The sequence below is a fragment of the Lathyrus oleraceus genome, chromosome 5 (assembly GCF_024323335.1).
Source record: "Lathyrus oleraceus cultivar Zhongwan6 chromosome 5, CAAS_Psat_ZW6_1.0, whole genome shotgun sequence".
Lineage (NCBI taxonomy): Eukaryota > Viridiplantae > Streptophyta > Magnoliopsida > Fabales > Fabaceae > Lathyrus > Lathyrus oleraceus.
In genome coordinates, this window is record NC_066583.1 from 602,908,930 (window position 1) to 602,981,018 (window position 72,089).

At 37.3% G+C, this 72,089-nt stretch overlaps 3 protein-coding genes and 2 pseudogenes across 3 annotated transcripts; 3 read left to right on the top strand and 2 right to left on the bottom strand.

The window, feature by feature from the left end:
• The first annotated feature begins 3,218 nt into the window (after window positions 1–3,218).
• Window positions 3,219–3,926, top strand: LOC127086909 (non-specific lipid-transfer protein 3). Its single transcript, XM_051027732.1, has 2 exons — window positions 3,219–3,571; window positions 3,797–3,926. The coding sequence occupies exons 1-2, from the start codon at window positions 3,243–3,245 to the stop codon at window positions 3,807–3,809; spliced, it is 342 nt and encodes a 113-aa protein (XP_050883689.1). The 5' UTR covers window positions 3,219–3,242; the 3' UTR covers window positions 3,810–3,926.
• A 7,229-nt stretch (window positions 3,927–11,155) lies between these two features.
• LOC127082342 (uncharacterized) lies at window positions 11,156–14,990 on the bottom strand. The gene is made up of 2 exons (XM_051022578.1): window positions 14,650–14,990; window positions 11,156–11,210 (listed from the first exon to the last, which is right to left on the bottom strand). The coding sequence occupies exons 1-2, from the start codon at window positions 14,988–14,990 to the stop codon at window positions 11,156–11,158; spliced, it is 396 nt and encodes a 131-aa protein (XP_050878535.1).
• Window positions 14,991–17,398: 2,408 nt separating this feature from the next.
• LOC127086911 (zinc finger CCCH domain-containing protein 2) lies at window positions 17,399–18,932 on the bottom strand. Its single transcript, XM_051027733.1, has one exon. It carries the CDS (start codon window positions 18,816–18,818, stop codon window positions 17,637–17,639), a length of 1,182 nt encoding a protein of 393 aa, XP_050883690.1. The 5' UTR covers window positions 18,819–18,932; the 3' UTR covers window positions 17,399–17,636.
• An 8,337-nt stretch (window positions 18,933–27,269) lies between these two features.
• On the top strand, window positions 27,270–34,767 carry LOC127082343 (pentatricopeptide repeat-containing protein At3g14730-like; annotated as a pseudogene).
• Window positions 34,768–43,259: 8,492 nt separating this feature from the next.
• LOC127082345 (pentatricopeptide repeat-containing protein At3g14730-like) lies at window positions 43,260–46,688 on the top strand (annotated as a pseudogene).
• The last annotated feature ends 25,401 nt before the right edge of the window (window positions 46,689–72,089 follow it).

Sequence of the window (72,089 nt, forward strand, 5' to 3'; positions counted from 1 at the left end):
TCACGACATTGGTTGATATCTCAGATTGATTTTTTATTTGCGTTTTGCTTTCTTTTGTTTTTCTTTAATATTCAAAATATTAGCTGAAAGTGTTAAATCAGTTGTATTGATTTTTTTATTAAATTCCCAATGTTGTTTTGGATTGTTACATGCTTTCGATACATTAGTATGATTTGTCGCTGCTGTTGTGTTTGATATTCTTTTTCATTGCGTTATGTTGTCGGGAGTTCGAACTTGGTTTCTCTCTTGAATACATATTGAGTGCGTATATCCATTGCGTAAGACTGTTTTTAATTATGTATTTATGGTGGAATATTGTAAATACTATTCATATTGTGATGCTGGATTTGTATTGTGTCACACATTTTATGTATTTTTCAATTAGTTTGCGATGAGTGTTAGCAACTTGCCGGATCTTATTCTTGTGTTTACGTGCGATATTTGCAATTTGTTGTCGTTACGCTGCGTTATATCGTTTCATTACGTCTTACACGATACATTGCGTTACATTATGTCATTGCATACATTACGTTTCATTTTGTTGCGATCTCATTTCTTTGGGTTATGTCTCATCCGCATTTCGATTCATTTGCGATCATTACATTTTACGTTAGCAATCGGTTTTTTTGATTCATGTTGGCACGCGGAGTTTCAACGTCATTATATTTAATCGTCCTTAAGAAAGAATTCATGGCCATACGAAATAATTCATGGCCTTAAGAAAGAACTCGCATCCGTATGAAAGAATTAGTGGCCATACGAAAGAATTTGTGGTTGTACGAGAGAATTCATGGTCATACAAAAGAATTCGTGGCCATACGAAAGAATTCAAGCCCGTACGAAAGAATTCATGGCCATATGAAAGAATTCATAGCCATGCGAAAGAATTCGTGGCCACACGAGATAATTTGTGGTCATACGATATAATTCATAGCATCATGTCAATACACGACAAGGTCTAGACCAGGTCAGAACCAAGTCCATTTCGCAACCTCGCGTTATAATTCGTCCACGCTATTTCAATTCGCATATTTATGTTTTAACCCTTACGTGTCAACTCTTTTTGATTATTTTGTACGACTTTTCTCCAAACCTATTTCCACAACTCGATTAAATATTTTTTCACAATATAAAGGATGAAAAAGGAACGGTCAAGTGTCTACTATTCTTTTCCCCGATTGTTTCGATACGAGGTGTATAACTTGGTCACTTGAACATTCGTCATCTGTTCAAAACTTAACAACGTGATTAAATCTTTTTGTAATAAATCAGACGAAAAAGGAAATGTCTAGTGTCTACTATTCTTTTCTCTGATTGTTTGGGTATGAGTTGTCTAACTCGATCAGCCGAGCAATCGCGATCCATTTAAAACTCTCAACTTGATTCATCTCAAATCTCTTTTGTAATCAAAACTTAAACGATCCTATTTTCGCAATAAATCAGACGAAAAAGGAATGGTCTAGTGTCTACTATTCTTTTCCTGAATACTTGGATACGAGGTGTATAGCTCGACCATTTGAGTATTCTTCGTCTATTAAAATACTTTAAAGGTATCTAATCCTTTCATAATTAAAAGGATTAAAAAGGAATGTCTAGTGTCTACTATTATTTTCCCCGATTGTTTGGATATGAGTTGTATAACTCGACCATTCGAGCAATCGTCATCCATCCAAAAACATTCTCAACACATCAAACTATTTTCTCGCCCCCGCACGATCAAAAACCTTTTTATAAAAGAACACCGTTTAGTCCGTTCTACATCGATATAAACAAACACTTTAAGCCTCCAATTGCGAGCACAAGTAACGTTTAACAGCTAGAGTGCGATCTAAACATTTGTTAAATAAAATCAACCAACCAATACGTAGTTTTATACATAGAACTATGTTGCTTTGAATTCTTCATCGTACCTGAGGATACATAGGAATAAGACCCGCAATCTTGTCAAGCACCGTAATAAAAACCTTTTTGAGACCCTTTTTATTTTCCTTTTCGATATTATTATCACTAGAAAACAAATAACTTACGCTAACGCTTTAATCACAAATCTAACTAAATGGTTTCCGTTGAGTATAACGGATGCGAGGGGTGCTAATACATTCTCCTTGCATAATCAACTCCCGACCCCGAATTCGGTTGCGATGACCATATTCTTTTTCTTTTAAGGATTTTATCGATATTTTTCGTTTCATTTTTTGGAATAAATAAAGTTTTGTGACGACTCTGTTTAATCATACGCGATGCGCTCGTATGTCATATTTTTCGCGATGGACATGTTCCACACCATAGGGATGCCGTCAGTGAGAATCATTTATTGATTCTCACAAAATTCACATCAAACTCCTTTGATCTCTTCAATTGTGCCTCCATAACTGTTCTCATTAAGTGATAAGATCACCACAAATTTTCTCAACCAACAATGGTAGCTTCCAAATCAACTTGATTAGCCTCTCATTGCAACACCACTCCCGAAGATCCTATTCCCCCCGCAGGGGCAGTCATGTTCTAATAACATCTTCGACCACCCCATATCTCTAAATTTTGATTCCTACACCGATCGACCATGGAACCTTCCAAGTTATGTCACCGTTCTCAACCTTTTTCAACAACTAATTCAACGTCAAACATTGAAACAACCTCCAACAGGGTCTCAAACACCTGAACTAGAAGTGTCTCACAACCTTGAACAACTATAGGCCACACTCAGGATATAGAGCAAACAAACTCATAACAAACATCTACAACTAAGTGCACCAACATATCATATACTATATGAATGAGAGGCTTTTGCATATAGAGGGAAATCAACAAAAGGCTCCATCTCGAACCGCTGCAGAACTAAAGGTACTACAATGTGTAAACCTTAGAGCCACATCTACCAGACACCTTGTCACAACACACAAAGGCCTCTAAATCTCCAAAACAATGTCGTCCTTGGGCTCGCCACACCCATCTCGAAGATCTCCACCATATTAGATCCCGTCGCACCATTCTGCGGACAAGATTTCATAAAAACACAAAACACATGTATTGGGAGTTTTCCTAATGAATGTTTCTTAACAACTTTCCTCAATTCATGTTCATAAAACTTGCACACTTCTTAGGTACATAATATTTTTTTTCAAAAAAATATCTACAATACGTGCTTTATTGATATACTCTATATATCTTCAAACACATCATTATTATATAACAACCAAAGTACTCAACCATAAAAACAACATTTTTGTTTGGTTAGCAACATGTCTCACTTTGTAGCTTTTCTCACTCTTTTTCTCATTACAATATGTCCAATTTCTTTATCCATTTCTTGTGATAATATCTATTGGGAATTTGTAACATGTCTTAGGTATGTCGCAGCTTATGAATCTGTTCCAACAACACGTTGTTGTAAAACTATAGCTGAATTCAATAGAGATGCAACACAATCTGCAGAGATTATATGTCAATGTATTGAGAATTTGGCAAGTGATTTGGATATTCGTTTTGATCTTTCTAGGATTGATGATCTTCCAAACAAGTGTAATGAACCAAAACCTTTCCCTATTTCGAATAACATGAATTGCTCCAAGTAAATACTTCTTCTTACACTACTCACTCTGATTAATTTTATAAATAAATATTTATTTTTTAATTTATTGAATAAGTAATTTATTTGATCTATGTTTAAATTAAATATATGAATTATTTAATAAACTTTGAAAAAAATATTTATTTATAATTGTGACATGTTATTTATATCCCCTTTGTTTTTATATGTTAATTATTAATGAGATTTCTTTTTATGTTTATGTAGGATTAACCATTGAATAGAGAAGGGGTGTCTGGTGGAAAATGGGAGGTGTAAAAAATAAAAGAAAGGTTTAAAAATATTTCTATCTAAGAATGAAAATCCATGAATTACATTTTTATTTTTTTTATAATTGTCAAAGAATTTTTTTATAATTTCAAGCTATGTTTTTTAAGCTTTTGTAAAGTTTTTACTATTGTACTAATGTCAAAGAATATTTTATCTTTGAAAATAAAATATTTATTTTTCATGTCCAAAACTATTTTTCTTAAGAATTTATATTCTGGTTCATATTGAAATGGTATATAGCAAAGGGCATGTGGCGGTCATATATAAATATGTAATGTTTGTTAAATTAAACCGAATAAGTACTTTTTTATGTAAATTTGAATCATAGTAAATTATATACTTTTTTAGATGATGGATAATTTGGATCAGTTTGATTATTCATTGGTATTATTATCCCAATAATATAGCATTATTAAATTTATTAAATTTGCAACTAAGTTATATGACATGAGGAATATGAAAACGTTCTAACTTTTTGTTAATGTTCTTTAATTTGCATGAATACCAAAACAATTTAATATAATAATAATAATTAAAATAATAATACAAAAAATTATTTATTTATTTACATAGGCCATTTAATATACTTAAAATTCTTTATTTTTATTACTTATAGTCTAACCTATTTAGTTAAATAAACTTTTAATAAAATCTAATTTATTTTTATTTTAAAAAAATCCTAGATAGATTAAATTGCAGGTCTTTGTTGATCACCTAAACTTATTTCCAACTGAATGTGCAGTAATCAAAATCTTTTTAAATTTAGGAAGAATTAAAGAGTAGGGTGTAAAGGTGAGAAAAATACACAAGAAGGGGTGTGGGGGAGAGAGGTTTTGAATTGTGTATGTTACTTCTTTTAAGACTTATGAATAAACTAGTCTTCAAAATCTGAACAAGTTAAGAGTCAAAACACAGAGATAATTTTTATCAGAATGATAAACAAATAGAAGCAAAAGTAAAGCACACACAAAGTTTATCCTGGTTCCTTTCCTAAACTAAGAGTAGTCCAGCCCATTGTCTAACAAGAGATTTTTTCACTATAGTCAATCCTAATTACAACTTTGCTCAATCAAACCAGAAAGAGACTTCATTATTCAATCAATCTAGAAAGAGATTTCATTGTTCAATCAATCCAGAAAGAGACTTCACTGCTCAATCTCTAGAAAGAGACTTCTACTCAATCACACCTGAAAGAGACTTCACTGCTCAAGCACACAGACAAGACTCTTCACTGCTCAAGCAACCTTGCAAGAGACTTTCTCTACTTTAAACAAACAGTCTAGTCGAAATAATTACAATTATACTTTGATACAAATAAGAAATATAGAAGTATTGCAACAACTACAATGTTTCTTAACACTTAAGATTTCTAAGATATACAAACATAAACAATCTTAAGAGCTTGTGCAAAATGAACAGATGAAACTTTAGCTCAAAGTTTATACTCTCCGCATTCTTTTAGATTGTGTAGTAGTTTTTAACCTTCATGCAAATATTCATCTCCCTTTTATAGAGGCAGATAAAAGAGTCGTTGGAAAGTTGTTTTCACAAGAGAACCTTTTGAAATGCATCAACTCTAAGATAGAGTCGTTGGAAGAAAAATCATGTTAAGATCTTCAACCAAGGTGTAATAACATAGTCCCCTGCATAATAGGTATAATTCATATGAGGAGGGCGAACTAGACAAGTCACATCAATGTTTCTTGAGTCTTACACTAAGGGACTCTAGTTGACTTTTACCCAAGTCTGGCATTCACAAGCTAGGTCTGTTATGGGTACATAATACATACCAGAGCCTGAGCATTTCAAGTTAAGGTCTCCAAAGTCTAAGCTGTAACCAGAGGCAGAAGTATCATGATTAAAGTCTGATCCTTCAGAGGCTGATCCTTCATATTCATCTGATTTTGTTCCATCAGAATCTGAGACATTCAGCTTGTCAATAAATGCTTCTAACAAGGTCAATTCTGAGTAGACTTTAAGCTTTATGAACCTGCACACTTGAACATACTTTAGTATACCCAATTCTTCTTTAAGTACTTTGTTATCATCAAAATCCAAACGATATGAACAAATCTTGTTCCAACAATCTCCTCCTTTTGATGATGACAAACAAATATCTTTAAGAATAATGGTTGGTAAGTTTAGTTAACTTGACAACATCAAAGTCTGAGGTTTGTAAGCTCATCCTATGTCTAATAGTCCATAGGTTGAATTTTGTAAGCTCCCCTTAAAACATATCCAAGTTATTTAAAATGATCTGATAGCATAAAACATATATGTACATAATTTAATCATTGAAATAAGTTCTGAAGCATTTCAAAAATATTTTTATCTTCTTAAATACTTCCATAATATTCTCCCCCTTTTGTCATCAACAAGAAGTAAAAACAAGAAATGACAGTAGAGAGAGAGGGGGGGGGGGAGATTTGAGAAATCAAATGTGTGGGAAATTTTAAATTCTATTAAAAATAAATAAAAACAGTTTTTGCACTTTCTAGAAAATGAATAATGATTTTTAAAGGAAAGAGAAATGACTTAGATTGATTCAAAAAATTTCTCCACTTCTCAAGATGGTCAGACTTGCGTCTTTTAGTTTTCAAAAATTTGAAGCATCAAAAGTAATCATTGCAATAATGGGCTAGAAGGCCTAGAGTATCATTAAAGAGAATATGTGAATTAACCTGCATAAGGAACTTAAGAGATACTCAAGACCCTCTATAAAAGCACACCTCCATAGTCTGAATTCTCACATTTTCATCCAACTTTTTTCCTTCTTATTCAACATGAGCACTCCTTCTGAAGCAACCAACGTCATTGTCTCAACATAGACCACAATGGAGAGGGAGACCAACGCGATTATGGAGAATCAACAACTGACAGCTAAAGAAGCCCAACCTTCTGGGTCAACCACTGGCAGGGGGTCACTCAGAGTGAGGAAGGGTTCCAAGAACAAGAAGAAGACTCTTAAGAATAAGAAGAAGGTGCCAAAGAAACTTGTTTACTTTGACTCTAGTGAAGGTCCTGCGGAGCGAGATATAAAATGGAAGACGTCCTTCTATGCTCGAGCATATTGTTCAGATTTAGATAAAATCATGTAGATCTGTCCTCTTGTATTCTTCTTCAAAAAATTTAATGAAATGTGAATCTTTTTGCAATGATACTATCCTTATTCACTTGATTCCTTTTCAATGACCTCGTCGTAAGAGAAGTAAAAACTTCAACCAATTGGGCACAAATTTAAAAACAGTTCTAATTTTATTAGAAGAAATAAAGATTCCCAAAAAATATAGCTTAAATCATACATAAGCAAATGAGACAGAAAGGAAAAAATATATATATATATATGATTTTAAATAAGGTTAATATCTAATTTTCCCCCTGTCATTTGGGCGAAATTTAAAAAAAAAACCGTAATAAAATGTAGATTCTCATCCTAACATATAAACATTCCTCTATTTTGGCTCTCGAATGAATTTGATTAACATAATGGGTGACATGGTGCTTCCATGCAGTATTTTTTATTGCTAACATGGTTGATAATTAGATTTTTTTTTTTAAATTTATATTTTTTTTTTTTTAAGTTTTTGTTTTTAACTAGTTAAAAGGTTAAATATCAAAACTTAAAAATTTGAACCCAAGAAGTGTCGAACCCAAGTAGCATCCTTGTAAAAGGTACACACTACAATTGGACTACTTACTTGTGTCATCTAATTGCTCGCATCAAATATATATATTGCAATGAAATAAAAGCTTTTACTCTTGTCCTAATGTCAAAAAATATTTTATCTTTGAAAATAAAATATTTATTTTTCATGTCCCAAACTATTTCTTTTTAAGAATTTATATTCTGATTTATGTTGAAATGGTATATAGCAAAGGGAATGTGGTGGTCATATATACATATGTCATTTTTGTTAAATTAAAGTACTAAGACACCAAATAAGTACTTTTTAATGTAAATTTGAATCATAGTAAAATAGATATTTTTTTAGATGATGGATAATTTGGATCAGTTTGATTATTCATTGGTATTATTATCCCAATAATATAGCATTAATTAAATTATTAAATTTGCAACTAAGTTATATGACATGAGGAATTTGAAAACGTTCTAACTTTTTGTTAATGTTCTTTAATTTGCATGAATACCAAAACAGTTTAATATAATAATAATAAAAATAATACTACAAAAAGTTATTTATTTATTTAGATAGGCCATTTAATATTCTTCCATCTTGCCGCTAATATCTTAGAAATAATTTTGTAGAGACAACCCACAAGATAAATAAGTCTAAATTCACTGAGTACATGAGGCTTATGTGTTTTTGAATTAGAGTAAAAAATGTTGTAGTAATGGCCTTACTCAACTTAGAATTGACATGTCACTCATTTACAAAATCAATTATGTCTCCCTTAAGAACCTCCTAACAGTTCATGAAGAACCCCATATTGTAACCATCTGGGCCATGGCTTTTTTATCCATCATATATCCAGACAGCTTCCTTAATATCCTTATGAATGAAAGGTTCCTCTACCATATTTCGATCTACCTTAGAAACTGCTTAAAAGCCACCTCATCCAACTTTGTTCTTTTGGATTTTGGTTCTTAAAATCTATTCTAGAAGTAATTTTGGATTTCCAATTTAACATCATCAACTTTTTCCAATATGCCACTAGCAAAATTTAGCGCCAAAATACTGTTTCTACGAAATCTCTTCATCATTACTTAATAGAAGAACTTAGAATTTGAGTCTATGAGAATCGATTCTTTCTGCTACAACATCTATCATACCTTACTTGACGACCCAATTGATTAACAACTACCTCAGTCGAAACATACTTCATCTTATTTGTGACCTTCTGATCTAAGACATTTTAGTCTTTGATAGCCTATTCTACCTCCAAATTTACATTCTCACATGATTTTCTATTCCGGGTTCTTAAGAATTTTGAGTTTTTTCTTTAGAATGAAAAAACACTTACGTTGTACCGAAGTTGATTTCTAGACTTCTTCTACTAAAGGAAAAAAAATTTGATACTCGAACCAACATATCAAGACCTCAAACGACTTTGGACCCGAGTTTTCACAGTTTCCTTTGATCCATATCGGGCAGTGGTCTGATACGTCTCTACTTCCCACAAATTTCCATTCAATCATCGACTTCTCAATCAAACCTTCAGATAAGAGAAACATGTTTAACATGTTCATTGTGCTGCCTTCCCTATTATACCATGTATATTTTTCCCATAGCCGGGACATCCACCAATTCAACCCTATATATAAAACCTCTAGATTCTTTAATTCCAATTCTATTGACTTGAATATTGATTCCTTTCATCTCATTCTCCTTTTTAATCGCATTAAAATCGTCTGATATGCACCATTATCCACTAAGATACTTTCTTTTGAGATACCTTAATTGGTTTCACATCTTCTTGTTTCTTTGGATACAATAAATATGGAGATACCCTTCCAGACCAAATTAATCCCCATAAAATATTCACATGCAAAATTGAAATTAACTCCGAAAATCTCAACTTTCAACATAATTATTAAACACCCCATCCATTCCACCCTTTATTTCCACATAATGAGAACACACCTGAGTCATTTACACCTTGCAATTTTGTTTATTGCAACAAGCACACATTAAACCCACCCTTGTTGATTAATTGTTGAATAAATTTCCTTTTAATAAGTCTAAGTAATAAAATAATTCGTTTCCATAAAGATTGTGAATCTAAACAAGCTTATACTAATGTAATTTAAAATAAACGGGGGGGGGGGGGGGGGGGGGGGGGGGGGGGGGGGGTCTTTCAAATCCCCTAATTATACCTATTGTTGAATGTGTATCAAATGACCAACAATTATGCGATAATTATACATCTAATTAACACGACCACTACACCTAATTCCTTGGTGTGCAACTCACTAAATAAAAATGACAACTCCTCAATTCCTTAAGAAAATTCAAAGCAAAACTAGGCGTTTCTAAGTTCGTTAATTCTACAACCACAACTTATAATGATTTATTCCTAGTTAGTTACTATGTTGAGCAATTGCCGCAGTTCAATAATCCATTGTCATCACAAATCACTTTGTGCATTTGATCGGTAAATTAGTAAGTGTACTAATAAGGGAAATTTTCACAAGTATCGATCTCAAGGACTGCTTGACGATACAGAGTTCAAGTTCTATCTTAATTAAACAAAAGCCTCGGGGTTTTAAATTGTTGGTTTGAAAAGTAGAAAATAGAATGTAGAAGAAAGTAAAGAAAACAATTGAGAAGTTTAAAAGTATTATGAGTGAAAATTCTAGGGAAGGTGTATGATTGGATTCATCAACAATAGTAAATTAATCTTGCAACAACTTAATTCACAACATCAACTATCGGTTCTTAAGGATGTTTACTCCTAAGTCCTTAGTGGGAAAACCTTTAATCATTCAAATTAATCCATATCTCCATAGAGAATTACAGATGAAATTAAGCATTATTTTAGTTAAGAATATTCTGGTTTCTATAGGGTATCCCTAAGCCTAGGTGATATTTACTATGAATTACTCACAATTAAGCATTAACAATGGCGGTCAAGCCTAAATATTAACCACAAATCAGACTTAATTGTTATGAAAAGAGAAATCATTACGCACAAATTGTAAATAAGTCAATTATCATAAAATCAAAGTCATTACAAGGTAAAAGTCTAAAATTGCATCATAAATCCGAATCAGGGATACCCTCCAGCATTGGGGGGTTTAACTACTCATAGTAATAAAGAAAAACATGAAAAAAGGTGTAGAGATTACAATCAATGGAAGAAAAGAGGTCTCCAATCACAAAAGTTCATGAAAATCTTGATCCACCACAAATTCTTCAGTGCTCCATCCTTCAAAATACATCCTCTCTACTAAAATATTGTCTAACCCTTGGAAATTCGTGTTTTCAAGCTAAATAGGAAAATTCTAGGATTTTTCAGATCTGGGTTGTGCCATATGTGTATAGCCTCCTCCTATACGCGTATGGGCACTTTTTACACTTACTCATACACGTATGGCCTAGGGTAGGGCGTATGGTCCAGTTGGAGCCATACGCGTAAGGCTTTTACTACATCTATGGGGGGTTGGCTGGTCTCATATGCATATGGACCTTACCGTATGTGTATGAGCAAAGGCTTGATTTTCACCCTTCTGCTGTTACGTTTGTGCTAAGGGTGATGATGTGTAGCCATACACGTATGAGAGGCCTTATGCGCGTATAGGCAGGAAACTTGCAATTTATTCTTTTTTTCTCCTGCTCATGCGTTGTCGTCTGGTTTCTTCTCTGATCCAGCTCCTCTTGCTCTTTCATCCCTGTAAACACATCAAACACTATCTCAAGCGTGTAAAATAGCTCAGAATTATTAAAACACTAGCAAATTAAGCTATTGTAAAAATCTACCAAAATAAACTTAAACTACTGCCCAAACTCACTACTTTTGGCATTCAAATGACATCAAAACTAACACAAATGGTGACTGATCAACACTCGTCAACACACAAAGAGAAATGAACGCAAGAACAATTTAATAATAGATATACCATAAAAATAGTTAAATAATCTCAAATACTCATATGATCCAACATAGTACAATTATGTTCATCTCTAAGACATAATCTAAAATAACTTAGCTACTCATAATGAAATTGACAATTACCATGAGTTGATAAGAAGTATTCATCAAAATCAGTGGTAAATAGGCTCTCCAATGGCTTTAATACTCTCTTAAATTCCTCATAAAAAGCTTATTTCCGTAACTTTCTCTCCTCAATTCTGCAACCCCCTAAAAAGTAGCAAAATTCCTTTTAAAATGCTGAACACGCATGTCAGAAAAACATGTTATTGCGACCGCGTTAGCAAGCAACACGATCACAATATGAGCTCATCACACCCATAATGAAAGCATGACGACCGCGATAGAAGCATAAACAAGTCTTCTTTTTCTTCTTCTTATTTTTTCTAAGTCCTAACTTTCTTTACCTTTGGTCATTTTTGTTCACTTTTTCATCATTCGACTTGGGTTTTTCTCATAATTCCACCGATTTTATCGAAAATGCTCACAAATATTACGTAATGACAGAGTATCATCACAACCTTAAACTTACTCTATTGCTTATCCTCAAGTAATTGTTATGTACACTAAAAATTTCACAAGAATAAGAGGCTTACCCTTACTAGTGAACATCACCTTTATTTTTCTGATCAACATGTCTGTCTCCTACTTCAATCCAAATAATTTCGAAAAGTTCTTCCAACTTCACAAGTACTCAACTTGTCTCTCATCTTACCTTTGTTCACTCAAATGGATAGGGTAATTGCACAATCAACATACAAAAGCATTTAACTATGAGTTCGGAAGTTTTCTAACCAACTCAATCAAAGTCATATTTAAACACACACTTTTGAGGTCTTTTCAAGGTTGTAACGTGGATTATGTCAGAGTAGAGGATAATTTGGAATATTAGGCTTAAACCTTTGGAGTTAGGTACCTAGTTTTTCTTATGTTACATGATTCCTATTTAATTACTCTTTGCTTAGGTAATTGGTACCAGAGAATGAATTTTTGTTGGTCTTATTCATATTTCTTTTTCTTTTTCACAATTTTTTTGAAGAATTCGTTTTTAACTTCTTATTTATTTATTTCTTTTGACCAATTTTTCTAGTACTCCAACCCCAAACTTAACATTGCTAACTTCCAAGAGAGACCTAAAACTTATACGTTTTCATTAGACAAGGAAACTAAAATTTTCTACCTAACTCCAAAGAGGGTGGAAAGATAAATCTTTCAAGTCAAATGGCTATATACCCGACTATGTCACCGAGAGAATGGCTAAGACTCAAAGTGGTTAGCAAAGAATATAATCATTTCAATACAAGTTGTCTTAAAAGGCTCAGGGTTTTCATAAACAACTGCCTCAATGTGTATTCAATAGACCAATAGACTAAGAAGAAACAATGCAAATTCTATAAAATAACTAATGCACAAATAGCCTCTCATAAGAAAGAAAAGTGAATAGTGGAATTTTTTGGATGAAACCTTACTAGTTGAGGTATCTGAAGATTTAGCACAAGTAGTCGACTTTACTTTTCTTCATCAAATGTCAATCTGCAATGGAATATCAATGTTGATTACTTTTGTTCATTCTTTTTTGGTGACTTTTGTTCTCTTTTTTTTCTTGTCAATAGTAAGGTAGCAAATTATAGACGAAAGAAACAATAATAAAAAACTGGTTTATTAATTAAAGCATAAATAAGTACAAAAAGGGAAGAGCATTCTTAGAGCTAGATATTACTCTTCCTTGGATCAAAGTAGAATAAGCAAAATAAAATAACATATTGAAAATCTAAAACTGAAATTCCTAAGCCATATGTTGTCAGAGTTTAAGTAGTTACTCAAACCATTCATATTGTTCTAGAAGCTTTGATTTTGTCTTGTCCAAGTGGTCCTCATCTCATCCCTTATATGAGCTAAAGCTTGATCTTGCTCAATAAAGTAAGCCTCCATGTCAAAAAAAAATAGAGAAACGTCCCCTTAAACTCTGATCTGACATGTGATCTCTGTGCTCATTATAGAAAGCTTGATAACCCTGTCCAAATTAGGGTGGCTCAACAAATAACATTAGCACAATTTTAGTTGCCCATCATGTCATGCCAAATGCATGCTCTTCTAGTCTTTGCAAGAAGTCAGGTGCATAGTGCTATTATTGTAGGGCTCCCTCTGGTTGATGGATCTTAGGATGGTAGAATTGGTCTTGCTCTTCATTTGGTGCTTCCTTTTGGCCTCCTTTATAAGTTAGATGTGTTAGGATCCTTCTCATGGCACTGCGGTTGATTGGCAACATTGGTGTTACCATCTCATCATTCGGGTGGCTTGGCACTACAGCTAAACGTCACAGTTAATTAGTAACCTAAAAATGCCCATAAAACCATTATGATGTGTCAACCATGTACTTGATATTTTGAACAATTAATAATCCCACATCAATTGACTTATGATTCAGAATTGTCATTAGAGCCATACACATATTCACAATAAATTGAGACTGGTTGGATGCAGACTCTAGAGTTTGAATAATAAAAGAGGCCAATGCCTTCGGTATCAAACACATTTGTATAATTCACAACCTCAATGGTTTACCCCCCACAGTTACCCACTCATCCCTAGGTTAATAAAACTCTTTTTTCATTTGTATAATTAATTCTATTACTTCTTTTCCCCCTTTTGAGCACAACTCCTTATCTAACAACACACTACAAAATAAAACTATTAAATGAAATAACATGAATTTGAAATTGTGACAAAATAAAAAAACACAAAGGGTTTCCTCCCATTACGCGCTTCTCTAAGGTTATTAGTCTGTCTCTTTCTATATAAGGCTCTGAGAGCCCGATATACACCTTCTCAGTTGGTATCTCATCTCCCTAATAGATCTTTAGTCTTTTTTCTTTCACAGTAAAAGTGTGTGAATCTCCAGGGTCATGTACATCTACTAGGCTATTCCCTAAAACTTAACACTAAAGGGGCTCGAACATCTTGATTTCCACTTAGCAAAACCTTTCTCCCTACCTACAATTCTCTTTTCACCAGCTTCTTTTCACGATACCATTTTGGTCTTTCCTTCATTTGATCTATTTGGTAAAAGTGAGGGTTTTCTTTCTTGTGCTTCATTGCTTCAAACATGTTGAAGACAAGTTTTTCCTTGTTAAACCTTAATATTAACTCCCTGGGTTCTACATCAATGAGAGATTTACCTGTTACTAGAAAACGGTCTTCTTAGAATGAGTGGTGTGTCAGAATCTTCTGGCATGTCCAAAATCACAAAGTATGTGGAAAACAATAAGTCTTTAACTCTAACAAGGACATCTTCAATAACTCCATATGGGTAGGTCACAGAACGAGCAACTAGTGTCAAGGTCATCTGAGTTAGTTTTGGCTCACCATAATTCAACATCTTCATCATAGGTAGTGGTATCAGATTGATGCTAGCTCCTAAATCATACAAAGCATGTCCAATAGTTAGTAAACCAATGGAACAAGGAATGGTGAATCTACCTAGATCATTGAGTTTGGGTGGAAAGTTTCTTTGAACCATTGCGATACACTCTTATTCCCAAGCGATGTTTTCATCATGCTTCAACTTACACTTTCTCGATAAGAGCTATGTCATGCATTTAGCACAAACAAGCATATGTTCGGGAGCTTCACAAAATGAAATATTAACATGTATCTTTGTTAGCATCTCCATAAACTTTTTAAATTGGCCCACGTCCATCTCTTTCTTCGGTTTCTTTTTCAAGATTGGGTAGGATGTTATGATGTAGTCCGGTAACTTAGGTTAGGGTCATTCAGGATTTGTTTCTTTGTTCTCCTTAATGGTGAGTTTTTGTTTATGAATTGGTCAAGGGTGTATCCTTTAACTTTATCTTCGCCTAACTCCTTACTTTTTTCTCCTCAAAATTTTTCTCAACCTCTTTTCCTACCACTATTTCTTTCTTACTCTATTTCGCTCTCTCACTTGTTTCTATTTTCTCATCACTAACCTTTGGATTTGAATTCCTCATATATTTCTCAATTCAATGACCTTGCATGTCTCGTTTTTCGAGTTATCTATATGTTACAAATAAATCCTCCACTTGAACTAGCTTGTGTTGTCACTTGTTGATATAATTGACTGATTTATATTTCAAAGTTCTTTATTGAAGCTTCAGTGTTTTTACTCATAGTATCTTGACTCTTTTCCATATATCTTTGAGTTTTAAACATTTCTTCTTGAGTCTTCCCAACCTGTTCGAAAGTTGTTTGGGTAGCCTTCATAAAGTTGGCTCAGGACTCCTCGAGTGGTGATGGTTTTCTAGGTGGTGCTTGAGGAGCTTGTTGAACATCTTGGTTAGCATTCAAAGTCTATTTGTTGTCGCACTTGAAATTTAGGTTCTTTTTCAACCAGGATTGTAAGTGTTGGAATATGGATTATTCTTCTGAAAAATTGCTTATTGAGCTTCAACACTTTTATCATTTGGTATACAGTTTCCATTTGCATGTCCTTCCCCACAAAAATCACACTTGAATATATGAACTTGGCTCACATTGCTTGGGTTAACTAGGAGACAACTAACTGTTTAAAAAAGTACCTCCACCTGAGCTAATAATGTTGTGTGTGAATCAACTTCAAGAACACCCTTTTGTTTCACCTCGATCACTTGAGCGATACTCATTCTAGAACATGTTTTCGATTAACGTATTTATCTCATATTCATTTTTTTCTCAAGGTACCTCCAAAGCATTATTGTTGGAGTTTTTAGACCTCTAATGAAGTGTGTCATCTGTTCCATATCATTCATATTATATTATGATTGAGACACCTTTTGAGTAACACTTTGGACCTCTCCCATGCATAAGTAAAACTTGTCTTCCAATTACTTCCATGTATGAATAGTTCAGTTCGGATGCATTACAACCAATCCTTAACGCAACTTATCAAAGAAACCAAACAAATATAATTATATCTGATCACCAGTCACATCATAGCAAAATGCTCCCACCACCGGTCTCTGATAGCTTTCCCGTCAAATAGGTTATCTCTCGAACCTGAAAGCACATAACTCATAGGGTTAGTCGGTTAAAGAGATATTTTATTTATCAGTTTCTCTACCATTAAAAGTCTTGTGAGATTTTCATATACTTCATACCACCAAATATCAAACCATAAGAAAATTAAGCATCTCCAAACACACTCAATACATTTAAAAATACAAACTTAAAACAAAATTTATTTATTAAAAACGAATCTTAGTGAATTAGCATCCTGTGTACAAAGGAGCCCCGAACCCTTAACTTGAACCTGACCTCCTAATACGACGTACCAAACGTTTGCTGCAAAATCACAAGTAACGAAGAGGAAACACCATTGAAATTTTTAATAAGAGAAAAACCAGGGTTCAAGTCCCTCTATTCCCAAAAGCCCATTAAAATGTCCCTTTAAGCTGACATATACTCAAGTACTAATAATTTCTTAAAATGCTCGCTATCATTCATCTTGATTTAACAAGATTCTGAACTACCAAAAAAAAAGCCATTAGGATTCATGTTTCTTATCCTTCATGCGTAGTACTATCACATCTTATTTGAGGTTCAACCACTTCACTTCTTTAGTAGTTGAACCATCATTTTAAATATACAACTTACTTTTTCCCCTCACTTTCATACTTTCAGACTCTTATTACTACTACTACTAGTACATGCTTTTATAGTACTACTACATTATTAGCTATTTTTGGTAAAACTTATATATCTTTACCTATTGTTGGATTATTGTAAAACATGTCTGCTACTTTTGCCACGACAAACTCTGCATGATGACCATGTGTCATGATATTCCTGTCTCACTTCATAAAAATACAAAAACACCCAATCCCAAAACTTTTGTAACCATCTTCAATTGAGTAGATTTTTACCACGTATCAAAGTAATAGTCACCAATGAAAAGTAAAGCACAAAAACACATGAATCAAAATATTCCCTTTTATCCAAAATCAAATCCAAATGCATAAATTACAAAACAGTACAATACCAAATTCAGATAGCAATAATACAACAAAAATAAACATAACAAAATAACATAAACCCTTATTTTTCTCTTTTTGACATTTGCAGGGATAAATATGTAATTATCGCTCATCTCTTCATATTTACACTTCACTCCACTTAAAATCTCTTAATTCAAATTCACCACTCTTCTACGTTACATCAGAAGCTCATTAACCCAACCGAGATCAGGAACATCACCACCGACAAGAACCTTATCATTGTCGATATTGTTATCTCTCAAAAACATGTTTATGTTACTATCACCACCATCGTTGAATGGTGTCAAATTCTGTTGAATCGAAGGTGAAAGAATATTGAAATGCTGTTGTTGCTGCTGATCAAAAGAAGATGCAGAAGGTGAAACAATAAACTGTTTCTGAACCTGTTCCTCAGAGTTAACAGGAACGTCAAAATAACCCATGTTGTTTTGTTTCTGTAAACCAGAAACAAGTGAAGAAGATGAACCTTCATTGAAATTCATCCCTTCAAAAGAACCCAAAAGATCAATAAGCATATCTCTATAACGAAGATTATTACTATTGACCAATGAACCATAGCGTGAGAGAGATGAACATGAAGCATCATTTTGAGGCTTCATTGGAGACACGGGAGGAGACACCGGCGGCGAGAAATGAGACATACCAAAAAGTGTTGAAGTTGGAGAGTTATTAGCATTGCCATTACCACCACAATGACAAATCAAACAACAATGGTTTGATTTTGATGCAACATGGTTATTCAAAAGCTTATTATTTTTCTTGTTGCATGAGAATTGTTCATTTGAATTTGAAGAAGTTACCGGAAGGATTCTTAACTGACGAGGAGTGTGTGCGAAAAAACAAATTTTTCTCTTACAGTTTTTCCCATCTTTGCAAGCTTCTGTTCTGTACCTAGCCGGATGAAGCCAGCATTCAAAAACACCGTGAGCAAACTCACAAGAATCGCCGCGGTTACAGCCACCGCGACGATACTCAGGACAAACATTCCCTGAGTAATGAAACCTTCGTGGATCACGGCGGCGTGCTTTCTCGCCGGGGTGTGCGAATGGACAGTCAGTCCAGTCGTGACTCCGGCTACGAGTGCATCGCCGGACTTTGAATTCATACATGCGGAAATGGTCGGAAGAGTAAGGATCGTCGGAGTCCGAGTCAGAGTCATTGTGAGGGAGATATTTTTGAAGGATAGTATCATCGGAGAACATGTCAGCGACGGTGGTGCGGCGGGTGAGTAGTTTTCTCGGAGGGATATCGATTTCTCTAAGAGGTTTTTTGGGAGAGAGAGGTTGGTAAGAAGAAGGAAACTTGTGGTTTTGTTGCTCATCACAAATAGTACTCATTTTGAGGTGCAAATAGCAAAGGTTGAGTGTGCAAATAGCAAGAGAGAATACTATGTGTATTGTGGAATGTGGAGAGAAAGAAGAGGTGAGAGAGTTATTATATAGGAAGAAGAGAAAGTGAATAGAATGAAATGGAGTGTGAGTTAAGAAAGAGAAAATAAAAGGGTGAGAAGGGGGTGTATGTGGCTAGATAGCATTTGAGAGTAACATGCAAAAGAGGGTATGTGGCAAATTGTTAATTGATTTGGGTCACTTATTTTGGCTATGTGTAAATCAATTACAAGTTCTATGTTCACAAATATCTGTGCCTTTTTGGTTTTGGTAACCATCATAGGGTGACATGAAAATTCTAGATCACGATATGTATATGATTCATTTATTTATGTATAAATTACACCAAGAGATATATATGCAATAGAATAGATCACTAATGTTTTGTTAATTTCTTGTCTTTTCGTTTTTGACCCTTTTATCTTCCTCAACTTAATACTATATTGAAGTTATCTTAGAAACGTTACTCATAACCTTTAAGTAGTATAAAAATATGTAAATTGAGAAGAATATGTCATAACGAGAGATTAAAGATGTAATAAATTTTGATTTCAAAACGTCCTTGTTGTAACATATAAAATTCTGTTTTGAAGTAGGCTAAACTATGTAGTGCAACCAAAATTGTTCTAAGTGAAGTATATTAAATTATATATATATATATATATATATATATATATATATATATATATATATATATATATATATATATATATATATATAATCACAATTCATTTTAATTTTAAAGATATATAATAAACAAACAATGTGTCGTTATTCTTTTTTAGATGACAAAATTAATCATCTTAAAAATTAATTTATAAATTTAAAAATACAACATTATTATGCATAGAGGTGACAAAACAGACCGTCCGTTCCGTTCCACTTTAAGACCGTCAAAAAATAAAAAGTGGAACAGACAAACCCGCCAAATGAAGTTGAGCTTAAAAATCAAGTATGTCCGTTCAGATGATGGATTGGTGGGCGACGAACTTGTCCGCCTATGTTATTTTATTTTATTTTTCATTTTTTAAATAAATTAATAGAGTTATTTTTACATTTAGTTAGATTTGACTTAATAATTCTTATAAAGTATTTTTTAAACAAATTTTACTTAAACAAATATTGCATATATTCACAAATAAATATATAAATCAGAATCATCATCAATTGTTCCAAAACTATAGTTCAAGTATTAAATTTCAACCAACCAAAATAAATATTTTGAGTGCTTGATAAATAGGTTAGCGGACTGGCGAGCCAACCCGTACCTTTTTTGGCAGACTTAAGGCGGAGTGGGTTAAACCGGTTGACGGGTCCAAAATTTCAATCCAACCCACTACTTTATAGGGGGTGCATGGATCGGCCATGCGGGTCACGACCCGTTTTGCCATCCTTTTGCACAAGTTTTTGGACTTTGTGTATAAGATTGTTAGACCTCTTTAGTTTTGTAATTGTTATAAAATTATTAGCGCAAAAGTGGGGTAATTATTATATAATTAAGTGTAATTTATTTAATTAATTCTTAGTGTTTATTTTTAGAATAAATAAGGGAAGATAGAGAAAGAGTAAATTAACTTGAAATTTTATAGAAAAAAGGGCAATTTTGATATTGAGAGGTATATGTCCTCGAAGTTTTGCGATTTAATTTGTAATTCAAGGGGATTTTTCCTTTTTTTATATCTCTCCCACACCATATCACTATAACTCTCTCATGAGGCCTTGTGAGTTTCATCCAAAAGTTTCAAGTCTCGGGCTTCAACCTGTCAACTGAACACCAAAAGAAAGAAGATGATTCACAGAAGAGGAGAAGCAGAGCAGATGAATAGAAGGAGAAGAGTAAGCGAACACATATAAGGTGATTTTTCCCGCCAGAGTTCTCGCTGGAAACCTGGAAAATCCATGTTTCGGCGAGGTGTTTTACTCCATCTTTCTTTGTGTTTCATGTCGATTTACTCATTGGCTTATGTATTTGTCTCCTTTCTGCTTTTAATTATTGTTAAATCGATGTAATTTGTTGAAATATTGGAAAAAAGAGTTAGAGTTTCATTTGGGGGAAAGGTTTTATTTTCTCTGTTGATTGGATTGTTTGATTATTTGAGTACCAGATTCATAATCGTGAGAGAAAAATAGTAAGATTTCATATAGATGACTTTTGATTTTGACAAAGTTACGATGGAATTTGGAAAAATGGATGAACATGTTCATCTTTGTTCCTCTTTCTAAATCGTGTTGATCCAAGAGAGTTTAAAAAAGGTTGGATTTGTTGTTTGTTGAGAGATAGATAGATAGATAGATAGATAGATAGATAGATAGATAGATAGATAGAGAGAGAGAGAGAGAGAGAGAGAGAGAGAGAGGAAAAAGAAGACTGTGACCTCATCTCTCTTTTGATCACTTCCTCATCTTTCTTCACTTTCACACGTGGTTGTCTGCCAGCTGTTAGATCCGCTGACTGTGACCTTTGACCAGGGTTCCCATGAAGGGACTCCCACCATATTCATATGTGCCATCAAGATATGCCATTGGATCTCCTTGGTTGCTAATCCAACGCATCAGATGAGAGTCAAAGTCTTGACTCCCTTCGCCATGTGATTGGGCCAAGTGCCCTGGGCCTTTTGCTTTCTGCGCCCCCTTTCTTTCTATAGATGTTTGATTGGCTGCATTGTATGGTAAAACACTAGCTGGATTCTAATGTCTTGACTGATGTCATGACATGCTGTGGAGATGACTGTTTGACTGCATTGTATGTTAGAACATCTAACTGTACTCTGATGTCTTGACTGATGTCATGACATACTTGAGTTGTATGTTGCAGGTTTAGCTAATACAGGATCTTCTGAATGTCAAACTATATGTTATGACATTCATCCCTGTCAGCAGTTACTGAGGAATAGAACAGCTGGTGTTCTTTAATAACTCAATATTTGTTTCCAGTCTATTTATCAAGGGGATAACAGGCCTGACACAAAGCCTACTGTCTGAATGTCAAACTGGAAGTTATGACATTCATCATTGACAGCATATACTGAATAATAGGCAGGTTAGTTGTCTGCTACAGTTCAGTATATTTCTCAGTCTGCTTATCAAGAGGATAACAGACCTGACGTAAGGCTCATTGTGTAAATGTCAAATTGGATGCTTTGACATTTATGAATGTACGCTGTTACTGAAGTATGGACAGATTGGTCCTGTACAGTACATCAAATTTGTACAGTCTGTTTTCAGGAAGATAACAGACTTAGCATATGGTCTATGCTTTGGATGTCAAACTAAATGTTGTGACATTCACTCCAGGCAACATATGCTAAATTGTAGGTTGTTTAGTTTTTCTGTTTCAGCATTTTTCTCAGGCTATTCTTTAGGAAGCCAACAGCTGAGCTAAAATCCAGGAAACCAACAACTAAGCTACAATTAATGAACCTAACAAATAGCCTATTTGTTAGTAACCTAGTTGTGGAATTTAGGTTAACTCGCTTGACCTTAAATTCAGGAAATACAAGTACAAGGCCCAAGTGCTGCAATATAAAAGGATGGCAATCCTTCTTTCAGAACTCGGGGATTTTAGGCGTGAAGATTTTGTGCGTCCATCATACTTCACTGCTGTATTATTGTGTGTCTTGTATTAGACGTATCTTGTAAGCCAAGCTATTATCACTGAGATGATTGCATTGGTATAGGGTGTTCATTGAGTTGTAAGTGTTGTGTCACTCTAAGCTTTTAAGCGTGAGTGTTGTGTATCTTGATTAAAGCTGTTAAGCACAATCAAGAGTTGTTTGAAGTGTGACTTCACAATTGTCTTTAATCTTAATTAAAGGTTGTAATCACTGAGGTGATTGAGGGGGAGTGAGTAGGAACTCTGATCTTAGTGTAAGATTGAAATTGCATTGGGTAGGTATTAAGTGATAGGGTTAAACAGTTGGTTTAAGGTCTGAATTAATACTACTAATAGTGGATTTCCTCCTTGGCTTGGTAGCCCCCAGACGTAGGTCATGTTGGACCGAACTGGGTAAATAATTACTTGTGTTATTTACTGCACTTACTTTTAAGGTCTGCATAATTCTTGTCTGCGCAGAATTGGATGTCATAACAACCCGTGTGACATCGAAAGTCTGATAACTAGAATTTCAATTGGCATCAGAGCAGGCACCCTGCCTGTTAATTTCTGGGTGAGATCTAGGGAAGTTACTTTCTAGTACCATGGACAAGGATGTAGGACACTCAAATAGACCATCCATGCTGGATGGTTCTAACTATGATGACTGGAAGCCTTGTATGATAGCCTTCTTAAGGTCTCTAGATAGCAAAGTCTGGAGAGCTGTCAACAAAGGATGGGAACATCCAACGAAGACAGGTAACGATGGAGTCAGCATGCAAATTCCTGAAGAAGAGTGGGACAAGGAGCAAGAGGCATTAGCCCTTGGAAATTCTAAGGCCTTGAATGCATTGTTCAATGGAATAAGTAAGAACATCTTCAGACTGGTGCACCACTGTGAGCTGGCCAAGGAAGTTTGGGATACCCTCAAGATAACTCATGAAGGTACATCCAAGGTGAAGATGTCTAAACTTCAGATGCTGACCACCAAGTTTGAAAATCTGAGGATGAAAGAGGATGAGACTATTCATGACTTTCACATGAATATTCTTGAAATTGCCAACACCTCTGGTGGCTTAGTTGAGAAAATGGATGAAGAGAAACTTGTAAGAAAGATTCTCAGGTCTTTACCTAAGAGATTTGCTATGAAGGTCACTGCTATAGAAGAGGCTCAGGAGATATGCAGTATGAAGGTGGATGAGCTCATTGGTTCTCTCCAAACCTTTGAAATGGGCTTATGTGAGGATGCTGAAAAGAAGAACAAAAGCATAGCTTTTGTATCAAATACTGAAGAGAATTCAGAAGAAGGAAACATTGGAGGAAATGAAAGCATTTCAGAAGCCATAGCCATGCTTGGAAGACAGTTCAACAAGTTCATAAAGAAGGTTGATCAACAGGGTAGACCTAATGTCAAGAACTCTTCATATGACATCAGTAGAAAGTCAAAATATGAAGAAAAGGTCACTCAAGGCAAGGGAATCCAGTGTCATGGATGTGAAGGGTATGGTCATATTAAAGTTGAATGCCCTACCTTTCTCAAGATGCAAAAGAAAGGGCTATTTGTCACCTGGTCAGAAGGAGACTCTGAGAGTGAATCTGCCAAACATGTCACTGCTCTGGCCAGTGTCTGTGCCTCAGATGATGACTCAAGCGGAGATGAGCTTACCTTGGATGAACTTGCTGCTTCATATAAAGAACTATGTGTTAAAAGTGCAGAAGTGTGTATCCAAGGAGAAAAGCAGAAGAAACTCATCAAAGAGCTGGAAGCTGAGAAACAGAAGCAGCTGAAAGTCATAGATGGTCTGAATGGTGAGATATCTTTGCTGATATCTAAGCTAGAACAAATGACTAAATCCATCAGAATGTTGAATAAAGGAACTGACACCTTGGAAGAGATTCTAAAGGTGGGACAGAAGTCAGGAACCATGTCTGGTTTAGGCTTTGCTAAGAAATCTTCAACTGAACTCAAAAGATCAAAGGTTGAAGTTCAGAAATTCAAGCAGAAGTCACAACCGATGTCTCAACATCAGGGAACTAGAATGAGTAATCATCAGAAGAAGAAATTTCAGAGATGGAGATGTCATTATTGTGGTAGATTTGGTCACATAAAATCCTTCTGCTACAGGCTGCATGGTTATTCTAACCAGGCCACTCAAGTCAGACCTAAGCAGAAGGCTTCTAAACATAATGCCCCCATAAAGAAACAAAAATGGGCTACGAATCAGACACCTCAAGTCAGACCTAAGCAGCAGGCATCTAAGCTTAATCTCCCCAGTGAGAATCAACAATGTGTTGCTAAACTAGCTCACACATCTCCAAGGGCATCTACCAGACAAGACTGGTACTTTGATGGTGGTTGCTCAAGACATATGACTGGGATGAGCAACCTATTGGTGGATCTACAACCCCATGCCACCAGGTATGTGACATTTGGTGATGGAGCTAAAGGAGAAGTCAAGGGTGTTGGTAAGCTGGATTGTCCCGAAGTTCCAAAACTGAGTAATGTGCTGTTAGTAAAAGGACTAACTGCTAATCTCATCAGCATAAGCCAGCTATGTGACCAAGGATTTAATTTGAAATTCACTAGGGGAGGATGTGTGGTGTTGAATGGTTGCAATCAGGAAGTGATGAGAGGAGCCAGATCCAAAGATAATTGTTATCTATGGGAGTCTAAAGACTCACTCTACTCCTCCAAGTGCCCCTTAGTCAAGGGAGAGCAGGAAGTGAAGCTGGGACATGGAAGACTTGGACAACTTCATTTAAAAGGAATGAAGAAGATCATATCCAAGGGAGCAATTAGAGGAATCCCAAATCTGCCTATGGATAAAAGAACAGACTGTGGAAAACGTCTGATTGAAAGCTGTGAGGCATTGTCACCTATTGGTCATCATACAAACGGTGCAGTGGCAAGGGATAAACAGATGTGTGTATCATTGTCCTCTGCAGAAGCTAAGTACCTAGCTTCTGGTAGCAGGTGTTCATCACTGGTATGGATGAACCTGATGCAGACTGAGTACAATATCACTCAGAATGTCATGACATTGGATGCTACTCAGTTTGACAAAGTTAGGGGCAAAGAGGGAATGTGCGCTTCTGAGAAATTATAGCAACTAATGATGTCAGTTAGTTACTGTTTAGTAAGTCAACTTATTAAACAATTAATAATGCACTCTGAGTGGTCAACAAATAATAGACATTACTCGTGCAACAAGCGTTTCCTATTCCATCGCTTCAAATTTCAGTCTTGCAAACCTTCTCCCAGAGAAACTGTTCAACTCTCCCCTGAGATAGTAATCATGTCGCACCAACCCGACTCAACCTCCTACACGACCCTATCCGATTCCCCCATCACTGAGTCTTGTAACCCTAACCGGGAGGATTCTGCTGCCAACGCTGCAACTTCTTCTCATGCAAGAAGACCGAAAGAAACGGTCTCCGGATTCTCCTCAGCAATCGCTCTTGAAGAACCAACCAGGGAAGGCTCGAGGTATGTGCATAATGCCATTGTAACTATTGTCACTAAGATACTATCTGGTAATCAGAATGTTCCCGGGGTTTCCGTTCCCTTGAACACTATCATACTTGATAATGTTGCATGTCAAGAAAACGCAGTCGTCTTAAGAAAGAATGTTTCTGACGATGCTGAGCAACCTGATGCTCATGAGGGTTCAAAGATTGAAAAACCCTTAGACAATGTGAGAGGTGAGAAGGTCGGTGTCACTCAAGATGTCAGTGACAACCCTAAGGCTGACACAGTGAATCTGGAAGAGTTCTCTGATAACGAACTGTTGACCTCAGTTGTCCCTAGCATAGCAAAAAGGGTTAGGACTAGGAGGGAGAAAAAAACTGTGGTGCAGAGGTCCCCAACTAGGGAGGTTGATGTGACAACTTCTCCCAATCAAAAGGCGACAGAGAGTTCCCTCAGAAAGAAAGGACATGGACCTGCAAAATCTTGGAGCAAAGAGGTCCCATGTGATGTCACAACATCTCTGTCTAAGAAGAAGCCAACCACTAGCAAGCTAGCTGCTAGTGTTCCAGGGGTACCTATTGACAATGTGTCATTCCATTTTGCCTCTAGCGTGAACAGGTGGAAGTATGTCTATCACAAGAGGCTGGCCTTGGAGAAGGAAGTGGCTCAGAATGCCCTGGAGTGTAAGGAGATTTTGGATCTTATTAAAGAGGCATGGCTAATGAGAACTGTGACTCAACTCCCAAAGTGCTATGAGACTTTGGTGAAGGAGTTCATTGTCAATGTGTCTGAGGAATGTGCAGATGGGAAGTCCAGAGAATTCAGAAAGGTCTATGTGCGAGGCAAGTGTGTGACCTTCTCTCCCTCAGTAATCAATTTGTATTTGGGAAGAGCTGATGTAGTGCAACCAGAGCTTGAAGTGACTGACAACAGAATCTGTCAAGTCATCACTGCAAATCAAGTCCGGAAGTGGCCTCTTAAAGGTAAGCTGGTGGCCAGCCAACTCAATGGGAAGTATGCTATGCTCCACAAAGTTGGAGCTGCCAACTGGGTGCCCACAAATCACAAGTCAACTGTGTATGTGATGCTTGGAAAGTTCATCTATGTTGTTGGAACCAAGGCAAAGTTTGACTATGGAACCTACATCTTTGATCAGACCATGAAACATGCTGGGAGTTTCAGTGTGAAGGGACCTATAGCCTTTCCTTCTCTCATATGTGGCATTGTGCTGAATCAATTCCCAAACATCTTGAAAGACAATGACTTTCTGAAAAGAAGAGAGAGCCCGTTGGCCTTCAATTACAAACTGTTCCTGGGTAAGCATGTCCCTGACATTGTCATGACAACTGGAGAAACATCCAGTGTTGGCAACCAACCAGATAAAGCTGCTGTTATTGCCGTACTCAGAGAGACTTGCAAAGAGCTGGAGGCTAGGAAGGTCACTTTGGAAAAGCTGATTATCCAATTGGAGAGGTCTGATGATGGTGTGCTTGGTGAAGCTGCTGAGGTTACAGATGGAGCTGCAAGGCAAAGTTCAGAGGGTGAGGAGGAGGACAGTTCTGATGATGACACTAATGATGAGGCTGACTCTAAGTCAGATGAATAAATCATTTTCTGTAATTCTGTCATTTGTGTGTGTAATTCTATTTATGTTATGTTGGTCTGTAATTTAAAGTGTTGCTTTGGCAACATTTTTGACAAAAAGGGGGAGTAACACCTGTGATGCCCCAGGACAACAGATTGTTTTGCTAAACAGATATTCAGGACAGATATTCAAGATCCTCTAATCAAGAGGTTGTGCTGCAGCTGATGTTCCACTTCCATGAGTGTGAGTGTGTTTATGTGTGTTGCAATTAGAAGTTTTTATTTCACTTATGTATGTGTGCTGATATGTGAAGTTTTTATTTAACTTCCATGTGTGTGAGTGTGCTGCTACTCTGAGTGTATTAGCTAGGTTAATTTCCTGCTAGATGTGTGTTTTCCGCTGCTGAGGACTCTATTGTGAGGCCAAAGTGTTTTAGCCAAAAATTTGCCAAAGGGGGAGTTTGTAGATGTTTGATTAGCTGCATTGTATGGTAAAACACTAGCTGGATTCTAATGTCTTGACTGATGTCATGACATGCTGTGGAGATGACTGTTTGACTGCATTGTATGTTAGAACATCTAATTGTACTCTGATGTCTTGACTGATGTCATGACATACTTGAGTTGTATGTTGCAGGTTTAGCTAATACAGGATCTACTGAATGTCAAACTATATGTTATGACATTCATCCCTGTCAACAGTTACTGAGGAATAGAACAGCTGATGTTCTTTAATAACTCAATATTTGTTTCCAGTCTGTTTATCAAGGGAATAACAGACCTGACACAAAGCCTACTGTCTGAATGTCAAACTGGAAGTTATGACATTCATCATTGACAGCATATACTGAATAATAGGCAGGTTAGTTGTCTGCTACAGTTCAGTATATTTCTCAGTCTGCTTATCAAGAGGATAACAGACCTGACGTAAGGCTCATTGTGTAAATGTCAAATTGGATGCTTTGACATTTATGAATGTACGTAGTGACTGAAGTATGGACAGATTGGTCCTGTACAGTACAACAAATTTGTACAGTCTGTTTTCAGGAAGATAACAGACTTAGCATATGGTCTATGCTTTGGATGTCAAACTAAATGTTGTGACATTCACTCCAGGCAACATATGCTAAATTGTAGGTTGTTTAGTTTTTCTGTTTCAGCATTTTTCTCAGGCTATTCTTCAGGAAGTCAACAGTTGAGCTAAAATCCAGGAAACCAACAACTAAGCTACAATTAATGAACCTAACAAATAGCCTATTTGTTAGTAACCTAGTTGTGGAATTTAGGTTAACTCGCTTGACCTTAAATTCAGGAAATACAAGTACAAGGCCCAAGTGCTGCAATATAAAAGGATGGCAATCCTTCTTTCAGAACTCGGGGATTTTAGGCGTGAAGATTTTGTGTGTCCATCATACTTCACTGCTGTATTGTTGTGTGTCTTGTATTAGACGTATCTTGTAAGCCAAGCTATTATCACTGAGATGATTGCATTGGTATAGGGTGTTCATTGAGTTGTAAGTGTTGTGTCACTCTAAGCTTTTAAGCGTGAGTGCTGTGTATCTTGATTAAAGTTGTTAAGCACAATCAAGAGTTGTTTGAAGTGTGACTTCACAATTGTCTTTAATCTTAATTAAAGGTTGTAATCACTGAGGTGATTAAGGGGGAGTGAGTAGGAACTCTGATCTTAGTGTAAGATTGAAATTGCATTGGGTAGGTATTAAGTGATAGGGTTAAACAGTTGGTTTAAGGTCTGAATTAATACTACTAATAATGGATTTCCTCCCTGGCTTGGTAGCCCCCAGACGTAGGTCATGTTGGACCGAACTGGGTAAACAATTACTTGTGTTATTTACTGCACTTACTTTTAAGGTCTGCATAATTCTTGTTTGCGCAGAATTGGATGTCATAACAACCCGTGTGACATCGAAAGTCTGATAACTAGAATTTCACTTTCTTTTTTTGCTGCATGTTGTTTTATTTCCTTTTATTTGTTTGTTGGGCCTAGCCCACTTCCTTTTGTTTACTTATCACACTATTTGTTACAAACTGCACCCCGTTTCCATCATTTTTTATGCCTTTTATTTGATTAATTAATTAAATAAATTGATTAAATTGAACTAATATTTTCAAAATAGAAACCTTGATCAAAATCAAGTGGTTTTTAAAACTTCATTACTCTTCACAACCAAATCAAAACTAATCAACTTTTGATTCCAAACTAACGCAAATCAAACGCTTGATCTTATCAAGTTCATCTCTAAGTTAAATCAAAGACACTTAATTATTTCAAATATTTTTCATAAATGAGATGAAAAAGGAATAGTTTGGTGTATACCAATCTTTTCCCCGAATGTTTGGATACAAGTTGTATAACTCAACCATTCAAATATTCGTCATTCGCTTAATACTTAATAACTTAACCCAATTCAAAGTGATCTTAATCTGTGAGGACTCTTGACTCGATTTGCACCAAACCTCTTTCACAATCAAAATCTTGAAGCGGTCTCATTTTCACAATAAATTAGACGAAAAAGGAATAAGTGGGTGTATACCTCTTTCTTCACCGAGAATTTGAATACAAGTAGTATAGCTTGACTATTCAAGCATTCGTCTTCCATTCAAAAATGATAACAAAATCTAACATTATATTCAAAAGTCTAATAAAATAGTTCCCTTTGAGTACAATAGATGTGGGGGGTGCTAATATCTTCCCTACACATAATCGACTCCTGAACCCGAATTTCGTTGCGATGACCATTTTCTTTTAAAGGTTTTATCAATATTTTCACGTTCCTTTTGGAATAAATAAAGTTCGGTAGCGACTCTGTTATCATCTCTGTTAGGAATATATTATACAATTAATGAATACCAAAATTACAATAAATTTAGGCGTGTACATAACTGGTAAATGCATATCAAGTACAACAAGGTAGAGCTTATCAATTGTATCTCTTCATATGGAAGTTTTTATAAATTGTATTAATAGGTTTTTATTATAGGCAAAATATAGGTTAGGCCTTCAATGCATGCTTTCAATGCATATATCCTCGTATTAATTTTTAGTTTATATAGTACGTGTATATCACATGAAATCATGTATATATGTAATGCAAATCACATGAAACAAAGACAACATTCTGATACAATAACTATTCATTTTTACTACATATTGATTTGTTACTATTATTTATATGGTATCAATATTTTTTCCTAGTTAATATCCATCCCTTTGCTTCTTTTCTTCTTCATCAACACCTTTGTTTTCATCTGTCACCATGTCTGTTATCCCAACCCCTACAATTCATGTTCCTTCTTCTGAAAATCCACCCATCACTAATCACTCCAGAACAACCTCAAACACATATCCTTCTGTTATTCACCATTAAGATAATCCTTCATTTGTCCTTGTTAACCCTTTACTTACTGGTGATAACTATGGTTCATGGAACTGCGCAGTAACAATGGCACTTCGTACCAAAAATAAATTAGGTTTTGTTGACGGGTCACTTACAAGTCCGAAGAAGAAATAAGACATTCCTAAATGGCAATGTTGCAACGATCTGGTTTCAAGTTGGACTCTTAACTCAGTTTCAACCGAGATTTGTCCCAATATTTTGTACGTTAAAACTGCATCACAAATCTGGTTCGATCTAAAAGATAGATTCTCTCAATCAAATGCTCCTAAAATATATCAATTGAAACAATCAATTTATGCCCTCAAACAAGAAGGCATGTTTGTCTCTCTTTATTTCACTCAACTCAAATCTCTTTGGGTTAAACTCAATTCTATTCCTTCGGTTAATCCTTGTATGTATAGTAATGCTAAAAGCATTCTTGATCAGCAGAATCAAGATCGTGCCATGGAATTCCTTCAAGGAGTTCACGACCATTTTTCGGCTGTTCGCAATCAAATTCTTCTGAAGGATCCATTTCCATCAATTCAACATATCTATAACCTAGTTCTCTAGGAAGAAAAACAACAAGAGATCAGTTTTCTCCCTCTCCATGCTGAAGAATTAGTTGCGCTCCATACCTCTAAAGTGTCATATCATAATCAAGGAAAATATCAGCGTCCTTACTATGAACACTGCAATAAGTATGGTCACGCTATTACTACTTGCTATCGAATTCATGGTTTTCCAAATAAGCCACAAAAGAAATCAGAACCATCATCATCATCTTTCGCTAATCAACTGTCAAGCGCATAATATCAAAAAATCCTATCTCTCTTAGCTAAAGAAGAGACTATGGGACCATTAGTGAACTTGACAGGTACAACCTTTACTTGTACTCCTTTTTCATAGATTATTGATTCTGGTACTTCAAACCACATATGTACATCTGTTTCTTTATTTTCTTCATATTCTCCCATTCATACTCATATCTTTATTCAACTTCCTGATGGTTCTCAAGCGCTTGTGAAACACATAGGCACTATTAATTATTCACCATTACTTACACTTACGAATATTTTCCACATTCTGACTTTCAAATATAATCTATTACCTATCTCAAAATTAACAAAATCAATAAATTGTGATGCAATTTTCTCATCTTCTGGTTGCATTTTTTAGGATCGGGCAACAAAGAAGATGATTGGTCAGGGTAGTGCTCACAATGGACTCTTCTATCTAAATGATGCATCAATATCAAATCAGCATGACAAGGATCACTATTTCCTTAGTCATCCATCAAGATCTTTTTTTAGTTCTAAGCATTGTAATAAGTTTGACATATGGCATTCACGCATAGGTCCATCGTTGTCTCGTTTTAATTTCATTGTTAAAAATTCTCCAAATATTAAAGCAAATAAAGACTTTATTTGTGAAATTTGTCCGCGTAGGAAACAACATGTTTACCTTTTTCCTTAAGAACTACTTATTCATCTCATTATTTTGAATTAATTAATGTTGACATTTGGGGTCCATTCTTTATACCATCCAACAATGGATCACACTATTTTCTAACAATTGTCGATGATTATTCACGATGTACTTAGTTGTATCTAATGCAACATAAATCTGAAACATTCACCATGTTAGTTCATTTTTTACTCAAATAAATCATCAATTTAACACTAAAATCGATCAAATCAACTCTAGTAATGGGAACATCTTTCTTCCCCAACTCCAAACCATTCATTCTGACAACGGTTCAGAATTATAGTCCACACAGATGCAAACATGGTTTCATGATCATGGCATCATTCATCAACGCAGTTGCGTTGCAACTCCTCAACAGAATGGAGTAGTGGAATGAAAACATCGACACCTTCTTGATGTTGCAAGAGCATCGTGCTTTCAAGAGAACTTACCTCTTTCTTTTTAGGGAGAATGTGTTCTTACTGCATCATACGTTATAAACAAACCCCCCACTCATATCCTAAAATATAAATCTCCTCATCAACTTTTACTTGGTTCTCCTCCTTCATACTTATCACTTCGTGTGTTGGATGTCTATGTTTTGCTAAAAATATAAATATTCAACATAAATTTGATGAGCGGTCCAAACCTAATATTTTTGTTGGTTACCCTTTTAAACAAAAGTGCGGGCAAAACGGGCATGCCCAGCGGGCCGAGCCCGTTTTGCCACCCCTACTTGAGAGGTTGGGTTTTCTCCTCAGAAAGGAACTTGTGACTGATTTGATCTTGCAATCATTGCTAGATAGCTTCAGTCAATCTGCCCTTAATTTCAATATGAATGATATGGACAAATCTCTTCCTGAACTGTTAGCCATGTTAAGAACTTGTCATACCCCGATTTTGGTCCTGAATTTTTTTTTTTTTTTATTTTGTTTGGCACTCGGCCTAAAAATTCATTTGCATACATTCATGACCAAAGGCAACCGATCATTCCCATTTGCTCAAAAATGGCTTCTTTTCATCCCCACTTGCCATCACCAGCCTCATCAACATATACTCCAAGTGCACCCTCATCGGTTATGCTCTTAAAGTCTTCGACTACCCTACCCAATGACAAAAAATGTTTTTGCTTACAATTCAATCATTGTTGGATTCGTTTTAAGTCGGCTTCCACAATACGGGAGGTTTCGGAGGATAAGAAGATTCATGGGTTATTATCTTAAACTCGGGTTGGAGTTGGATGTTCTTGTTGGAAGTGCTTTGGTTAATACTTGAAATTTGGATTAGTGTTGGATGCACATGAGGTATTTGAGGAATTGACTGATTAGAGATGTTGTGCTTTGGAATTCAATGGTTAATGGGTATGTGCAGATTGTACGCTTTGAAGAGGCCTTGTGGATGTTTAGGAGGATGGGGGAGAATGGGATGATTCCTTGTAAATATGCAGTTACTGGTGTTTTGTCTATATTTTCTGTGATAGGAGATTTTGACAATGGACGAATTGTTCATGGATTTGTTACAAAAATTGGTTATGGCTCTAGTGTTGTTGTTTCGAATGCACTGATTGATATGTGTGCAAAATGCGGAAATATGAGAGATGCTCGGATGGTTTGATATTATGACAGAGAAAGATGTGGCCTCATGGAACATCATGATCACGGGTTATGGAATGCATGGCTATGGTGATGAAGCATTAGACATATTCTTTTCGTATGTGTCAAGCCCAATTGGTACCAAACGAAATCAGTTTTGTTGGCATGGTGGAGGAAGGGCTTGAGTTTCTAGCAGTAATGGATTCAAATTATGGTGTATCCCCCATCCATTGAACACTACAACTGTGTGATTGACATGCTTTGTCAAGCAGGGAAACTCATGGAGGCTTATGATTTAATGCTAACAATGCCTTTTAAGGCCGATCCTGTTGGATGGAGGGCTTTGCTAGCAGCATGCTGTATCCACAAGGATACAGACTTGGCTGAGATTGCAGCAAGCAAGGTGATTGAAATTAAGCCAGATCACTGTGGAAATTATGTGTTAATGCCAAATGTTTATGGAGTGGTAGGTTAATACGAAGAAGTATCTGAGTTAAGAGACACAATGATGCAATAAAATATGAAGAAGAGACCAGGTTGTAGCTGGATTGAATTCAGGAAGGGTGTGCATGTATTTATAACAGGTGACAGGACCCACCCTCAAACTGATTTTATCTATGCTGGTTTAAATTCATTAACAACAGTTCTGCAAGAGCAAGGAACTTTAGGATACATTCATCATAGAGGGATAATTCAGAACCGTACAAATCTTAATAGCTTCAAAGCTTTATCCTACAAATACTTCATACAACCAATAATGGAAGAAAGTAAGGCATGGCAACAAAAAAAATTCTCTTAAACTAAACCGAGTTCAATACAAAGTGCCGCTTGGTAGAGTTTATGCTCTTGGCCTGGCTGTCCTCCCAACACCGCCGACAAATTTGCAAAATTACAACTTGCAAACATATGGGCCACTCCATTTGGCATACCTCTACACAGTCTGTTTGAAGCTAAAGGCATTGCTGGTAACATCGTGCAGGCAGTGGCGAAAAACAAGTGTTGATTTTGCTGACATGATTGTCATTAAAGCAAACCAGAGGTGTTTTGGTCTCCATGCTGCATAACATTAACTATCACAGTTAGACATACTTCACCAGGTTCATCATTACGCATGAGAGATGAAAACTGCAGGGTCGGAAATTGTATCAGTTCATAGAAGAATACAAATTGCAGCAAAGGAAAACAACTCACCATTGATAGAAGCAAGATAACAAAACGGCGGTATGTCTTGATCTCAAGCTTGTGTAGAAGCGGAGTTGATGTGATTATCCAGGCTACAACAACAACACAAGATTAGTGTGAATTTCAAAGAAAGAAATGGAGCAGAAGATAGAGAAGAACCAAGATGTAACTGATACGATTCAGAAGACTGCTGATACCGTTGCCGAGACATATAGGACTTCTTCTGTTTTTCTCCTGAAACACAGCTGAAGCAAGAAGGACCTGTCATGGAACAGATGCAAAAGGTTACCCCTCAAGATGTAAGTAATCCTATTCTATCACACAAACAATCCTTTTTTGAACAGCATTAGACAAAACCATGACCAAATGTTAAAACACCTTACCAAAAGTCACTAGTATTACCAATTTTCAAACATAGCCGTCAATAAAGGATTCACTCGTCTCATCGCCAATGACACTAGGTTGCGAGTCCCTCGGCATGAAAACACTCTCGATTACAGAAAGCCCCGTTGTTGTAGTGTCTGAACCACAAAATGTTGTCCAGTCGCTAACCATTATTCCAGCGCCTATCACTTCACTACTTCAGTTCTGTTCCAGGAATTGGAAGTTAGCCAATAGGACGCAATTTGGAATTCCGGAAATAGAGCTCTTTAGGGGACGGTCTTGGTGAGGATTACGGAATGCTTGGTCAAGCTGGCAGTGGCAAGCTTCGTGTGTCAGCAGGTCAAAGCAAACTTGCTGCAAAAGTTGTATGATTTTTCCCCAAAGTCTACAACCGAGGAGATGCTTAGAACACTTCCTTCCTCAAAAATCGATTGGTTTGCACATGCTATAGAGAATAAAAGTAATGTCAACTCATCTGCAATTGAAAAATATTGGAACTAGTTTGGGAGATAAAAGTACATACCTAGTTGATACATCTGCAAACTTATCCAGGGGATTGGGTTCTCAGAACTCTCCAGATTTGCAGAGTAAACGGGATAGGCACCAACCTGAATCGGTATTGCACGACCCATTCAATATTGCTCCTGAACTGAATCATTGGATTTGTAGCTATTCAGAAAACAAAAGGTACCTAAGATGACTGCAAAGAATTAACTACAGGGATGTTCAATGACAATCCCGAATCCTACACTAATTTAAGCATCAAACCAATCCACAACCAAGGAAGCATACCTTGTGGCGAGCAAATACGGCCTGGGCGGTCTTCTGCAGATGTTGCTGGTAGCAATAGTGCAAAATGGGCTTATTCAGAAGGAAGTGATAAATTAAGACCTGCTACGGAATATTCATCAAAGGAACATTTTCCTGGAAGAAAGGTGTTCAAATGAGGAAGATGCTATGATTAAAAACCATAAAATGTTGGACACAAGAAGAGAACGGGACCTGAAAACTCCAGCTTAGCTAGTGACAGAGCAAAGTTGGAGGAATCCACACAATATTGATTCAATGACTCTCAAAACCAACCAGCTTCCGAATCAAGGCTTCCTCTTCCGCAAAATAGCTGATGCATTTTTTTAGAACCAGTTACTGCTGCAGCTCAGAGTATTCGGACGGATAATTCAACAGGTGATCTTGGTGACCTCTTCATAACTGGAGAAATTCTGGATGTATCTATCAGAGCCAATGAAAGTAGAATAAATCAACAAATCACCTTGCACAAATCAAACCACAACAGTCAATTTAGAAACTTTGTGCGATATGCATTGCCTATGGAAATTCAGTTATTAAAGAGAATGTTAATCAAAGACGAACCGGTAACACCAAAGAAGCAATGGCCATTGTCCCTGATTTAATCACCAAGAGTTTGTTTAGTCTCACAGCTACAAGGGAAGTTGCAACAGAAACCTCGTAGTGGCAAGAGAAACTCGTAGTGGCAAGAGAAATTCACTGCAGTAAAAGCAAACAGTTAAAATTCGAAAATCCCAAAATGGCATAGAGACAAAACAGAGAGAAAAAGCGTGAGTTCAGCATACCTTTTCCAAAACCAAACATCCAAATAGGCCGATCCAAGCTGAGCGCCCTAAAGGATTTCGCAGGTTGCCCCTTTTGATCTGAGGAACCAGTTCAAAACCCTAAACAGGGTGAATATAAAAGGAAAACCTAATCAGCAAAAGGGGGGGGGGGGGAACGAAAAACCCTAGAGAATTCGACGGCTACTAAAAAGCGAAAAAACCTTAATACCTTTCCATCGAAAAAGAAAGAGCGGCCTCCTCCACCAGGTCGCGACCACGGAATCCCAAGGATCGTTAACCTCGCGCTCACGGTCAGCTTCGCACACAACAAACCCTTCTGCCGTTGACGGCTTTCGGCGACCACTAGCGAGTTACGAAGCATAGAAGTTCGTGGGAGCAGGAGATTCACAGTGAAGAGGATCCGTCTGAAAAACCAACGAGAAAGGTGAGAGTTTTGTTGATTTTTTGAAGCCATGGCTTGTTTGCATTTAGAGAGAGATCGAGAGAATGGATTTGCTTTTTGAGGGAAATGAACGAATATGTGGTGATTTGTTTCACTTTCTTTCAATTTGTTTCTTTTATTTATTTTAAGGCGTTTAAAACCCATTTAAAACCCACCTGTGAGGGTTACTGTGCCACTTAATGACCGTTTGGCTTTTCCTTGCAACTTTTCGTTAACTACAGTTGGCATTGATGATGGTCAGCCTTGTTATCTCCACCCAACAGCCATGCGGCTAGGGTTGGCTCTTGGGATTCTCTCACCATTTTCGTGGGCTTTTAGTAGCCCATTAGTTTAAACAGCCCATATTGTTTTAGCTAGTTTTTTTATTATTTTAAACTTATCTTTATCTATGCTTGCTTATATATATTTAAGTTGTTATTAAGATAATGAATGACCATAGGTGGTTGAGTGGAGAAAGCAGTTTCATCTTTCTTTAGTGGGGGATGAGATGAGTTCGATACTTGGAAATAGCATATTTCCATTTATTTTCATTTTTTGTGCTTGCTATTTTATTCTTTCCAATTTTAAATTTTTTATGTGCCGTAAATATTTTGCTTATGTATTTATTTTTATTTTTTTTTATTTCGTCCAACTTACTCTTGGACATATTCTCCACGAACTCATGCGCCATGTCAATTTAATTGACCAACACCTCAAACATTCACATTAATCTTTTGATCCAAATGTATCTCTTTTAATAAATTAAAATGTGAAGAAAAAGGTTACCTGGATGGAATGTCCAGACGTAATCCCGAATATTAGGCTCAAGCTGTAAGAGCTTGCAAGCCATAAATATTCGTCTTCTCTTTAACACTCCAATATTCAAAATCATTTTCTTAATAAAATTGGAAGAAAAAGGTTACCTGGATGGAATGTCTAGTCGTAATCCCGAATATTAGGCTCAAGCTGTAAGAGCTTGCAAGCCGTTAATATTTGTCTTCTCTTTAACACTCAATTATTCAAATCATTTTCTAAATAAGACGTGAAGAAAAAGATTACCTGGAGGGAATATCCAGTCGTAATCCCGAATATTAGGCTCAAGCTGTAAGAGCTTGCAAGCCATAAATATTCGTCTTCCCTCCAAAACATTCATAAATATCCGAATCATTTTCTTAGCAATTTTGGAAAGAAACAGACTGCCTGGGTGGAATGTCCAGACGTAGTCCCGAGTATTAGACCCAAGCTGTAAGAGCTTGTAGGTCATAAGTCCTCGTCTTTCAAACTTCAAAATACCTAATTCATACCTTAATACTTTTTCAATAAAGATGGAAATGGAACATGGTGTATACCGTGCACTCCTGAGGCTAGGATTCGAGATGTATATCTCGCTCATCCAAGTTCTCGCCATCACTCAAAATACATCCAACCGATCAAACTCTTTTCTCGCCGTCGTGCGGTTAATCAGAAAACCTTTTTCATAAACGAAAGGTATCTTGTCTTAAGTGATACAAAACAATGTTTCGGCCACGATTGTTGAGTAGAGATAAGCGACGCTTTTCCGAATGTAGATTTATAAATCCGTTCGATGTGTGGTATGCGTCCACTCCTCATCTGTTTTGGGTAAAACAATGTTTTCGTCGATTAATACAATATAGCTTTCGCTAAAATCGACCAACAAACAAACATTTTTCTACCCAGAACTACGTACGCCTTGATTTCTCTTTTGAGATACGTAGGAGCAGGATTTTTAAATCTTGTCAGGCCCACTAATAAAAAACTTAGGTTTATTCCTTCGTCAAAAATCCAAAAACATTTCTTCTCTCTTCTATTCTTTCTTTCCCACCTAATAACTGAAAAGCCTAATATTTCAAACTAACATTAACGCACACAACTGACCTAATGGTTCCCGTTGAGTACAACGGACGTGAGGGGTGCTAATACCTTCCCCTTGCGTAATCGACTCCCGAACCCTGATATTGGTTGCGATGACCATATCTTATCCTTTCTTTTGTCTTGGGTTTTATTGATATTTCCCCTTTCCTTTTTAGGAATAAATAAAGTTCGGTGGCGACTCTGTTCAGTCCATCATTGCGAGCGTGCGATCGCGCTTCGCTTTGAAGTCGTATCCCCATTTTTTCGAGGTGCACCAGATGGCGACTCTGCTGGGGACGGTATACATCCCTAAGTGAGTCAAGCCTAGTTAGGTCATTTGTGTGCCTTTGTTTGATTACCTATGTGGCTTTTCTTTATTGTTTTTACTATCTCTATTGTAATATTGATATGAATCTGTTGTATTGGTTCGATTGTGGTTTGGTACTTGGATATTCTGATTGCAAACCTTGTGGGAAAGACTTTTTACCCGAGTCTCGAGTAAAAACATAAGATAGGACGAGGTTGAGTAGTGCGGGTCCGCGAGATGTATTTCTCGTTGGGTCGGTACGAGAACCTTACTTAGAGTAGATTCTTGAGAGGATGTTGTCGCTCGGCAAGTAAGTTGCCGTAAGCTTCGATATTTTCTTTAGGATCCATGACTCTGAGAACCATTTGTAGAACCTTAGTTCTTTGCCCAACTAGGAAAGATGGTTGCGTAGTGTGGGTCTGCGAGATGTATTTCTCGTTGGATCGATGCGAGAACCTCACTTAGAGTAGATTCTTTAGATGGAGTTGATGCCCGGCAAGTAAGTTGCCGCAGGTAGCAAACAGTCTAATGGATCCATGACTCTAGGAACTTTTTCAAAAACCTTAGACCATACCTGGTGAGAACCTATTCTTGGAAAACAATCAGATTCATCAGTACCTCAGACTTTTGAACCCGTGTATGAAAAAAACAAATGTGCATGGCTTGCATTGCATTCATTCGCATTCCATTGCATTTGCATCGCATCATAATGCATGTTATTTTGCAGACAAAATACCAAAAAAAAACTCATCCATCTTTTGTCCGTGAAGCAAAGTGATTCTCAACACGCGTTTAGAACAAAGAACCATGTCTCAGGAGATGATGGACGAGTTAAGGAAAGGCCAAGAAGCACTAAAGGGGGAACTTAATCTTTTGAAGAGCCAAATGAGATGGGTCTTGGAAACCCTGCAAGTCTTGTTGAGAAAAGAGGGTCACCCAATATACACCGCTGCAACAAAGAGAGCTATTACCCCGCACCCATCTGGTGTTACCCCAAGTCAAGGGAAGTTCTATGTGGCAACTCCTCATTTACCAGTATATGGACCTCCCTCAAGACGTCATCATCAACATCCTCTGGCTATTGCTCCTCAAAGTGACCCAAGCCAGGTTCAGAACAAAAATCAGAATCAGAACAAGAGGAACAAGGATCACAATGACTCGATTCCGGTGCCATATAGCAAGCTCTACCTGCAACTGATCCAAAATGATTTGGTGACACCTCGAGCTCTCACGCCTGTGTCACCATACCTTCCATGGTACAATCCAAATGCAACGTGTGAATTCCATAAAGGGGCATTGGGACATGACCTAGATTCTTGCTGTGCGCTAAAAGCCTTGGTACGAGGACTGATTAACAAGAAGAGCTTAGTCTTCGAAGAAGATCACCCGAAGATCAAGTGCGGATACCATACTGGAACAATAGGGCACTCCATCGAGGAATGCAAGAGTTTTAAGCTCAAGCTGCAAGGATTGATTAACATAGGGTCACCAACACTCAAGGAGGAAGGCTCAAGTACATATACCTTGATTTCTGGGCCAGGTAATGAGAAAGGGAAAGGACCCTTGAAAACCCTCAAGGTTTTGTTCCACAAGGAAGATGTCAGGGATGTGGCTAATGAGCTATCATTGTTTCCTGGTAAGAGCATTGAGATACCGCCTTGGATTTCCAATGTCACGACCCATACCAATGAAAGAAAAGGAGAAGTGAGTAGTGGATTCAAGAAGGTTGCGTTCAACGATGAGATTGAAGGAAAAGAATTTGAAGATCATCATGCCAATGTCAAAAAGCTTGTTGATCCCAACCTTCAAGTTTGAAGAAGTCATTCCCCAAAGCTGGCAATCATTTGGCTGTTTCAGCATTTCTTTTGTAGTTTCCTTGCATGTTGACTGTTAATTGCTTTTAAGCATTGTTGTTTTCTTTGAATTGGTAAGATTAATGAAATGTTTATGCATCTTTTGAATTAATCCATTCGTATTCACTCGTTTTTCATTTATGTTAAAAAACAAAAACAAAATACTCCTCTCATTCACTTTTGTTTATCAAAGTGTTGTGTTAACAAAGATTGGAAGGAGGATGATGAAAACGAAACACCTGAAGTTATTGTGGTATGCTTTTGAGTAAACCTTGTCGATGATGTAAGTCATTGTTTCAAATCCCCAAACACTGAAGAGATAAGGAGTTAATCCCTAGTCAACCACTTTGAGCCTAGAAGTTGATGTTTATTTCGGATCTAAAACCCTTAATCTTAACCTGGGGCAGGGTAGTTGTGTTCAGATAGTTTGATCGTGCATTCGATCTTTCAAAAAGATCGTCCATATGTATACCCTCCAATTGGGTTCAACCCCATGTTATCCTTCGCACACGTTGAGATGTCGAAGAAGCTGAGAAAAGCTAAAATTAGTGTTGGTTGATCCTTATCCACGAATAATGTGGCAGTCAATACCTTTAAAAAATAAAATAAAAAAGCCCGCTAAGTCAAAAACCACAAAATGACTTAGGCAAAAGTTAGGGCATCCCGATGGACCGAAAGCTTCAAAAAAAACGGTCCAGGCAAAATTAGGGATAAAATAAATCAATCAAAAGAGGTCATTGAATCCTCGACAAAAAAATATGGTGACTGCCATTTCAAGAAAATTCGTCTTGAATCCTCATCACACCTTCGAACCCTCTTGGAAGTCGAATGCGTGTATTGAATTAACTGAACGTAGGAACTGGAGATCATCAAGAAGAAGGGGTGGGTAAAAACAAATTTTGAGCCTTATATCCTTTTGTTTCAAGAAACCGCGAACCAGACCACGTTACAACCCTTAAAAGACCTAATTGAGGCAGGGTTTATTTTGAAAGCATACTATAACAAGGTGGTGTTAACTTGACTCCAAACGATTTTTGTTAATCATTTGATGGCACCAACTTGCATACTGTGAATGACTTGATCACCATTGTATTCTTATCAATGACTCGTTCACTGTATTTCACCCGTTCATATCAATAAATTTTGATTTCAAATTTTTGCATAAGCATTGAATTAAAATTACCATTTTTGAATGAACAATCTTATTTGCGAGTCAACACTTAACATCAAAGAAATTCCAAATACAGTTGAGGAACTTGATGGAGTGAAAGAAGTCTATTCAGGGGCAAATCACTTTGAGCATCAGTTAATTCGAGCTAGTCACCCTAAGGGTCATCTAGCCAAGAGTAATCTGCTTCAAGAATCAGACCGGGGCAAGCCACCTCAGAGCTCAGTAAGTCCAATCACTCCATGGTTCAGTTTAGCCAAGAGTAATCTGCTTCAAGAATCAGACCGGGGCAAGCCACCTCAGAGCTCAGTAAGTCCAATCACTCCATGGTTCAGTTTAGCCAAGAGTAATTTGCTTCAAGACTTAGACTGGGGCAAGCCACCTCAGAGCTCAATGAGTCCAACTATCCAAAAGACAGTCAACCAAGAGTCTGCCATTCCAGCATTTGGTTAGTCAAGTTCGGACCGCTGCAAGTTACAAACGCTTGGGGCAAGCCATCTCGAGGTAGTCTCATGGAAGTTGTTTCCAAATCCACTTTCAAGGTGAACATTTCCAAAGACCCAACAAACTGGGGCAAGATGAGCCACAGAGGGGCAGAACCTTTTTCTTCGTGCTTTCAAACTGCTCAAACAAATTCTGCCATACGTTAACAACTATTGAGTTTAAGACGAGTGCCCAAAAAAATTATGCTAGCACGATTCATTAATCCTCCAAAAGGATCCATTGGCTAAGCTGTGGCCATCAAGCTTGATAGAATGCTCCTTTGACAACATCTATCATAAAATATTTGGTTGAGTTCTCGGTGTTGAGGAATCATGAGCTTCCATAAAAAGCCTTTACAAACCCCAGTCTGCCCAGTGTCAGCATTCTCATAATCATGATCATTCATATATCATGCATAAAAGGAAATTCAAATCATGCATAGCCGAAATGTACTTCGTGTTCATTTTGCATTGACCCAGGTCTTGTTGTCGATCCTAGATCCTTTGACCTCTAATTCCAGCTTGTCTTTGGTATCCCTAAACCAACATCCGGTTTTCCCGGTCATTTTCAAGTCCAATTGTTGTTGGCAAAATCCGTTAAAAGCTGGTTGTAGTCCATTGCTTACGGTCAAAGTCCATTTGTTGCTATTCCGGGGTCAGGTCATACTTGAACCTGCTCTGAAGATTCTTTGTTCAATCCTATTCAGGTCATGTATGAACCTGTTATTGAACTTTTATTCCGGGGTCCGGTCATACTTGAACCTGCTCTGAAGATTTCTTTGTTCAATCCCATTCAGGTCATATGTGAACCTGTTGTTGAACCTTTTTATTCCGGGGTCCGGTCATACTTGAACCTGCTCTGAAGATTCTTTGTTCAATCCTATTCAGGTCATATGTGAACCTGTTGTTGAACCCTTTTATTCCGGGGTCCGGTCATACTTGAACCTGCTCTGAAGATTCTTTGTTCAATCCCATTCAGGTCATGTATGAACCTGTTATTGAACTTTTATTCCGGGGTCCGGTCATACTTGAACCTGCTCTGAAGATTTCTTTGTTCAATCCCATTCAGGTCATATGTGAACCTGTTGTTGAACCTTTTTATTCCGGGGTCCGGTCATACTTGAACCTGCTCTGAAGATTCTTTGTTCAATCCTATTCAGGTCATATGTGAACCTGTTGTTGAACCCTTTTATTCCGGGGTCCGGTCATACTTGAACCTGCTCTGAAGATTCTTTATTCAATCCCATTCAGGTCATATGTGAACCTGTTGTTGAACCTTTTTATTCCGGGGTCCGGTCATACTTGAACCTGCTCTGAAGATTCTTTGTTCAATCCTATTCAGGTCATATGTGAACCTTGTGTTGAACCTTTTATTCCGGTGTCAGGTCATACTTGAACCTGCTCTGAAGATTCTTTGTTCAATACCATTCAGGTCATGTAAGAACCTGCTGTTGAACCCTTATTCCAGTGTCAGGTCATACATGAACCTGTTCTGAAGAGTTTTTCTTCTTGATATTCCCCAGCGTTGTCAGGTCATATATGAACCTATTGTAGCATCTTTTCCTTTATTCGGTTGTATTCTAAGTGTCGCTTATCAAATCTCACTTTGAATACTCCCCAGTGTGTGTCTGATTCTCCAGCAGGACTGTTTCCCCAGCAAGTTGTTTTTTACCCCATTTTTCTGTCTCCCTGTGGATCATCAGCATTCCCCACAGATTGGTCTGTCTAGTAGCGTCTCCTGTCAAGGGTCCATTATATCCCTAGCAGATGAAAAATTACAAAAAAAAAAATCATGCATATCATGGCATATCATATTATATCACATCACGTCATGGGGATTCAGGATCAAAATCTGGGTCTTCTCAGTATTTAACCATCTCCCACTATGATCATATGAAGAGTGTCCTGCTTCATATTCTCAAGTTGAAGATCCTTAAATAGGGGCAACTGTCATACCCCGATTTTGGTCCTGAATTTTTTTATTTTTTATTTTTATTTTGTTTGGCACTCGGCCTAAAAATTCATTTGCATACATTCATGACCAAAGGCAACCGATCATTCCCATTTGCTCAAAAATGGCTTCTTTTCATCCCCACTTGCCATCACCAGCCTCATCAACATATACTCCAAGTGCACCCTCATCGGTTATGCTCTTAAAGTCTTCGACTACCCTACCCAATGACAAAAAATGTTTTTGCTTACAATTCAATCATTGTTGGATTCGTTTCAAGTCGGCTTCCACAATACGGGAGGTTTCGGAGGATAAGAAGATTCATGGGTTATTATCTTAAACTCGGGTTGGAGTTGGATGTTCTTGTTGGAAGTGCTTTGGTTAATACTTGAAATTTGGATTAGTGTTGGATGCACATGAGGTATTTGAGGAATTGACTTATTAGAGATGTTGTGCTTTGGAATTCAATGGTTAATGGGTATGTGCAGATTGTACGCTTTGAAGAGGCCTTGTGGATGTTTAGGAGGATGGGGGAGAATGGAATGATTCCTTGTAAATATGCAGTTACTGGTGTTTTGTCTATATTTTCTGTGATAGGAGATTTTGACAATGGACGAATTGTTCATGGATTTGTTACAAAAATTGGTTATGGCTCTAGTGTTGTTGTTTCGAATGCACTGATTGATATGTGTGCAAAATGCGGAAATATAAGAGATGCTTGGATGGTTTGATATTATGACAGAGAAAGATGTGGCCTCATGGAACATCATGATCACGGGTTATGGAATGCATGGCTATGGTGATGAAGCATTAGACATATTCTTTTCGTATGTGTCAAGCCCAATTGGTACCAAACGAAATCAGTTTTGTTGGCATGGTGGAGGAAGGGCTTGAGTTTCTAGCAGTAATGGATTCAAATTATGGTGTATCCCCCATCCATTGAACACTACAACTATGTGATTGACATGCTTTGTCAAGCAGGGAAACTCATGGAGGCTTATGATTTAATGCTAACAATGCCTTTTAAGGCCGATCCTGTTGGATGGAGGGCTTTGCTAGCAGGATGCTGTATCCACAAGGATACAGACTTGGCTGAGATTGCAGCAAGCAAGGTGATTGAAATTAAGCCAGATCACTGTGGAAATTATGTGTTAATGCCAAATGTTTATGGAGTGGTAGGTTAATACGAAGAAGTATCTGAGTTAAGAGACACAATGATGCAATAAAATATGAAGAAGAGACCAGGTTGTAGCTGGATTGAATTCAGGAAGGGTGTGCATGTATTTATAACAGGTGACAGGACCCACCCTCAAACTGATTTTATCTATGCTGGTTTAAATTCATTAACAACAGTTCTGCAAGAGCAAGGAACTTTAGGATACATTCATCATAGAGGGATAATTCAGAACCGTACAAATCTTAATAGCTTCAAAGCTTTATCCTACAAATACTTCATACAACCAATAATGGAAGAAAGTAAGGCATGGCAACAAAAAAAATTCTCTTAAACTAAACCGAGTTCAATACAAAGTGCCGCTTGGTAGAGTTTATGCTCTTGGCCTGGCTGTCCTCCCAACACCGCCGACAAATTTGCAAAATTACAACTTGCAAACATATGGGCCACTCCATTTGGCATACCTCTACACAGTCTGTTTGAAGCTAAAGGCATTGCTGGTAACATCGTGCAGGCAGTGGCGAAAAACAAGTGTTGATTTTGCTGACATGATTGTCATTAAAGCAAACCAGAGGTGTTTTGGTCTCCATGCTGCATAACATTAACTATCACAGTTAGACATACTTCACCAGGTTCATCATTACGCATGAGAGATGAAAACTGCAGGGTCGGAAATTGTATCAGTTCATAGAAGAATACAAATTGCAGCAAAGGAAAACAACTCACCATTGATAGAAGCAAGATAACAAAACGGCGGTATGTCTTGATCTCAAGCTTGTGTAGAAGCGGAGTTGATGTGATTATCCAGGCTACAACAACAACACAAGATTAGTGTGAATTTCAAAGAAAGAAATGGAGCAGAAGATAGAGAAGAACCAAGATGTAACTGATACGATTCAGAAGACTGCTGATACCGTTGCCGAGACATATAGGACTTCTTCCGTTTTTCTCCTGAAACACAGCTGAAGCAAGAAGGACCTGTCATGGAACAGATGCAAAAGGTTACCCCTCAAGATGTAAGTAATCCTATTCTATCACACAAACAATCCTTTTTTGAACAGCATTAGACAAAACCATGACCAAATGTTAAAACACCTTACCAAAAGTCACTAGTATTACCAATTTTCAAACATAGCCGTCAATAAAGGATTCACTCGTCTCATCGCCAATGACACTAGGTTGCGAGTCCCTCGGCATGAAAACACTCTCGATTACAGAAAGCCCCGTTGTTGTAGTGTCTGAACCACAAAATGTTGTCCAGTCGCTAACCATTATTCCAGCGCCTATCACTTCACTACTTCAGTTCTGTTCCAGGAATTGGAAGTTAGCCAATAGGACGCAATTTGGAATTCCGGAAATAGAGCTCTTTAGGGGACGGTCTTGGTGAGGATTACGGAATGCTTGGTCAAGCTGGCAGTGGCAAGCTTCGTGTGTCAGCAGGTCAAAGCAAACTTGCTGCAAAAGTTGTATGATTTTTCCCCAAAGTCTACAACCGAGGAGATGCTTAGAACACTTCCTTCCTCAAAAATCGATTGGTTTGCACATGCTGTAGAGAATAAAAGTAATGTCAACTCATCTGCAATTGAAAAATATTGGAACTAGTTTGGGAGATAAAAGTACATACCTAGTTGATACATCTGCAAACTTATCCAGGGGATTGGGTTCTCAGAACTCTCCAGATTTGCAGAGTAAACGGGATAGGCACCAACCTGAATCGGTATTGCACGACCCATTCAATATTGCTCCTGAACTGAATCATTGGATTTGTAGCTATTCAGAAAACAAAAGGTACCTAAGATGACTGCAAAGAATTAACTACAGGGATGTTCAATGACAATCCCGAATCCTACACTAATTTAAGCATCAAACCAATCCACAACCAAGGAAGCATACCTTGTGGCGAGCAAATACGGCCTGGGCGGTCTTCTGCAGATGTTGCTGGTAGCAATAGTGCAAAATGGGCTTATTCAGAAGGAAGTGATAAATTAAGACCTGCTACGGAATATTCATCAAAGGAACATTTTCCTGGAAGAAAGGTGTTCAAATGAGGAAGATGCTATGATTAAAAACCATAAAATGTTGGACACAAGAAGAGAACGGGACCTGAAAACTCCAGCTTAGCTAGTGACAGAGCAAAGTTGGAGGAATCCACACAATATTGATTCAATGACTCTCAAAACCAACCAGCTTCCGAATCAAGGCTTCCTCTTCCGCAAAATAGCTGATGCATTTTTTTAGAACCAGTTACTGCTGCAGCTCAGAGTATTCGGACGGATAATTCAACAGGTGATCTTGGTGACCTCTTCATAACTGGAGAAATTCTGGATGTATCTATCAGAGCCAATGAAAGTAGAATAAATCAACAAATCACCTTGCACAAATCAAACCACAACAGTCAATTTAGAAACTTTGTGCGATATGCATTGCCTATGGAAATTCAGTTATTAAAGAGAATGTTAATCAAAGACGAACCGGTAACACCAAAGAAGCAATGGCCATTGTCCCTGATTTAATCACCAAGAGTTTGTTTAGTCTCACAGCTACAAGGGAAGTTGCAACAGAAACCTCGTAGTGGCAAGAGAAACTCGTAGTGGCAAGAGAAATTCACTGCAGTAAAAGCAAACAGTTAAAATTCGAAAATCCCAAAATGGCATAGAGACAAAACAGAGAGAAAAAGCGTGAGTTCAGCATACCTTTTCCAAAACCAAACATCCAAATAGGCCGATCCAAGCTGAGCGCCCTAAAGGATTTCGCAGGTTGCCCCTTTTGATCTGAGGAACCAGTTCAAAACCCTAAACAGGGTGAATATAAAAGGAAAACCTAATCAGCAAAAGGGGGGGGGGAACGAAAAACCCTAGAGAATTCGACGGCTACTAAAAAGCGAAAAAACCTTAATACCTTTCCATCGAAAAAGAAAGAGCGGCCTCCTCCACCAGGTCGCGACCACGGAATCCCAAGGATCGTTAACCTCGCGCTCACGGTCAGCTTCGCACACAACAAACCCTTCTGCCGTCGACGGCTTTCGGCGACCACTAGCGAGTTACGAAGCATAGAAGTTCGTGGGAGCAGGAGATTCACAGTGAAGAGGATCCGTCTGAAAAACCAACGAGAAAGGTGAGAGTTTTGTTGATTTTTTGAAGCCATGGCTTGTTTGCATTTAGAGAGAGATCGAGAGAATGGATTTGCTTTTTGAGGGAAATGAACGAATATGTGGTGATTTGTTTCACTTTCTTTCAGTTTGTTTCTTTTATTTATTTTAAGGCGTTTAAAACCCATTTAAAACCCACCTGTGAGGGTTACTGTGCCACTTAATGACCGTTTGGCTTTTCCTTGCAACTTTTCGTTAACTACAGTTGGCATTGATGATGGTCAGCCTTGTTATCTCCACCCAACAGCCATGCGGCTAGGGTTGGCTCTTGGGATTCTCTCACCATTTTCGTGGGCTTTTAGTAGCCCATTAGTTTAAACAGCCCATATTGTTTTAGCTAGTTTTTTTATTATTTTAAACTTATCTTTATCTATGCTTGCTTATATATATTTAAGTTGTTATTAAGATAATGAATGACCATAGGTGGTTGAGTGGAGAAAGCAGTTTCATCTTTCTTTAGTGGGGGATGAGATGAGTTCGATACTTGGAAATAGCATATTTCCATTTATTTTCATTTTTTGTGCTTGCTATTTTATTCTTTCCAATTTTAAATTTTTTATGTGCCGTAAATATTTTGCTTATGTATTTATTTTTATTTTTTTTTATTTCGTCCAACTTACTCTTGGACATATTCTCCACGAACTCATGCGCCATGTCAATTTAATTGACCAACACCTCAAACATTCACATTAATCTTTTGATCCAAATGTATCTCTTTTAATAAATTAAAATGTGAAGAAAAAGGTTACCTGAATGGAATGTCCAGTCGTAATCCCGAATATTAGGCTCAAGCTGTAAGAGCTTGCAAGCCATAAATATTCGTCTTCTCTTTAACACTCCAATATTCAAAATCATTTTCTTAATAAAATTGGAAGAAAAAGGTTACCTGGATGGAATGTCTAGTCGTAATCCCGAATATTAGGCTCAAGCTGTAAGAGCTTGCAAGCCGTTAATATTTGTCTTCTCTTTAACACTCAATTATTCAAATCATTTTCTAAATAAGACGTGAAGAAAAAGATTACCTTGAGGGAATATCCAGTCGTAATCCCGAATATTAGGCTCAAGCTGTAAGAGCTTGCAAGCCATAAATATTCGTCTTCCCTCCAAAACATTCATAAATATCCGAATCATTTTCTTAGCAATTTTGGAAAGAAACAGACTGCCTGGGTGGAATGTCCAGACGTAGTCCCGAGTATTAGACCCAAGCTGTAAGAGCTTGTAGGTCATAAGTCCTCGTCTTTCAAACTTCAAAATACCTAATTCACACCTTAATACTTTTTCAATAAAGATGGAAATGGAACATGGTGTATACCGTGCACTCCTGAGGCTAGGATTCGAGATGTATATCTCGCTCATCCAAGTTCTCGCCATCACTCAAAATACGTCCAACCGATCAAACTCTTTTCTCGCCGTCGTGCGGTTAATCAGAAAACCTTTTTCATAAACGAAAGGTATCTTGTCTTAAGTGATACAAAACAATGTTTCGGCCACGATTGTTGAGTAGAGATAAGCGACGCTTTTCCGAATGTAGATTTATAAATCCGTTCGATGTGTGGTATGCGTCCACTCCTCATCTGTTTTGGGTAAAACAATGTTTTCGTCGATTAATACAATATAGCTTTCGCTAAAATCGACCAACAAACAAACATTTTTCTACCCAGAACTACGTAAGCCTTGATTTCTCTTTTGAGATACGTAGGAGCAGGATTTTTAAATCTTGTCAGGCCCACTAATAAAAAACTTAGGTTTATTCCTTCGTCAAAAATCCAAAAACATTTCTTCTCTCTTCTATTCTTTCTTTCCCACCTAATAACTGAAAAGCCTAATATTTCAAACTAACATTAACGCACACAACTGACCTAATGGTTCCCGTTGAGTACAACGGACGTGAGGGGTGCTAATACCTTCCCCTTACGTAATCGACTCCCGAACCCTGATATTGGTTGCGATGACCATATCTTATCCTTTCTTTTGTCTTGGGTTTTATCGATATTTCCCCTTTCCTTTTTAGGAATAAATAAAGTTCGGTGGCGACTCTGTTCAGTCCATCATTGCGAGCGTGCGATCGCGCTTCGCTTTGAAGTCGTATCCCCATTTTTTCGAGGTGCGACAGAACTGTTGAGCAGAATCTGAAGTCAAAAGGGAAGTCCATTCTGATGATCGGAAATGGAAAGAGACCGAATAAAAGACCCACCAAGCAGAGTGGTAAAGGGAAAGGCAAGGAAGTTTCCAAACCCAAACCCATAGCTCTTGCTTTGAAGCCTAGTAAAGGAATAGCAAAGGAATACACCTACTTCCATTGCGGTAAGACCGGACACTGGAAGAGAAACTGCCCAAAGTACCTGAAAGATAAGAAGAATGGAGTAGAGACTTCAAATTCAGGTATTTTTATTATTGAAATTAATTTATCTACTTCTGCATCATGGGTATTAGATATTGGATGCGGTTCTCACATTTTTATCAATGTGCAGGGGCTAAGAAGGAGTAGAGATTTGGCAAAAGGTAAAGTTAACCTACGAGTTGGCAATGGAGTAAAGGTTGATGCTTTAGCTGTAGGAACTTATGTATTGACTTTACCTAGTGGTTTAATAATTCAGTTAGAGAACTGTTATTATGTACCTGCAATTAGCAGGAATATTATTTCCATTTCTTGTGTAGACAAGTTTGGTTTTTCATTTATAATAAAGAATAACTGTTGCTCCATTTATTTGAATGATATATTCTATGCTACTGCACAAATGAACAATGGACTATATGTCCTTGATCATGAAATGCCTATTTATAATATTAATACTAAAAGGATGAAACCTAATGAGTTAAATCCAACTTACCTTTGGCATTGTCGATTAGGCCACATAAATGATAAACGCATTTCCAAACTCCATAAAGATGGACTCTTGGACTCTTTTGATTATGAATCATATGAGACATGTGGATCTTGTTTAATTGGAAAGATGATAAAGTCTCCATTCACAGGAAAAGTGAAAGAGCTAATGATCTTTTGGCCCTCATACATACTGATGTATGTGGACCATTGAACATACCATCCAGAGGAGGTTTTCAGTACTTCATCACATTTACTGATGATTTTAGTAGATATGGTTATGTGTATTTAATGAAACACAAATCAAAGTCCTTTGAAAACTTTAAGGAATTCAAGAATGAAGTACAAAACCAAATAGGTAAGAATATTAAAACTCTTCGATCATATCAAGGTGGTGAATATTTAAGCCTAGAGTTTGATGACCATCTGAAAGAGTGTGGGATTCTTTCCCAACTTACTCCTCCTCGAACACCCCAATGGAACGGTGTATTTGAGAGAAGAAATCGAACCTTGTTAGATATGGTCCGATCCATGATGAGTCACGTCGATCTTCCAAACTCCTTTTGGGGACATGCACTATTAATAGCAGCTTATACATTTAACCGTGTTCCATCCAAAAAGGTTGAGAAGACACCATATGAGATATGGAGTGGTAAGAAACCGCATATGTCTTACATGAAGATTTGGGGTTGCGAATTTTATGTGAAACAACAAATTTCAACTAAGCTTGAGCCCAAATCTGACAAATGCTTATTTATGGGGTATCCTAAAGAAACAAGAGGGTATTACTTCTACAATCCTTCTGAGGGCAAAGTGTTTGTCGCTCAAACTGGAGTTTTACTAGAAAAGGATTTTATTTCTAAAGGAATTTGTGGGAGGAAAGTAGAGCTTGAAGAAATTCAAGAATCACAAAGCATTGATACACCTATGGAGGAATTAGAGCACGAAACACAAGTAGTTGTGGAAGAGCAACCTACTCAAGTAGAACAAGACCAGCGTGGGTCAAGCAGGATACTTTACCTACCTGGGAGATATGGATATCTCATAACTGATCAAGGTGATGTATTACTCATGGATCAAGATGAGCCTGTGACCTACCAAGAGGCCATAACTGGTCCCGAGTCCGAGAAGTGGCTAGAAGCCATGAAATCTGAAATGGATTCCATGTACACAAACCAGGTTTGGACATTGGTAGAGCCTCATGTAGGATTTAACCCTATAGGATGCAAGTGGGTCTTCAAAAAGAAGACTGGCATGGATGGTAAGGTACATACCTATAAGGCAAGACTGGTTACAAAAGGATATAAACAAATTCATGGGGATGACTATGATGAAACCTTTTCACCATTTGTAATGCTTAAATCTGTTCGGATTTTACTTTTTGTCGCTGCATGTCATGATTATGAAATATGGCAGATGGATGTCAAAATTGCTTTCCTTAATGGGAATCTTCTTGAGGATGTGTACATGACACATCCTGAAGGATTTGACATACCAGAAGAAGCCCAAAAGATATGTAAGTTACAAAGATCAATCTATGGATTGAAGCAAGCTTCCAGAAGCTGGAATCTTCGTTTTGATGAAACAGTAAAACAATATGGATTCATCAAGAATGAAGATGAGTCTTGTGTCTACAAGAAGGTCAGTGGGAGCATGATCGTCTTCTTGGTATTATATATAGATGACATATTACTCATTGGAAACGATGTCCCTACCCTATAACAAGTAAAGTCTTGGTTGGGGAAATGTTTTTCTATGAAGAACCTAGGTGAAGCAGACTATATATTAGTCATCGGGATCTATAGAGATAGATCACAAAAACTACTTGGCCTAAGTTAGAGCACATACATAGACAAAGTGCTAAGACACTTTAATATGCATGATTCCAAGAAAGGATTCATACATATGCAACATGGCATGTGTCTATCAAAAACATAATCCCCTTCAATTAAGGAAGAAAGGGATCGCATGAATAAGATTCCATATGCATCTGCAATAGGATCTATCATGTATGTCATATTATGTACTTGACCATATGTATCGTATGCTTTAAGTGCAACGAGTAGGTACCAATCTGATCCCGATGATGCTCATTGGGTAGTTGTCAAGAATATCCTTAACCATTTGAGAAGGACTAAGGACTCATTCTTGATATATGGATGTCAAGAAGAGCTTGCTCTAATTGGATACACCGATGCTAGCTTCCAGATAGATAAGGATGACTTTAGATCGCAATCTGGTTATGTGTTTTGCTTAAACGGTAGTGATGTGAGCTGGAAAAGTTCAAAGCAAGATACAATTGTTGATTCTACAACCGAGGCCGAGTATATTGCTGCCTCAAGTGCAGCAAAGGAAGACGTTTGGAACAAAAAGTTCATTAGTGAACTTGGCATAGTTCCTAGCATTGTGGATCCCATTGATCTCTATTGTGATAACAATGGTGCTATCGCACAAGCTAAGGAGCCTAGATCTCACCAACGATCCAACCACATACTTAGGTGTTATCACCTCATTCAAGAGATAATAGATAGAGGAGATGTGAAAATATACAGAGTACCTACACTTGACAATATTTCTGACCCACTAACAAAGCCTCTTGCGTAACAGAAGCATGATGGCCATACTAGATCTATGGGCATTAGGGGTATGCATGATTGGCTCTAGTGCTAGTGGAAGATTGTTGGTGTAAGCCCTAGAGGCCAATACTTTTGGTACTTGTATCGAATTATTTATTAATAATAAAAGGCTTTTTTCGTTATTATATTTGTTTAATAAAGTCCCTAGAATAGCTAGTCCATTTAATGTATCAAGTGTGACTTAATCATGAGATCCCATTAAACATAAGGACATTATTCTTAAAGTATCCGTAGTCGAGCTTTGTTGTGAAATGGGATAACATCAAAGCATTAAGACTACTATGTATATAGACTGATGATTGTATCTCATGGGTCATGGATAAGGAGTTATCAAGTCTTAAACATAGGCATGAATATTAGGAGTAATATTTATACTGGATTGACCCACTATGAGAATACTATATAGAATGTTATGCAAAGTGTCATAAGTTACTCTCATGGTGATAGTGGTTTATACCACCCTTCGAACTGAAATCACTATGGACCCTAGATGTAGAATCGAATGCCTTATTGTTGATCAAATGTTGCCCGTAATTGGATGACCATAAAGACAGTTGATGGGTACTCCACGAAGCATGCTGAGGGACATGAGTGACCTAGATGGAATTTTCCCATCCTGCGTAACAGGATAAATATCTACGGGCCAATTTTGAATTGGACAAGGATGACACGGTCTATGCCTTGTGTTCAATATATACATAAAGGCAGAAGGGTAATTGTATACACAAGTATTATCATAAAAAGATTTGTTAGATCACATGAGATTTTCGTGTCTTGGGTAGCAGTGATGTGTTGCTAGATACCGCTCACTGTTTATTATGTTAAATACGTGATTTAATATAATTGCCAATGCCGCGAAAACCTACAGGGTCACACACAAAAGGACAGGTTGATGAGAGATAGAGTAAATAAGGAAAACTGTAAGGTACGATGCACTTAAATGAATTGTAGAACATCGTAAGATACAGTTCACTTAAATAGACTACGAAATATGGTAAGGTACCATACGCTTAAGTGATTTTGGTATATCATAAGATATGGGCCACATACATTTAAGCGGGCTTTTTAGCTTACAGCCCACGCAAGTGGTTCTATAAATAGAACCCTTGTGTATAAGCATTTTTTCAGATGAAAATTTTGTTTCTCTCTCTCACTCAAAGCCTTCATTCATAGCAGCTAGCATTGAGATTGAAGGAATCCGTTCATGTGGACTGAGTAGAGGCGTTGTCACCATTCAACGTTCGTGATCACTCCTTAGATCTGCATTAAAGGTTTCAATCTCCACAAGAGGTAATGATTTCTACCACTGATCATTCCCATTCGTAAGGATCACTAAAGGAGAAAATTTTAAATTCAGTTGCATTTTGGATCGCTATTCTCCTTCAGGAACAACCTCTCTAACCGAGTCCAATCATTGATTAAAAGAGCGTGAAGGGTTATAAACCATGTGAAAGCATTCTTTGTGAGAGAACTAGGGAAATATCTCATTTTCAAGTTTTTATTATTAGCTATGTCTTTCGCTTCAGTCAAGTATCGATCAATGTGATCGACTGTAGACTCATTAGTGTCGCCAGGGAATTTTGTGAACTTAGGGACTTTCCAGCCCCTTGGAAGTTTAGTATGCAACACATATTCTGAAAGGGGATATGTGTAATTTGGCCTTTGTAGGCCCAAGTTTACCCCGCTCTAAGCCATTGTCCTTTCAACAATGGTTGCAAGGTTATTCTCTCCTAATGGATTTCCTTATTGAACCTGATGGACGACTTGCTCGACGTTCTGGTTTCGATTAACTATCAAGACAGGTGGGCGTTCCGCCTCTCTAAGTATCTCTTGTTCGATCAATTAGGGCACAACTTGTTGTCCCTGGTTTACTGTGTTTTCCTTCAAAACCGCCCCTTCATTTTGAACCTATCTAACGATTTGGGGTTGAATAATAGGTCAAACATGTGCTAGGGAAGCGCCAAAAAAATCAACAATTCTATTCATTTGAGTTGCCAACTGTTGGTACTTTTGATTTGTATTTTGAATCAATGGGTCAAATATCGTACCCATCTGTTGAATTAGAGTGTTTACCATATCATGGTTACTCTCATTCATCTGTTGTCTCATCACCATTACAGAATTCATCATAAACGTTGGCATTTCTTGGGAACCAAATCACATCCCCATCTGGGGTGGCATGGTTCGGTAGTGGTTACTTATGGTCGAGTCAGACGCCAAGATTTGCGAATACGTATTTGCAGCATTATTAGCAAATGTTGCAGGATTGGTATGTAGGTTTTCCATCATTGACGTTGGCATCCCATAAGGTTATTCACGTCCCAACATGGGCATTGTAAAACTTGTGGCGAAAGGCCTAGCCTCTGTTGCCATAATTGGTCTAGGAGTCACTAGGTGACGCTGGGGTATTGGGGACAAAATTGTCCCTTCTAGTATAGTTAATGGCATAACTTTTGTCGAAGGTATGGTCGTATTACTACCACTCGAAGGGATTGGTCCAGACGATATTAGGGCGAATATGCCTGTCCCGGTGCTACTAGAGGGTTATTCTCCATTGTTATTTCTTGGAATTGCCATTCTCTTGAAGTATTTCCTTACAAGTCTCTTAACTTCTCTCTTTGTTATTTTACCACACCTTAGTCTCATGCACACTCACAAAAATGAGAAGTCAATAATAGAATGAAGAACTATAATTTTCAAAATGCAAAGTAAAAATAACACACAACAGGTTCCCATTGGGCGTGCTAATTTTTTTACTAGGAAATTTGGTAAACAAAACGAGTTTCTATTAATACTTAAGGGATTAAACTCGAAAATATATCGAAACATATTTGCGTGTGTTTAAAACTTTAAACAACACTTTACTGGGTAATATTTGAAGAACAACGATGCGAATTTGAACTAAATTTAGAATACAAGGGTTTCAAAATGAAAGTGACTGAAATTGAAATGTAGGACGAAGTAAAATGACAAGAATTATAATGCGAACTCGAAATGTAACTTAATACAAGAAAAATGGTTGAATGTAAAAGTGTTTGAAAGTTATAAATGTGGAACACATACATACATTTTCTTCACTCGTTTCTCAATTGCATAGATACTGAGTTTACAGAAATATGAGTACAATTATGGACCCCTTACAACATGGACATGATCCCTTTTATATAGTAATCTAAAATAACTACCTATGAGCAGTCGACTAACCCTTTCACGTCTCCATCTCATGCGATCGTTTTCTTCAACGAGTCTCCACGTGTCTTAGAGTACATGTTCATTTCAAATCAATTCTCACTCTTCCAACACAATTCAAATATCTTAACTACTTTTACTAATCACCATGAATTGACTTAATAACATCGAAATCACCAAGAACGATGGTGTTGCGATAGCGCACGTCGTAGTACTTTCCATATGTATTACTCAAGTCGACATTGTTTCCATTATAATGATGAACTCCAACATTGGCCAACATAACATAGTACTCAATCAAGCGGCAGTTAACCAACATACTCAAACTTTAACAAATGTTCTTTAACCTCCAACTATTTCGACATTGGACCAACTCGGCCTCTAGTTGGCTGCACTCGGTTTTAACCTTCCACATGGCATAATTATTTTTTTCACTTGCCATTTATATTTAGGTCGAAAAATCAAAGGTAACAGTGATATCCATTCTATATCATCCTTGTTTGTTGAAGATCTTATGGTAAAATATAAATTTATGGATGAATATAAATACTACATGTGTTCCTTTTTATAAAGACAACTCATTTTTTAGGTTCATTAAATAATCAATACATCTAGTCTATAAAATGACCAAATACATTGATTATTAAATGAACCTAAAAATGAGTTATATCTTATATAAAGAAATGGATGTAGTATTATATTAACCGATGGTTTAAAGTTTTGATTTTTTTTCTTATAAATAATTTCTACGGAATATAGTTTATTCCCAATAATAAACATTTAATAGTGAATCAATCAAGATTAGATGCATTTTTCTCCTTTTGGAATTCATAATAAATTTATGATCTTTTTAATGAAAATCAATATATTAAAAGAAAAGAAAGATACAAATAGGGGACTAGGCCAAAACTCTTAACAAAAGGAGGTGAAACTAAAGTTAGGCATAACTAACTTGTTAGCAATAGGAGAGCAAGGCTAGAAGGCATGAGACTAAGGTAATGGAAATTGATCAAGGTAAGACATTCCTTGGCCAACAAGTCAGTGCATGCATTAGCTTCCCTAAAGGCATGAGTGACAAAAAGGTCCACGCTCATAGAGAGGATTTGAAAATTTCTCCACCAGGTTAAAGCTACCAAGGAACAAAGACCTTCGACTTGAACGCATGGGCCATATGAGCTTAATTAGTCTACAACCAAAGGTTGTGCCATTGATTGAAGTGAGCTAGCTCAATGGCACATATTGATAACCATGAAATGGATCACGTTTCTAACTCGATATACATGCATTTTAGTTTGTCTTATGTCCATTTTATGTTTTTATATAGTGTTATGTTGGTATTTTGTCTTTGTTGTAGGTATTTTCCAAGTAGAAGTTAGTACAAGAGAAAGCGGAGCAAAAATGATAAAAAATGGAGAAGAAGTGTAGAAAATGCACTAGTGACGACCTCCATGGCTTGCGCCATGACGTGGCACCCATGGGGCACCACCCATCTTGAAGAAAAAGAAAAAAAAATGAAGTTTGAGGTGCGTGGAATTGGACACAGGGGCATGGCATTCGCCATGGCCCCTCCACCAGCCACGTCCCCCATGTTGCACTTATGGCGTTCACCATGGGGCCATGGCGTTCGTATCCAGAAAAATCACAACTGACTTGCTCAGTCTTCTCCCACTTCACCATGATTTTCTCAACTGATCCTACATGATTTCAGTCCAATTTCAGAGCCAAAAACACTATATATAGTATGAGTTTTTAGGTTTTAGGTGTGCAAGTTTCTTAGTATCAAGTAAGCAGTTAAATCACTTATTATAAAAGTGCTTAATTGTTCATATTGAGTAATAAGCACACCATAATTTTAAGCTTATGGAAGTTTCATGTTTGTACTTGGATCATTCATCGTTTAAACTTGCCGCCACATTAATTCCAGAGTTTTATTTACAAGTTTTCTGGTTTCCAATTCCCGCACTGTGTTACTTCTAGTACGTATTTTCTCCTTTATTTTTCTGCACTTTACTATTTTAAGTCTTAATTTTATAATTGTCATCTTTTATTGTTCTATTAGTTTTAATTTCCATTGTTTTGATTGCAAGTTCTACATAGTATCATCACTTACTATTACCACTTATACATATAATTGAAACTAAAATCCTACATGTACTATGCTGAAAATTATACATATACATATACTTACATATATATATGTGTGTGTGTGTGGGTGGGTGTGCATGCTAGTTGTTGTTGCTACTTGTTATTATCATTATTATAATGTTTGAGTTTTTATTTTGTATGCATATTAAATATAGTATGAATATTATGTCAAATATGTCCGGCTAAGCCGTTTAGGGTCCGGAATGTGAGGATCGTCGTTCCAAAGGGACTCGGTAAATTTTATCGGCGCTAATTTTTTATATTAATTTATTTTTCCAGTTCTGAATTTTTAGTTTTTAAATTAAAAGATTTTGCGCGTAAGCGAAATCACTCAGATATTGATCAACAACGCAACAGTGTGAGACCGATATCCGATCAACAAAAAATGAATTTTTTAATTTCTAAAAACATCGACGGTGCTTTAGAAATTAATAAGGACTTATCAATTTTCAAAAATTATTTTGAAATTGTATCATGTGGAGCGACAACATGACTTATACGGTTTCAAAGCATAACACGGGTTGCGCGAAAGTGAGCATTGTTTTTAAATAAGTATTTCCTCCGAAAAATATTTTAAAGCAAAACGAAGTGCCGACATTAATCTGAGTCCTGAAGGTACACCAAAAATCACATTCCGGTTTCCATTTATTAAACTTTAAAACCACTAGAATTTAACATTCATTCTCAAACCAACCAAAATCCGATTAGCATTAAATTTACATAGCAATAGTAGATAGTGATAAGATTGACTATTATTCTCTGTGGGTTCGATAACCTTTGATATTACCCCGATACATTTTGTGCACTTGCGGAAAGCATCAAAGAGAAGGAAAACTTCACATCACATATCACACCAACAAACTCTGGGAAAAAAGGCAGAATGAATGCCAAGATTTTCCACGAAGCCTCCAAGTAACTCAGTGTCACAATTTCTTAACAAACCTCCACAAAAAGAGGAAAAAGATGTTGTCGCTCCATCTGTGTTAGCTTTGGTGCAAGTGATAAGAGGGGGTACCCAAATGACTTCTTTAATGATTTGAGCTCTAGAAGGGTGAAGCTTTAAAACAAAAGATTTGATAATTTGAAAATCAATCATGGAAGAGAGGTAGTGCTTATTAGTCCCTCTACCTGACAAATAAAGATTGACCTTGATGTCATTGATAACACTTCTCCAAAAATTGTCACGATCCTTAAACCTGAATGAATTTCTGCAATTCCAAATGACACACAATATATTGAATATGCAGACCTGAAGAACTACTTTGCATTGAGGGGTCCAACCACTGTCATAGATTTTCCAAACATCCTAAATTGAGTAAATTTGAAGTCTAATATTAATGAGTTGAGAAAACTAAAACCATATGTTTTTGGCAAAATAGCATTCAAATAAATGATGTAAGGAGGATTCTTCCTAGGACTGATAGAGATTACACCTTATGGGCATGCAACAACCTTTTCTTTTCAGGTTGTCATCATTAGGAATTTTGTTGTGCATTAATATCTAAGAAACTAGAGATCTATAATGAGGGGTATCTTGGCTCCATATTAAATTTTCCTAAGGAAGAGGAGGAAACGCTTTGGATTTGGAGAGAAAAGCTTACTTGAGGGTCAAGTATCATGAATCAGTTCCTGACCATATGAAGGAGTCTTCCTTATCCTCCAATGGAAGCGTGACCTGAGCAACACAAGTAACAATGGCAGGGAAGCAATTGGTAATATTTTTATGGAATTGACCATTGATGATTATGGATGCACAAACTTACTTTTTCAGTAAGAAAACTATGCCAACAAGGACAAATATTCAAAATCTTCACTAGACTATTTCCCTCACACTAAGCGTCCAACCAAAAATGGATATTATTACCATTACCAATGACATATCTAACACTTCCCTTGATGGCATGAAACTCATTTTTAAGAGCACTCCAAAAAGAAGAAGAAATAGAGTTATTAATACAACCAGACCGTCTCAAAACTCTATGCCTCAAAATACAAGCCAAAGCCTCATTTGAATTAAGAAAATCCCAGCAGAGCTTGAGGTTTGAAGTTGTCTTTAGGGTTGATAGAGCCCTAAGACCCAAGTCTCATTCCTTGATAGGTATACAAAGCTTTTTCCAAACCACAATTATCGACTGTCTATGCTCCATGTCTCCAGACCATACAAAGTTCTTTATCCATTTTCTTAGTCTTTAATTAAAGAAGCATGCCAATAATAAGTGGTTATGGACTTAATCATCATGATTGGGATGAAAAACTTCATAAGTTGGATCCTACCTATAATAGACAAAAGGATAGACTTCCAAGAATCCAAGTTGCACTTGATCTTATCAACTATAGGATAAAAGAATTACAAGTTAGGTTTGCCTTTGAAAATAGGCACCCCAAGGTAATGAAAGGCAAGCTCTCCCACTTGAAAACCAATAAGGCTAGCAAGAGACTCCACTATAGTGTGAGACATAACTCCATGAAATAAAAGAGATTTAGTTAGGTTGGCACATTGACCTGAAGCCAATGCATACTTGGTAAAGAGATTTTTCAAAGCTTGCAGGTTTTCTCTTTTGCCATTACAAAAACAACTAAGATGTCATGCATAGAAACAATGGGAGGGGACTAAGATACCCTTGGAGGCCCTAATATAAAGGATCTTACCCTTTCCCATCAGCTTGGTGATGTGTCTACTCAACATATTCTCAACCAAGTAAAATAAGAGAGGTGAGAGGGGGTCACCCTATCTCACCCCTCTAGTGTAGGAGAAGTAACCATGCATAACATCATTGATATATATTGTTAGCACCTTAGGATTGGCATTAATTTTGTAAAACAAATAATGTAATCACCTCTGTTGTTTTAATATGTTGGGTTGAAGAAGTTCAACATCTGGACCAACATGTCATGTAAGATGTCACAACATCATGACTGTGACATCGCTCCTGTGTACAAAACTGAATTAGTTAATTCCGTTATGTGTTAACTGATTTAATATTCTGGGATTAGTTAGAATCCTATGTGGCGTTATTTGTGGAGGTCTTGAAGACTCAATTAGAATATTTGGTGAATATAGAGTTTCTAAATATGGAGATATTTTAGGAAGTAAAAGATTGAAGACCTTGATTGTAGCAGAAGTTTTCTGCTGGCTTTGTAACAGCAAAGGAGAAGTTTGCTGCGATTTCTGAAGGCCCAAATCCAGTTGGGTGTTTAGGTTATAAATAGAAGATTGTAACCTAGGTTTTGTAAGCCTCAAAAAATGTAAAATTAGGGGTGTGTGTGAGGTAAACCTCCCAACCTGTGGGAAGGTTACCATGTGTTTATCAGTGCTCGAAGGCATGAGATTATTTGTAACTCAAAGCCTGTAGGTAAGAGTTTGTTATGGTCTTGAACGAAGCTGTGGAGCAAGTTCAAGTTGTCTAGCATTACATTGTATTTGTAGTGATAGGAATGGAAACTGGAGGTTTCTATCTAGGAGTTCCTATGTATAGATTGCATTGGGTAGGGATTAAGTGAAGAGTTGTAAACGAGGGAGTTTAACTCTGAATTAATACTGCTGATAGTGGATCTTCTTCCTGGCTTGGTATGCCCCTAGAGTAGGTGATGTTGCACCGAACTGGGTTAACAATTACTTGGGTTTTTACCTTCTGCACATTATAATTCTGTCTGTTATAAAATAAGGTTAACCTGTAATGCTGTAACAGGTGATGTTCAAATCAATGTTGAGACATCATGCTGATAACTGTGTAGGCTCAACAGAAGTAAGTGCTATGTTTGATCTCTGCTTGTCTTTGATCCAAATGGACAGAACTGGGTGTTCTTCCATTCTATGGTGATATAGTAGCAGATGTCGTGACATCTGTGAATGTGTGCATATCAGTATTGGGTTTTAATTTGTATAACTGTCTTGCTGTATTAGTAACAATGTTGGATCAGATGTCATTACTTGGAGTAGAACATCTGAACTCTGACTACACCAGAATTTCAATTGGTATCAGAGCAGGCATCCTGTTCTGTTTCTGGATGAGATCCATGGGTGATACTTTCTGGTATCTTGCAAGGAGTTATGTTAGTACTGATGTTGGAACCTGTGGAAGGTTCTGTGATTTCCCTGAATGGTCCCCTGAAGTAGGTGGATGGACTATTCATGACAGGAACTGTGTGTACCTGTCTTTGGAGGTTGGCAATTGGCCTTTGTGTGGGACAGCTATGCTAGTATTGAATCATATTTAAACTTGGTATGTTCTTGGAGGCTGATCTGGTGAAGGGTGTGTTCATAGATTGAGTTGTATTATGATTTCCGCTGCATCATACTTGGCAAAGCTCAAACTCTGATGTAGTTTTCCCTCATGTGGATGAAAGGTTGCTGTATTCAAAATTTCATCATAATCTACTGAAGATGTCAAAGATACTTGAGTCTCCTCAAGTCCACTCATCATGACGTTCTCACTACAGGATGGTAAGAATCACCTGATCACTGATTCTTTTACTCTCTTGGGTAGTGTATATGAAGACCTTGAAGACTCTCAAGGAGGGTTTGTTCCAAGGAGGTGGAACTAATGTTCTATGTGATGTTGGAACATGTTGTTCAACAAGTATGCAGCTACTGGTTGAGGAGCAGATGTTTTTAGGTGTCAAACAAAGGGATACTTTTGTTTAGAACCTACTCCTAACCTGGAAGAGGAGACATCTGTGTGTGCTAAGTTGACAAGGGTAGGGTCAACTGTGTGTGTGCTCAAGAAGGTCACTTTTAGAAGTCTGATCTCTAGAAGTGGAGCTGGTTGAGATGTGACATTGTGAAATTTCCTGTTGTTTGTCTTTTTCCTGTAGATTGATCAGGGTTGGATAGTTGTTCCCTGAAGTACTATATTGTGTTGGAAGACAAGTCCCCTGGATGTTAGAAGTCAATAATAGGGTAACCTAATTGCTATTTCATTTAAGAGGATTGGGACCATGAATCTTGTTATTCAAACACCATGCTCAGAAGTGACAGTTCCGTCAAGGAGTGAGAATATGAAGATTCAAAGGTTGGTTGAGGTAGTATGCTTTGGCAATGCATATCTACTATTGACTGGTGTTTTTTTTACTAGTACTTATGGTCAACTGGAGTCTGATTGGAGTGATTGGAGTATGTATAGGTATAACTCATAGAGTTAGTTGCCACTGGTAGGGAGGGTGTATGCCATGTTGAGATATTTGTGTACAATGCATGGATATTGGTGTGGAGTTTCTATGATTGTTAATTTGAGGGGGAGTTTTGGTTAACCTCTTCACGTTTGGTCAGCCTAGGGTCTGGTTGGCTGTTGACCTGTGTCACATGGGTTCTGGTTGCTGTGTGACACATCTTTAAGGAAGGATTCATCTCTCGCATTTCTAAGGGTGAATCTAATATGGAAAGATTCTCAAAACTATTGAGGTGCTGGCAAGCAGAAGATGTTGACTCAAGAAGAGTATTCTCGAAGTATTCTTATGGTGGAAGTATCTGAAAGGATAATTGGGAAAGGATTTAAGATCAATGTCTACTTATGCCAAGTACAAGTATTTAATTGATTATCCTTGGAGCTCAAGATAACTGATGTTCTTAAATATGTTGGAACATCCCTTCTTCAAGACCCTGTGCAGAATCACAGGAAGGATAGTACATTGGTTTATGATCTATCTCTTTGGTGGCAGCAAAAGCATATGATCTCTGAAAAGGTTTCCTGGCAAGGAACATGTTCAGCCTTGGTATGTACAAGATGAAGAAGACATCATAGTCTTGATGGTGGTTACTTGGATCAGTTTATTTCTGATCTAGGTAAGGAAGTGCATTAGCTAATGCACACTGTGGAGTTAAGAACAAGTGGCAGCATTCTTGACATCATGGAAACAGCCTTGCTTTAGGAAGTGGAATCCTTGGTATAACTGAAGGGTTAGTCTCTAACTGATCCTTCTGAAGACTCATGCATCAGAGTGTCTGATGTCTTTGGAGAAGAAGCAGGGATTCATCAAGGTGTGAGCTTGGAAGACTTAATTGCAAACCTGCAGGGTGGAGGTTGTTTACTCAAACTTGGTTCCACAATCAAGTCTATGAGAGCGTTGAACTCTTGTTCTGTGAAGGGAGGAAGTTCTTTCAAGTGGCAGAAGAAGGAGCTGAATTCAAGAACTAGATGTTAAAACACAATGTTGTGACATTTGATTCAACATCAGAATCTTAGTTGGTGAAGTGGCACATCAACTTAAGATAGAAGGGTCTACAGAGTTGTAGATTGGGTACTTCGAAAAGATCGTTCTCATTGCAGTTCTTTGGAGGTGCTAGATGGAGATGTCACTATTGTGGTAGATTTGGTCATATAAAAGCCTTCTGCTACAGGGTGCATGGTTATCCTAACCAAGCCCCTCATGTCAGACCTAAGCATAAGGCATCTAAGCATAATGCCCCCATCAAGAAACGACAATGGGTTGCTAGGTTAGCTCACACATCTCTAAGGGCGTTTACCAGAGAAGACTGATACTTTGATAGTGGCTGCTCAAGACATATGACTGGTATGGAGAATTTATTGGTGGAGCTACAACCTCACACTACCAGTTATGTGACCTCTGGTGATGGTGCTAAAGGAAAAATCAAAGGTGTTGGTAAGCTGGACAACTTTGGAGTTCCAGAACTGAATAATGTGCTGTTAGTAAAAGGACTAACTGCTAATCTCATCAACATAAGCCAGCTGTGTGATCAAGGTTTCTATGTTCAGGTCACTAAGGAATTATGTGTTGTGACTAATGGAGATAATCAGGAGGTTATGAGAGGATCCAAGTCCAAAGATAACTACTATCTATGGGAACCTAACGTCTCAAACTACTCCTCAATTTGCCTCTCAGCCAAGGAAGAACAGGAGGTGAAGTTGTGGCATAGATGTCTTGGTCATCTTCATTTAAGGGGAATGAAAAAGACCATATCCAAGGAAGCAGTTAGAGGAATTCCAAAGCTGCTTATTGATGAAGGCATAGTTTGTGGAGAATGCCAGCGTGAAGTTCAAGTCCCACTTGAAAGGTCAGAATATCTTTGGGAGAAGTCTGATAAACGTGGAGAAGTCAAAAAGTGGCATTTGATTTTTTCATATGAGGATTCATGAAGGAGGTAATCAACCAGTGGCAATTGGTCTATCCCAGAAGTGAGTTCGAAGAATCAAGATAATCAACATATGGCAGCTGATTATTCTTGAGGAAAGTCTGAGACAAATTACTTTTGAGTAGAAAAGTAGCAAGTTGAAGACAAAAGGAGGCGTTTTCTATTCATCTCTTGGAGCTTGTGGTAGGAGTTCTGAGCTATCTATGGAAGATTATCTCTTGTAATGGGATGAGAATGTATATGTCCCAATTTATGTCTGAGTTCTTTTGGATCAAGCTCGTGACTCAGTGATATTTGAAGATTATCAGATGGTGTTCTTTGTTATGTTGTGAAGTATGTCCTAACTAATGTTAGAACATTCTGTGAAGTGGTTTTCTGTTCTGGTTAGAAGAGAGATTGACACAGAGTGTGGATGTGTTCAGCCAAGAGGGTTGAACAGAGGGTGTGCTCTTGAAGACATGAAGATGCGTCTTATGTTTTCCATTCATCAAGTGGTCTGGGTTCTCTTTGAATCAAGAAGTATGTGAAGGTCCAACTTTGGGGTGTTGGATATGTTCATGTGTGATCTCCAAGTTTCAAGAGGAGAGTGGGTTGATCATGACAGGGGGAGTTCTGTCTTTGCGCTGCAAGTAATCATTAAGCTTGTGGTCTATGTGTTCTCAGATAACAAGGTATGGCACCTTGTTAGTTATTGGGATGATGTGGTGTGTGTCAAGGCTGAGTGAGCAGAAGAATGTATGACCGGATGTCATGACATTGCCTTGGACAATATTGGTATTTCCTTCTGAAACTTACAGTCATCAGGAAATATGGATGTGGTGTGTCTCATTATGATATATTAGAATGAGCCTGTGTGTTACAGTTGTGTGGTACAGGGGGAGTAACCATCTACTGTTGTTTGTGATTTCGGTTGTAGTGGTGCTAGATGTCAAGCTACCACTGGAGGTAAGTGTCGCATCCGCGAAAAACAACCGGCGGGCTAAAACAAAACAACACAGAGCCGCCACCGTGCGTTATTTATCCCAAAAGAGGGAAAGGAAACGCTCGAAGTAAACCTGGGAAAAGCATGGTTTCGCGACCAAAGAGAATGGGATCGGGAGTCGGTTATGCGAAGGGAAGGTATTAGCACCCCTACGCATCCGCCGTACTCGACGGGATCCACGCTCTAAAGGAAAGAAAAGGTTGCTAAAACAAACATCACACACACACACACTGAAACAACACAGGTGGGAGAAGAGGGGAGAGGGCTCGCTAGGATATCGCATCCTATGCCTACGTATCTCGTCTGGAACGAGAATCAGAGCTACCATAGTTCGGCTCACGCACGCCGAAACAAACACACGCACAGACGCTGAGACGTCAAAACAGACACACAAACAGGCAAACATGGAACCCGAACGCCAATCGCTGGACTTACATCAGCTTCCGAACCAAACAAACCCACACTGGAAACCAGATGCCACTTGATGGACTTATACCGGACTCCAAGCACACAACAAGAGGATACGGAATGCCAATAGCTGGGCTTACATCCGTCTCCTAACACACACAAGAAGAAACCATCAACAAGTTGCTAAGGAGTCGGGAACTCGAGCCTAGCAACTGTCAAGCAAACACCAAGAAGGGTGAACACACAGACTAACAGGGAGTCGGGAACTCGAGCCTGATAGCTGGCAAGCAAACACACTCAAAAGAAGAAAAGGGTGCCCGGAGAGATCTCGCACGACCTCCTGCCTACGTACCTCATCTGGTATGAGGATCAGGGCAACGTAGTTCCCCTTAACAGGGAAAGAAATTCTAACCTAACCAAATACAAAGGGAGACACACTACTAGGGAGCTGCACTCGAGCCTAGATGTTATCATGCATCATCATCCTATGTCATGGTTTCTATCCTAACTTGCACAGGCAGCAAGCTAATCCTAAACAGGCAAAGCAAAGCATGCAAGCATAATCAGAACAAAGCAAACATTCACAATTAGCACACACTATATACAGACAAGGTGGGCTCAATCAAGGGTTAAGTTGCAAAAGCAACACAACTGTGTCAGGGTGATGTTAGCTCTTAACCTTGACATTGAGAGTCAAGGTGAAGCCAGATGAAAGGTGAGTGAGGGGTGTGCCTCACAGCTCTTATCCCTGGCCAGGGAGAGCTTCAGACAGAGAAGTGTGGGTCCAGAAAGTGGGAACCCTTCTACACTTATGACACTGACTCAACTGTACAACTGTACATGGATCTTGGGTTAGGATCCACAAGGCATCAACAGGTGATGTGAGCCAAGGGACGACTCAACAGAATAGCAGGAGGTGGACTACACACCTCTTGTGTCTTCCAATTGCCTTAACAAAGGTCTTTTCCTGCTTGGGGACAAAAATAAACAATCACAAACATTGCCTCTTAAGGAGGACTTCAGACAGGTGCCTAGCCAAGTAACAGGCCAGGTCTTCCAGACTACATGGAGAAAAGAAATTCTACCTCAATTGGTTTATACAACCAAGCAGCAGCACAAGCAAGTTCTCAAGGAACTATTAGCAACTAATGTTCCTGAAATCAATCAAATATAATCAGTATACCAATCACAAAGTCAAAACAGACAAGATAAGAATCAACAGACAATGTATAATCAGACAATGCACTATGCAAAGCACAATCAACTCAAGTGAGCCAAGCATCCTACAAAATAAACCAAGTTAGTTCATAACAAGCATATAAACCAAACTCAATCAACTTGAATTAATCTCCTTAAAGCATTTGCTTCTTCAACCTGAAAATCACATTCAAACATGAGAAACAAGACCACTAGGACAAGCCTAGGGTCCAAAGGAGATGAAAAATTTAAAACAGCAAGTGAAACTCAACAAGAATCAAGATAAATCACTCCAGAATAAAGTCCAATTGGTCTCACATCAAAACTATGCACCAAATCCATTTCATTCAAGAAAAAGCACAAAACATGCAATTTAGAACCTCAAAGGACCAAACAGAATGATCACAATCAAATCAATACCAAAACATTTCAATAAATCCTCAAAAAATTTATGATCAAACAGCATCCACAACATAACAATCACACCAAATTTCAGCTCATTTGGATCAAGGGAAGTAAGTCAATGAAATTCATAAAGTCCATACAAGTTCATACAAGCTCATACAATGCATCAAAACAAGCATCAACTTCCATCCATCACAAAACAGAAATAAAATATGATAAATGAATGGGACTAAAACCAAGATGTACCTCAAGATGTCTACAATTTACATTCCAAATTTCACATCCATCCAATTAATAACCAGAATTTCCCAAATCAAATAGAAACATGTCTCACAAAAAGGCAACAAATGACTAAACAGAAAATAAAATCCCAATCAAATAGGAAATGCTTTCAAAAATTCCATAAAAATTCACATGTATTCTCAACATCCATATGTAATCTCATGCAAAAATCCAGCTCAATTCAAGTTCAACAAGCATATAAAATAAAATCAAGAAGTTTCACAAAGCATGGCATGGCATAAAATGTAACACCTCTAAAGATCCTATCATATCTCTCAATCCAGGAACTCAAAAAATACAAACTACATATCCAAATGACCAGGAATGAGTCTAGAACATGCATGCAAAATTTCATAAATTTCCAATGAAGTCTCATCATTTCATGATCAAAGGAGTGAGCATGGTGCACAAAAGGACACATTCAAACAAGCCCTAGCCAAATAATTTTTCCACACATGAACAATTTTATTAAAAATGTTCATAAAATCCAGCACATCACAAGGAGAATGGCACAAAAAATTTCATCAAATTTGGATTAAAATTAAAGGAGTTATCACTTTTTGAAGTGGAAAGGAAATTTAAAAAATGAGAAACAAGGCAAGGCATAAACATGTGAACATGTGGAAATTAAAATACAAAAGCCAAAGGCGAAATGGTTCAGCCAGGACTCGAAGTATGTCCAGTTTTGAACTGGAGCGCGCGCAAACAGGTTAAGGCATGAACAGTAACATTTACATGGATCTAGCATGCGTTCTGGAAAATTTTAGAACATCTTCATCACGTGTTCTTGACCAAAATCCGACACGAACAAACTTTAACCAAATTCAACAATCCATACACCGTTGGAAAGATCTCACAAAGAACAACACGAATCCGGCCTTAATTAAACTTAATTCATGCTAATCAACTCGGATCGATCAAAAGAACATTTGAACATCAAACTTCAATTCCTAATATCTCATTCAATACTCAACGAAATTCAACGATTCAAAGTTCATGATGCTCTACAATCTAAGATCTATACAAGCCATATCACAATTACAACAATTATTGAGATCGAATTCTAACCTCTTGGAGATGGCAGTGTTGGATTCGTGCGTTCTAAGGTCTGAAATGTTGAAACAGATGATGATTGATGATGTAGAAAATGAATGGAGTAGGTCTTGTAGCTCAATTATGCTCCAGCTTGTAGAATCTTCAAACTGCCATTGCTATGCTTCAAATGCAACAGATGCGATCTTCCAGTTTTCTTCCAAGATTTGCTTCAACAGATGCTCAAAAGTTCATGTAGATGGAGATTCAAGCAAGCACGAGGCAAAGGCAATGTGAAATTGGATGAACAAAGTGCAAAAAGTGTGAGAAAAAGTGAGAGAATTTTGATGAATTTTTCTGTTAGATCTGAGAAAATGAAATGTGATTAGGTGTTTCT

Excerpts from the sequence above, each read along its gene's own strand:
- LOC127086909 (XM_051027732.1), top strand. The coding sequence starts at position 3,243 with ATGTCTCACTTTGTAGCTTTTCTCACTCTTTTTCTCATTACAATATGT.
- LOC127082342 (XM_051022578.1), bottom strand. The coding sequence starts at position 14,990 with ATGGTTCAAAGAAACTTTCCACCCAAACTCAATGATCTAGGTAGATTC. Across the intron at positions 11,211-14,649 it reads AGACCGTTTTCTAGTAACAG|GGATGAAAGAGCAAGAGGAG; the intron begins GTAAATCTCTCA and ends ATGTGTTTACAG.
- LOC127086911 (XM_051027733.1), bottom strand. The coding sequence starts at position 18,818 with ATGAGTACTATTTGTGATGAGCAACAAAACCACAAGTTTCCTTCTTCT.